The 72,089-nt window shown below is 46.8% G+C and overlaps 3 protein-coding genes across 3 annotated transcripts in view; 2 read left to right on the forward strand and 1 right to left on the reverse strand.

The window, feature by feature from the left end:
• Positions 1-32,511: 32,511 nt before the first annotated feature.
• Positions 32,512-45,387, forward strand: CERCAM (cerebral endothelial cell adhesion molecule). The gene is made up of 12 exons (XM_040404808.1): positions 32,512-32,767; positions 35,101-35,211; positions 36,094-36,211; positions 36,421-36,555; positions 37,078-37,282; positions 37,685-37,804; positions 39,983-40,059; positions 40,424-40,530; positions 42,304-42,436; positions 43,852-43,979; positions 44,352-44,555; positions 44,652-45,387. The coding sequence occupies exons 1-12, from the start codon at positions 32,568-32,570 to the stop codon at positions 44,887-44,889; spliced, it is 1,776 nt and encodes a 591-aa protein (XP_040260742.1). The 5' UTR covers positions 32,512-32,567; the 3' UTR covers positions 44,890-45,387.
• Positions 45,388-56,184: 10,797 nt separating this feature from the next.
• Positions 56,185-66,501, forward strand: CFAP157 (cilia and flagella associated protein 157). Its single transcript, XM_040404820.1, has 9 exons — positions 56,185-56,473; positions 57,613-57,884; positions 60,068-60,221; positions 60,571-60,838; positions 61,405-61,535; positions 62,642-62,792; positions 64,170-64,348; positions 65,634-65,805; positions 65,895-66,501. Exons 1-9 carry the CDS (start codon positions 56,334-56,336, stop codon positions 65,994-65,996), a joined length of 1,569 nt encoding a protein of 522 aa, XP_040260754.1. The 5' UTR covers positions 56,185-56,333; the 3' UTR covers positions 65,997-66,501.
• Positions 66,502-67,333: 832 nt separating this feature from the next.
• The window catches only part of PTRH1 (peptidyl-tRNA hydrolase 1 homolog), a 5,364-nt gene continuing 608 nt past the window's right edge, over positions 67,334-72,089 (reverse strand). Inside the window, 6 exon segments of the mRNA XM_040404831.1 lie at positions 67,334-67,456; positions 67,578-69,222; positions 69,324-69,369; positions 70,315-70,414; positions 71,414-71,514; positions 71,516-71,625. Of these exon segments, the coding sequence (XP_040260765.1) occupies positions 69,025-69,222; positions 69,324-69,369; positions 70,315-70,414; positions 71,414-71,514; positions 71,516-71,625 (555 nt within the window). The 3' untranslated portion in view covers positions 67,334-67,456; positions 67,578-69,024.

The raw sequence follows: 72,089 nt of genomic DNA on the forward strand, positions 1-72,089 counted from the left end.
ACAGCTCCGTACGAGATTCAGTGCATCAGTAGAAATCTAAATGGAGAGGAAAACGTAAATCTGACGCAAAATCAATACAAAAGAAAGCCTCTTGTATGGCAGCTCTATGGAAGGCCTGTAGGCTCTCTGTGTGCCGCCATATGGTGCTGCTGTGAGCAGTAATGCTTCTAGCAGAGAATACGGAGGGTGAACAGAGCGGCAGGGAGCAGACAAGTGTAGTTCTCCTCATAGGTCCCACTGGGAAGGGAATGGGGCACATATAGAAAAAATAAAAATCCTGGCTCACACAGATGATGTCACCCAGCTTTCTAGAATCCTGAATGGCAAGTTTGCTCAAAGACAGTTTCACATAGGATATGTCATAAAAGACAGACAGACGCAGGTTCCACCTATGAATGGGGATTTCTGACCCCTGTCCCACCTCATGAGGGGGCTACTGGCTGACCAATCCAGGGGGAAAAATAATGGAGAGGTGGCCACACATGTCCACTTCTGTAGGAGTCACAGAAACAGAGAAGAACGCTTGCTGCGACAAGTTGTGAAGATTGGTGGGGGTCAGGCATTTATGGCATATACAGCAACTCTGAGATGGGAATACCCCTTTAAGACAATTGTTACGGCTGCAGCACACTCAACGTGGTTCTGCTGAACCTAACGTAGGTCACCGAAACACCCAGGAGGCACCAATGTTTGCTTCTGCAGAACCGCAAGGCGTTCGGGTGTCGCAGCTGAAATACAGCTGTTCTCACCCCGCTTTCCCAGGTGCAGATAAAACTCCTGAAGAAAGCTTTTCATAGTTAATGATTATAATATAGGTAAAATATTCAAGGCGGGAGTGGGAGCTGAGACAAGCCGTTCTCTGTAAGTATAAGGGAGCTATTCTGGTAAGGGACATATTATGGGATTGCTTTGTATGCAATTTCCGTCACTCACAAGATTGTCAGGTCCAATAGAAGCAGCACATAGGAGGAGATTTATCAAACTGGTGCACAGGAAAACTGACCTAGTTGCCCATAGCAACCAATCAGATTCCATCTTTTATTTTTCAGAGCTCCTTTGGAAAATGAAAGGTGGACTCTGATTGGTTGCCATGGGCAACTAAACCAGTTTTCCTTTGCACCAGTTTGATAAATCTCCCCCATAGCCTTTTCCTCCGTAGCCTTTCCTCCGTTCACTACATGGGGCTTGTTGATTGCTCACCTGCTCACGCTGAGATGCATTTATCGACATGGTCAACCCTAATAAACCAGTCAGGAGGCCTGTTAGGATTGATCCTGCTGGCTACAATGATATCTGTCTTGTGAAAATAGGTTTTGGTGTTCCCGAGAAAAAACAAAAACAAAAAACGTTTATTCTTTATGCAAATGAGGTGAGGGGGTGGAGCCAAGCCCATGATGGACCCCCAGTGCTGGTCGCGCCCTCTCGGGGCACAGAAGCCCTTGTTTGCATAAAGAATAAAGGATTAATTAGCTGGATTAACCCTACCGGGTAGTATGGGTTGATCCTGCTGATGAGTGCTCTTTAAACCCTGGTACTATGCGACGTACATGTATGGTGTGTGGTCGTTATCCTGTTGCAGTGTTGTCTCATGTACCCCTGTCCTGTTAGGGCATTTGTAGGAGAGGGTCCCGTCCTGGTGGACACAGCTATTATTATTGTAATAATACTATAATATTTGTTCCTGGAGTTCCCCTTTAAGACTTTTCAGCGCCAGGTCTCCGCTCAGCTATTTCTACCGCATTATTACATTTGCTTGGAATGAAAAACAATCAGCAATTAAATGATAATTGATTTAGTACAAATGAGTCAATGCGAGCTAAACCTCTAATTGGTTGCCGTGGGTGACGGCACGCTTACTTCCCCTCCAAGACAGGCGCAGGTATGGTAATGAGTAGACAGTCTGATAAATGCCTGGAACCTCTGAGCTACAGCTGTATGTACAGCACTACTACTCCCAGCATGGCCTTGAGGCTAAAGACAAAATCAATGCGAGATATACATAGTCTAGTCCCATTATTCTGACCACTTCCTACTTTTGATGTCGGCCATAAGGAAGTCACGTGTGCTGAGCTGGCTCGGTGGGTATATAAGGTGTAGTGAGCTGGCTCGGTGGGTATATAAGGTGTGGTGAGCTGGCTCCATGGGTATATAAGGTGTGGTGAGCTGGCTCGGTGGGTATATAAGGTGTGGTGAGCTGGCTCGGTGGGTATATAAGGTGTGGTGAGCTGGCTCGGTGGGTAAATAAGGTGTGGTGAGCTGGCTCGGTGGGTATATAAGGTGTGGTGAGCTGGCTCGGTGGGTATATAAGGTGTGGTGAGCTGGCTCGGTGGGTATATAAGGTGTGTTGAGCTGGCCCGGTGGGTATATAAGGTGTGGTGAGCTGGCTCGGTGGGTATATAAGGTGTGGTGAGCTGGCTCGGTGGGTATAGAAGATGTGGTGAGCTGGCTTGGTGGGTATAGAAGGTGTGGTGAGCTGGCTCGGTGGGTATAGAAGGTGTGGTGAGCTGGCTCAGTGTTTATATAAGGTGTGGTGAGCTGGCTCGGTGGGTATATAAGGTGTGGTGAGCTGGTTCGGTGGGTAGATAAGGTGTGGTGAGCTGGCTCAGTGGGTAGATAAGGTGTGGTGAGGGGAGCAGCTAGATAAGGTGAGCAGCTCACCTCCAAAATGAACCAGGGGGCACCAGATGTGTGTCTAAGGACCCTTTCACATAAACGAGTTTTCGGCTCGGGTGCAATCCGTGACGTGAATGCATTGCACCCGCACTGAATCCTGACCCATTCATTTAAATGGGTCTGTGTACATGAGCGTTGTTTTTCACACATCACTTCTGTGTTGTGTGAAAATTGCAGCATGTTCTATATTCTGCATTTTTCACGCAGCCCTGGCCCCATAGAAGTGAATGGGGCTGCGTGAAAAACACATTGCATCCGCAAGCAAGTGCGGATGCAATGCGTTTTTTCACTGATGATTGCTAAGAGATGTTCAGTTTTTTATCACGCACATGAAAAACGCATCAAAACGCATTGCACGAGCGCAGAAAAAAATTAACAACTGAACGCAATCGCAGACAAAACTGACTGAACTTGCTTGCAAAATGGTGCGAGTTTCCCTGAACACATCCGGACCTAATCCGTCACGTTCGTATGAAAGAACCCTAAGGCCCCTTTCACACGGGCGAGAATTCCATGCGGGTGCAATGGGTGAGGTGAACGCATTGCACCCGCTCTGAATCCGGACCCATTCACTTCAATGGGGCTGTTCAGATGAGCGGTGATTTTCACACATCACTTGTGCGTTGCGTGAAAATCGCAGCAGGTTCTATATTCTGCGTTTTTCACGTAATGCAGGCCCCATAGAAATGAATGGGTCTGCGTAAAAAATCGCAAGCATCCGCAAGCAAGTGCGGATGCGGTGCGATTTTTACGCATGGTTGCTAGGAGATGATGTAAGTAAATTGATAAAAGTCAATTTACTGTATTATTTTCCCTTATAACATGGTTATAAAGGAAAATAATAGCATTCTTAATACAGAATGCTTACTAAAATGTGGCTTTAGGGGTTAAAATAAATAAATAAAATAACTCACCTCATCCTGTTGTTCACGCAGCCGGCATTGCGTACCTACTCGCACGATTTTCCCTGATCGCAGATGCAACTCATCCGGACCTAATCCGGACACGCTCGTCTGCAAGGGGCCTAACACAACAGTGCATAGAACCTACTGTGTGTGGGGCTCCGGAGCAGGCGGACGGTCTCTGCACCTCTGATAACGAAGCTGCATTAGCAGAAAAGACTTCACTTTTCGCGGCAGTATCGGAATTGGACCTCCGCAGATTGGTAGAGGGTCATCTTCTCCGATGCGTCACGTTTTCTGCTTTATGGAACGGATGGACGTCGGCGTCAGGAGAGAAACATCAGGGAACAAACCCCCTGCAACCATTGCTGGAAAAACACAAGCTGGTGGGGGCAGCGTCTGGGGAAGGTTTTCCTGGCATTCTCTGGGCCGCTCATCCATGTAGAAGGCACCTCCACTGATTTGGGTCTGAATCCATCCTTGCAGATCACTTTCGCCCCTACATGCTGATTGTCTTCCCCGGGTTGGAGGGGGATCTTCCAGCAAGACAATGCAACATGTCACACGGCTAGAAATGTAAAACATTGGTTGGAAGAGCATAACCAGACTTCCAAGTACTACCCCGGCCCTCTAATTCCCCAGACTTGAACCCAACGGACCACCTTGATAGTCATGGATTCCACCATGCCCCCTCCAGCAGCTGTGGGATGCCCTGCAGTCGGCATGGCTCCAGATATCTTTGCCAACCTACCTGGACCTTACTGAGTCTCTCCCAGCCCATCGCGCTGCACACGGCGGTTACTCTGGATATTAGCTGGTGGTCAGAATAATGGGACTCCACTGTGCAGTTCTGTATATGTCGGTTACAGGGTATGCATGACAACCTCCAAAAAGGCCTTTTTTTGGCCACTGAATTTTATCAGGGTCTTTTCAAAGATTTTAGTATGGATTCTGCACTGAAATTCGCATCAAATCCAAAGACTATCTAAGCCTCATGCAAGTGAAGGGGTTTCCGTAACCCTGTTCACATGCAATAAAAAGGGCAAAATGACGGGAATAAATCCTATGCTACTTATTTTGTGCAAAATAGCCAAGTATTAGCCTCACCACGTGTGGATCTGCTGTACACCCTCAGGACATCTGCTGCAAACTGGGTGAACATACCCGACTCCCCCTAGTGGTAGCAGGAACTTTATAATGTTACAGGGGTTGTCAGCATTTTAGATACACTTCACAAATACCATATAGACCAGGCATCCTCAAACTGCGGCCCTCCAGCTGTTGCAAAACTACAACTCCCAGCATGCCCGAACAGCCTACAGCCATCAGCCTACAGCAGGGCATTGTGGGAGTTGTAGTTTTACAACAGCTGGAGGGCCGCAGTTTGAGGATGCCTGATATAGACTAATGTGTGATTTCATAAGAATCCAGTACATTGCTTCAGGGCTTATCTTTGCCTGTTTGGAGATGTCATTGGTACAGATTAAAACAAGCCGCTGCATCCACAGCTTTTCCAAAATGGTGGCAGTCGTATACTGTGCAGGCGCAGATACAGGCCATGCATCGCTTCCCTGTATCTCCTATATCTGCTACTGTTCTAAGCGCTTTTAGCACCTGCACAGCCACAGTCTTGGGTGCAGCAGCTATCAGCCCCCATAAGCACCAGGGCAGCTACGGTAAATCTGGACAGATGTAGCAGATTCTTATGTCACTACACATTAGTGCATAGCATTTCAGAGTTGTACGTAAAAGGCGAACAGCCCCTTTAAGGTGTATGGCTACCTTCATCAACTCATTAGCTGATGGCAATTTTAATCAACTTTAACATGCACGTGCACACTTAGCTCAGCTGGGTGTGCAGGTGTTTTCAGTGGGGAGAGGACAATAATCCAACATGCCCTCCTGACATCTGCCACTGGGGGATGCCGAGGGACCCCTATACACATGAGTTAGTCAACCGACTGCGCCAATAGGCACCCGAATTCTACATTAGGCTTGCCATAAAAATATATTAGAAAACTAAATCGGCACAGGGGATGCTAAAAGGGGGACATTTCCTTTCAGCTCGCATTGGACACGATGATGTCACTAGTCTCGGCTCAGGACACATCGGTCAAGATGTGATGTCATCACTTTACTTTACCCCCATTCATCCAACCGGTCATGACTTAGAGTTGCAATTCAGCAGCAGCGAAGGGGGAGGGGGGGATGATGTCGAGAACAAGCATTTTTGCTTATGTTACAAGCCTGTTAACGCCTCCCCTCCTTGCCTTTGAGAGACATTTTTAAATTCAGCAGCCGACGAGAAGAAACTGATGACGAGGGCTCATGTAAGATTAGAAGAAGGTGTCACGGAGGAGAGGTGACATTCCAGCTCCCAGGTGATGTCAGAGGGAGATAAAAGAAAGATGGCAGCTAGCGTCGGGAGGGTGATTAATGGTTCTGCCCACGGTTCACTTGAGTCTTTATGAACGTTTCAATGGCTTGTTCTTGTACCTTGTGTCTTTCCATAACTCAGCTGTTTTCCCGCATATCAGTTCGGCACAAATGAACTGGGACTTATGGTAATGAATTGTCAAGCAAAGCATGGCTGCCACTTACCGTGCCTTTAAAGCACTCTACCGTAATATTACTATACCGTTATTTGCTGCAAGGCGTAAGCACTGATGTATAGTGGGGGTGTTAATGAGTCGGAGGGATTGGATGATGAACGCAGCGGTCACAATAGCCACGGGCTCTTATTGGCCGATGCCTAGGACAGATGTGATTGGCTGCGTTCTTTTTTTTTTATATTTTTCTACGGCCGCCCTGACTGCTAACTGGAAAATCCATTATTTAAACAGCATCAGTGGCAGCCAAGCAAATAGGAATCTCAGCACTTGCCTGGCAAGAACCGCAGGCGTGCCACCCAATCCTAGCCCTCCTCACGAAAAATGGCCTTCAGCTTAACCCTACTCTTGTCAGGAATTATTATGGACGGCGTGAAATTACTAACACTTTATACAGTAGTGCCTCCCTAAGACATAGGAGGCGATATCAGTTACAGGCCTCCACCCTAACCTAGTCTCCCCACGGGGCAGAGGAACCTTTTGGGCCAGCTCAGGAACACTGGCACCGTAGGAGTCTGCCCACACCTTCTTCAGGGTATGCATGCAAGAAGATGCAGAAGCGGCTTGAATGTCGACCATGGCCAGAAAGTATAATGCTGCCCAAATCTTACACCCCTCCCCCCACCCTGGTATATTTACAGGCCACTGCCACTATCTGGCATGGCTTCCAGCACACAGCATAAGGGTGTATCAGGTGCACATGACGCATCCTGAACGGCATGATACAACTTATAAAACTTCAGATCATATGTCTGCAGGGTATTGTGGGTAAACTAGGTACATGACCCCACTCCATCAGGATGATTTTGGTCTCCTCCGTTTCCTTGTCTCTAAGTCATCTGTATTAAAGGGTCACTGCGTTTTCTCACAAAATTTTGATATGTCATAGAGACATCTCAAAAGCTGTGATCAGTGGGGGTTTGAATGCTGAGACCCCCACCGATAGCTACAATGAGGAGAGAGGAGCACTCGCATATTGCTTTTCCTCTCCTCGCTCCAGTAGACGGACGGAGGAAACACAGCGCTATATGTGAGTGCTTCTCTCTCCTCGTTCTAGTGATCAGTGAGGGTCTCAGCCCTCAGACCCCCAGTGATCACAACTTTTTATATGTCGCTATGACACATTAAAAGTTTTCTGAAAACTCAGTGAACCTTTCCCATCTTTTTCTTCCATCATTCACATTTATCTTTGACTGCACCTCACTTCTGGGCAGAGATGGGCTCTCCTGGTTCATGAGCCCCATTGGATCTGCTATGCTTACTACCTGGTGGATGTTTTGGAATTCACAGAATGCACGCCGCAGTGACCGATGTCTATTCTGCAGAACAGCACCTGCAAAGACAAGGTGGCAGAGTTTGATTTCAAAGCACAACTAAGGGTCCATTCACACGTCAGCAACAGTTTTGCGGTCCACAAAACACAGACAACGGCCAAATGCGTTCCGCATTTTGCAGACCACACATGGCCGGCACTATAATAGAAATACCTTTTCTTGTCCGTATCTGCGGACAAGAATAGGACATGTTCTATTTTTTTGCAGGGCCGCGGAACGGACGTGCGGATGTGGACAGCACACTGTGTGCTGTCCGCATCTTTTGCGGCCCTATTGAAAATTGCGGAATGGATGTGGACCCATTTTGCGGACGTGTGAATGGACCCTAAATGCTGACTGTCTGAAGCTATCATCAGAAGGGAACAGCCCAGGATACAAATCTATATTCTATATTGGAAGGAGAAGTCCAGCTCAGGTCGGGTGTGAATACATGGTTTCTTTATTTTCAGCGGTTATAAAATTCCACACAGAAAGGTGTAACAAGTGACGCGTTTCAGACCTCTATAGCATAAGGGTGCTTCTTGTTTGTCATGAAGAAGGACCCTTATGCTATAGAAGTCTGAAACGCGTCACCTTGCTGTGTGGAATTTTATAACCGCTGAAAATAAAGAAACCACGTATACACACCCGACCTGAGCTGGACTTCTCCTTCCTTTATAATTACTCCTGCATTCCCGCATCCAGGTGCGGTGTCCATGCCCGGAGGGTGTCGTGGAGCAGGTGAGAGCTGCCTCTTACTTAATTATATTCTATATTGTTTGCACGGTTCCTTAAATTCTAAATAAATGAGGGAGCAGAATGAAGAAACCGAGGAGGAAAGAAAATATAAAACACGTCATCTAGAGACTTGGCACTCTGAATCTTCTTTCCAGTCTGTCTGCCTATAAACTGTTTGAATGTTTCACAATCCACTCGTGTTCCTATTTCTAAAATAATTCAGGATATGGCCTCAATCTGCAAAAGAAAAATGCTGAAAATAAATAATGTTGTATGGATACAATCGTATAGAAGAATCCCAGCAACGATATCACTTCAAAATATGTTCATTTATTTCATAATCTTGCAATATATATCAATGATTAATATTAATAATCATTGATATATTATTGCAAGATTAGGAAATAAATGAACATATTTTGAAGTGACATCGTTGCTGGGATTCTTCTATACGATTGTTGTGGAGCACGCTCCTTCCCGACGCAACGTGTGAGGGAAATCGAGTGCCGGCTGGACTTGATTTGGGTATGGATACAATGGACATAATGGGCATTGTGGTTTACTGCATGTGGAATGCCAGGGGTTCTGTTACAGTATTATATATTTTTGTATGCATTTATAATATCTTAAAAGAATTTACCTTACCGTAAATTATTGGTGCTGGATTATATATATTCTGAGAACCTATAGGCTTATGCGGCAGCTCCCAATCCCATCCATTTCTTGAAAGGGCTATTCTGTCATTAATGTAAAAAAAAAATTAAAATCAGACATCATATAGTACATGACAATCTCTTTCAAACAAAGCTAGATCCAGCCCTGTACCTCACATGGATCCATCTCCCCGATAATTGCTCCAATTGTTCTGCAAGATTTATTTCAAGCTGGCAGCTTAGGGGGCAAGTCCTTTCTCGGGGGGGTGTCCTTTCTGCTGGTGGCTGTTGAAGGCTGGAACTGAGCACTGAGCATGTGAGTCCACCTCAGAGAGATGGACAGTGCATTTAGAAAAGGGCAAACAGCAGGTGGTGCTATACAGATAGATTTCAGTGGCTATACTAAATTTTTAATGACATGAAATTACAAAAGTATTCAGATCCAGTGGCTGGTTTGGAAAATGTTGAATATTTTTTTGTGGGACAACCCCTTTAAGCATCTCAGCAATTGCTCTGCATCCTACTAGGCCTCATTCAGAAAAGTGCACCTATTTCATATGTATCTTGGGGTACTTTCACACTAGCGTTTTTCTTTTCCGGCGCTGAGTTCCGTCACAGGAGCTCAATACCGGAAAATAACTGATCAGTTTAATCCCCATGCATTCTGAATAGAGAGTAATCCGTTCAGGATGCATCAGGATGTCTTCAGTTCAGTCATTTTGACTGATCAGGAAAAAGAGAAAACCGTAGCATGCTATGGTTTTATCTCCGGCAAAAAAAAACTGAAGACTTGCCTGAATGCCAGATCCGGCATTTTTCCCCATAGGAATGTATTAGTGCCGGATCCGGCATTCAAAATACCGGAATGCCGGATCCGTCCTTCTGGTCTGCGCATGCAAGGTAAAAAAAGTAAATGCCGGATCCGTTTTGCCGGATGACACCGGAAAGATGGATCCGGCATTTCAATGCATTTTTTTGACTGATCAGGCATTTTTAAGACTGATCATGATCCTGATCAGTCTTACTAATGCCATCAGTTGGCATACGTTTTGCCGGATCTCTCTGCCGCAAGTGTGAAAGTAGCCTTAGCCTGTATGACATACTATTTTCTAGTTCCCTGATATGCACCATAGAGGGGGCATTTAACTGGACCTTTACCACGGACAGGGCTTCTGAAAGATGGTATGTAAAGTATGATTTCCTCTAATACCCCTGAAGTACACAGGAGCAATTCTAATAATAACAGATGGGACTAGGGATAGGCAGAGTAGGCAGCCGCCTACGGCACCACTGAGGAGGAGGTTGGGATGGAGCCAAGACAGAAGCTGCAGGAACTGAGGACTCTTAATACAGATACATAGACATTGGGAGCTAGGCAGAGGGGAATGTGGTGGTAAAGGTGCTGGATTATGGAATTGTTATTTGAGCAGTCCCTTGATAGCTCCAACAGAAAATCTTTGCAGAACTGAGACACTTTGGGTCGGTAAGAGACAGAACGAAGATCCCGCAGGGCACTGGTATTCATGGTAGCAGACCCTCTGTACGGCTGGTGGAGTCCCTGTGCTTTCTTAATACTGGAATTGCGACAGGTGCCGCTGGGATGAGATACGACGTGACCACTACAGGACGTGGAGAAGATGACAGGTGACTGGGTGAGGCAGGGTTTTAGCAACCAGCAAATGTCGGATCAATTGGACATAAGTAAAAAAAAATTGGGTGGAGGTGGCGGTGAGAAGATTCAGAGCTGAAACTGTACTCTGAGGGGAACACGTGGGCAGCCTGGCGTCTCATCAGTAATAGGAAATACATCTGGAAATAAGAACAAACGGCTTAGAGCAGCAGCACAAGCAGGGAGAAGACAGATCTCACCAGAGGAGACTACCCAGGACTGGAGGGAATATAGTCACATAGGGTGAGTTGTAGCTATAGACTTCCTATGGTGACATTACTAGTCCTCCTGGCACAGGCGGGGTTAAAGGGATTATCCAACTAACATTAGGGGCTTTTAATCAATTGGGGTCTCGGCGACTAATGCCAGTGCAGAAACTGCAAGTAAACGTTCAATATCCCACAGTGCATTGCAGGGTGCCTACAGACCATCCATTGTTTTTCGTGGTCCCTGCAGAGCTTCACAGCTTGGCTTGTAGAGGGGTGCGCAATCAGGGGTCCCAGCTAAGCATGCCTCATAGGGTAGAGAGCAAGCGTTTAAGTGCAAGCAATATCAAGGTTGGGGGGCTGGCTGTATTTGATTAGATCTGAATGCGTTTTTACATAGAGATATGGAAGCCACAGCTGTCTGGATGTATTATTTATGTGGCAGCTTCGCCGCCGTAAGAGTGTACTGACATCTGCTGACCTTGGCGAGGATGAAATATCTGACAGAAAAAGTAAAAGAAGGTAACTTATGAGAGGTGATAAAAAAAAAATGATCTAATGCCTTAGAAAATCTCATATATAGTGCAAGTAATAAGTGCAGGAGGATGTGTGCAGTCCCCCCTTCCCCGGTATAGAGCGCTGCTGAATATATAATTTCTGCCCTATCTTGGGGGTCAGGAGCGCAGTGTATAGTGGCTGAGTCTCTACAATGATTACCTGCAGAGTTAGAGGGGTGTTCCGATATTTAATACTGATGATCTATCCTCTTGATAGGTCATCTGTGTCTGATTGGTGGGGGTCCTACAGGCGGGACCCCCGACGATCAGCTGTATGAGAAGCTACCAACACTCCTGCGAACGCTAAGGCCTTTCCTAGGCCAGTGACGACGCGTTCATCAGTACCAAGTACAGCCGCTATACAATGTACGGTGCTGTGCTTTGTGAGCCGAGAGAAGGCTGCGGTGCTCACAGTAGTCCTGCTGCCTTCTCAAACAGCTGATCGGCGGGGGTCCCGGGTGTCGGACCCCCACCGATCAGACACAATGTCTGTCATAGTCTATGGGACTGTGAAAACCATTGACACAACACAGATGGTTTTCATGGACCATTGCTAGGAGATGCTCTGGAAACTAATTTTCAGCCTAGCAGTGTCTGAAAGGACGCACAGATCAAACATGGATCCTTGGCGGACATCTTAACGGATGAACCACTGACCATCCTGTCACAGATGTCATCTTGGACGTGTGAAAGAGGCCTAATAAGACTCCCCCGACTTACTCTATTGGTCTGTACCATCTGTGAGTGCTGTGTGCAGAGTGTCCAGGGTATCCTTTGAGATTCAGCTACACACTGCTCTCCCTGCCGGGGAGGAACCTGTCACAAGAAGGAAGCAGGGGAGACAGACTGAAGTTGAATCGCATAGGATACACTGAAACACTGCGGTATGAGTGATAGCTGCCGGCAGAGAAAATTACAGCTGGACTCTGTAATAATGTCCATGAAGGGAATTTGGAAGTCTGGGTCACAAACCCAGAGCTCTAAACACTATACAGATATACGTACAGATAAGTAAACCAGCGCAGAGTTCTGGTTCTCTTTAGATAAAAATAAATGCTGCATGGCTTCAGAGCTGAAATCTCCCAGCATACTAATATGAAAAAAGGAGTACATCTGAATAATAATAATAATAAAATGTATTTATATAGCGCCACCATATTCTGCAGTGCTTTACAAATTCATAGGGTTCATGTACAAAACAAAACTAACTGGCTAAGATGCAACTGAAACACTAGGAGTCAGGGCCCTGCTCGCAAGAGCTTACAATCTATGAGGAATTGGGGGTGACGCATAAGATAGTTGATTGTGATAAGTAGGATTTGAGCCATTATTGAACTGACAGGAGTGGTGCCGGCCGATCTGCTTCGGGTTTGGGACTACTAGAGGATCGAGTTTAGGCCAGAGGAGTTGGTGGGGGGGAAGGTTTAGTCGGGGAATAGTCAGTTTAGGAAGCTTGATAAGCCTGCCTGAAAAGATGTGTTTTTAAGGCACGTTTGAAGGTGGAGAAGTTGTGGATTGACCTAGTAATCCTGGGCAGAGTATTCCAGAGAGTAGGTGCAGCTCGAGAAAAGTCTTGAAGACGGGAGTGAGAGGTACGAATTATGGATGTTATTAATCTTAGGTCGATAACAGAACGGAGAGCATGAGTAGGGTGGTAGATGGAGATGAGGGAGGAGATGTATGGAGGTGCAGCACTGGGGAGAGCACGAGTAGGGTGGTAGATGGAGATGAGGGAGGAGATGTATGAAGGTGCAGCACTGTGGAGAGCATGAGTAGGGTGGTAGATGGAGATGAGGGAGGAGATGTATGGAGGTGCAGCACTGTGGAGAGCAGGAGTAGGGTGGTAGATGGAGATGAGGGAGGAGATGTATGGAGGTGCAGCACTGTGGAGAGCATGAGTAGGGTGGTAGATGGAGATGAGGAAGGAGATGTATGGAGGTGCAGCACTGTGGAGAGCATGAGTAGGGTGGTAGATGGAGATGAGGGAGGAGATGTATGGAGGTGCAGCACTGGGGAGAGCACGAGTAGGGTGGTAGATGGAGATGAGGAAGGAGATGTATGGAGGTGCAGCACTGTGGAGAGCATGAGTAGGGTGGTAGATGGAAATGAGGGTGGAGATGTATGGAGGTGCAGCACTGTGGAGAGCATGAGTAGGGTGGTAGATGGAGATGAGGGAGGAGATGTATGGAGGGGCAGCACTGTGGAGAGCATGAGTAGGGTGGTAGATGGAGATGAGGGAGGAGATGTATGGAGGTGCAGCACTGTGGAGAGCACGAGTAGGGTGGTAGATGGAGATGAGGGAGGAGATGTATGGAGGTGCAGCACTGTGGAGAGCATGAGTAGGGTGGTAGATGGAGATGAGGGTGGAGATGTATGGAGGTGCAGCACTGTGGAGAGCATGAGTAGGGTGGTAGATGGAGATGAGGGAGGAGATGTATGGAGGTGCAGCACTGTGGAGAGCATGAATAGGGTGGTAGATGGAGATGAGGGAGGAGATGTATGGAGGTGCAGCACTGTGGAGAGCATGAGTAGGGTGGTAGATGGAGATGAGGGAGGAGATGTATGAAGGTGCAGCACTGTGGAGAGCATGAGTAGGGTGGTAGATGGAGATGAGGGTGGAGATGTATGGAGGTGCAGCACTGTGGAGAGCACGAGTAGGGTGGTAGATGGAGATGAGGGAGGAGATGTATGGAGGTGCAGCACTGTGGAGAGCATGAGTAGGGTGGTAGATGGAGATGAGGGAGGAGATGTATGGAGGTGCAGCACTGTGGAGAGCACGAGAAGGGTGGTAGATGGAGGTGAGGGAGGAGATGTATGGAGGTGCAGCACTGTGGAGAGCTTTGTGGGTGAGAAGTTTGAACTGTATTCTGTGGTGGATGGGCAACCAGTGAAGTGACTGGCACAGACTAGTGGCATCAGTGTAGCGGTTGGATGGATAGATGAGCCTGGCTGCAGCATTTAGGACAGACTGAAGGGGGGAGAGTTTAGTGAGAGGGAGACCGATTAGTAATGCGTTGTAGTAGTCAAGACGAGAATGAATCAAGGCAACAACAAGAGTTTTTGCCGTTTCCACCGTAAGAAAAGGGCGGATTCTGGCGATATTCTTGAGGTGAAGACGACAAGAGCATGTAAGTGATTGAATATGGGGAACAAAGGAAAGATCGGAGTCAAATGTGGCCCCAAGACAGCGGGCATGTTACACAGGAGTTATGATAGTGCTGCAGACCAAAATTGAAATATCAAGTTTAGGTGAGTTAGTAGATGGGGGAAAGACAAGAAGTTCAGTTTTTGAGAGGTTCAATTTTAGATACAGAGAGGACATGATGTTAGAGACAGCTAGAATAATCACAAATAGTCAAGAAACCTGTATACCATCTAATAGATTTACTACTATGTTTGTGCCGTCCATGCAATGGAGACAGTATTCCGCACACGTCAAGGAATCTGACTGGCATGACATGAAGATCACTTGATCAGTGCGTTATTGCACGATCAATCAGAGGCTGTGCTGTGACTGCCACCTGGTGGACAAGATGCTCACAGCTTTTCTTTTTTTTATTTATTAATTACATATATATTTATTTTACCCCGACTGGGGCAAGGGCTGGTGTGTGTCCATCCTGTCATATTAGGGGCTGTGTCATGTGGTGTTCTGCAGGTTTTCATCTGAGTGGTTCATCCAATGCTTCTTCTTCAACCATGACCTAATTATTATTATTATTTTTTTAAATAACAATGCATTCCACAAATTGTGTTTGGTGTGGAATATGGTTTCCGTTTTGGCTCCATCTGAATTTTAAGAGTGAAACATTCAACCGTGAAGCAGACTCTCACATCCAGGAGGTCCATATGGTTGGCACATAGAACACGTGTGTGTGCCAGACATGCGCTGTCAGTTATCGGTGGGATGGCAGCAGGCTGTGCTATTAACCCGCATAACAGAGGGCATTGTAATGACCAGAACATATGAGCTTTCCATAGAGGGCAATATCCCCCTCCTTGGCAGGAGTACTCCTCCTTTAAACACCAGATTAAACTGAGATGGTAGCCCAATCTGGAAGGGGGTGGGGGGAGCTTCACACTGAACTAAAAAATATCCTCTGATCTGCAGAGAGCCCAAAAGTAACACGTCCTCCAAAGCAGAAATACAGGAACTTTGACGTTTTATGTTTCCTGGCGTTTAATATTGGTGACCTATCCTCAGGATAGCTCATCAGTATCAGACGGGCGTAGGTCCGATACCTGGCACCCCCGCCGATCAGCTGTTTACAAAGGCTCTGGCGCTCCTTTGTTCACCAAACACAGCGCCGTACATACTATAGTGTCTGTGCTTGGTATTACAACCGAGGCCCTATTCACTTCAATCGGACTGAACTGCTCCTAGGCCACATGATCCATGAATGTGACACTGCCCTAGGAAAAGACTGCGGCGCTCACTGGAGCACCGCGGTCTCTTCAAACAGCTGAATGGAAGAGGAGACCCCCACCGATCGGATATTGATGACCTATCCCGAGGATTAGGCCAATATCAAAATCTTACCGGTACGTCATGTGTATTTCCGATCACCGCCACCCGGCGGTGATCAGAACAAGGTGCCTGCTCATTGGCTAAATGCGCGGGGGGGTCCCATGACACTAACACCCCCCCCCCCCCCCGTGTCGGCGATCGCTGCAAACCGCAGGTCAATTCCAATTCAGACCTGCGGTTTGCGGCTTTTTATGGTGCGGCGGCGGGCGGTGATGCCATCGGGTCCCCATGGGGCTGTAGGGGGGGCCCGATGGCATGGAAGGCAGCGCGACCCCTCAGATGAACACCATAAAAAATAAAAACTGTGCTAAATAAACCATTTTTTGTCACCTTACATCACAAAAAGTGTAATAGCAAGCGATCAAAAAGTCATATGCACCCCAAAATAGTGCCAATCAAACAGTCATCTCATCCCGCAAAAATCATACCCTACCCAAGATAATCGCCCAAAAACTGAAAAAACTATGGCTCTCAGACAATGGAAACACTAAAACATGATTATTTTTGTTTCAAAAATGAAATCATTGTGTAAAACTTACATAAATAAAAAAAAAAGTATACATATTAGGTATCGCGCGTCTGTAATAACTTGCTCTATAAAAATATCACATGACCTAACCCCTCAGGTGAATACCGTAAAGAAATAAAAATAAAAACTGTGCTAAATAAACCATTTTTTGTCACCTTACATCACAAAAAGTGTAATAGCAAGCGATCAAAAAGTCATATGCACCCCAAAATAGTGCCAATCAAACCGTCATCTCATACCACAAAAATTGGACCCTACCTAAGATAATCGCCCAAAAACTGAAAAAACTATGGCTCTCAGACTATGGAAACACTAAAACATGATTTTTTTTGTTTCAAAAATGAAATCATTGTGTAAAACTTACATGAATAAAAAAAAAGTATACATATTGGGTATCGCCGCGTCCGTGACAACCTGGTCTATAAAAATACCACATGATCTAACCTGTCAGATGAATGTTGTAAATAACAAAAAATAAAAATGGTGACAAAACAGCTATTTCTTGTTATCTTACCTCACAAAAAGTGTAATATAGAGCAACCAAAAATCATATGTACCCTAAAATAGTACCAACAAAACTGCCACCTTATCCCATAGTTTCTAAAATGGGGTCACTTTTTGGAGTTTCTACTCTAGGGGTGCATCAGGGGGGCTTCAAATGGGACATGGTGTAAAAAACACAGTCCAGCAAAATCTGCCTTCCAAAAACCGTACGGCATTCCTTTCCTTCTGCGCCTTGCCGTGTGCCCGTACAGCGGTTTACGACCACATATGGGGTGTTTCTGTAAACTACAGAATCAGGGCCATAAATATTGAGTTTTGTTTGGCTGTTAACCCTTGCTTTGTAACTGGAAAAAAATTATTAAAATGGAAAATCTGCCAAAAAAGTGAAATTTTCAAATTGTATCTCTATTTTCCATTAATTCTTGTGGAACACCTAAAGGGTTAACAAAGTTTGTAAAATCAGTTTTGAATACCTTGAGGGGTGTAGTTTCTAGAATGGGGTCACTTTTTTGGAGTTTCTACTCTAGGGGTGCATCAGGGGGGCTTCAAATGGGACATGGTGTCAAAAAACCAGTCCAGCAAAATCTGCCTTCCAAATACCGTACGGCATTCCTTTCCTTCTGCGCCCTGCCATGTGCCCATACAGCGGTTTACGACCACATATGGGGTGTTTCTGTAAAGTACAGAATCAAAGCCATAAATATTGAGTTTTGTTTGGCTGTTAACCCTTGCTTTGTAACTGGAAAAAAATTATTAAAATGGAAAATCTGCCAAAAAAGTGAAATTTTAAAATTGTATCTCTATTTTCCATTAATTCTTGTGGAACACCTAATGGGTTAACAAAGTTTGTAAAATCAGTTTTGAATACCTTGACGGGTGTAGTTTCTAGAATGGGGTCATTTTTAGGTGGTTTCTATTATGTAAGCCTCACAAAGTGACTTCAGACCTGAACTGATCCTTGAAAAGTGAGTTTTTGAAAATTTCTGAAAAATTTCAAGATTTGCTTGAACTTAAACTTCTGAGCCTTGTAACATCCCCAAAAATAAAATGTAATTCCCAAAATGATCCAAACATGAAGTAGACATATGGGGAATGTAAAGTAATAACTATTTTTGTAGGTATTACTATGTATTATAGAAGTAGAGAAATTGAAACTTGCAAATTTGCTATTTTTTACAAATTTCGGGTAAATTTGGTATTTTTTATAAATAAAAATTTCATTTTTTTTACTTCATTTTACCAGTGTCATGAAGTACAATATGTGACGAAAAAACAATCTCCGAATGGCCTAGATAAGTCAAAGCGTTTTAAAGTTATCACCACTTAAAGTGACACTGGTCAGATTTGCAAAAAATGGCCTGGTCCTTAAAGGGTTTCTATCACTTCATATGACATAATTAGCTGGCAGACACTAGCGATCTGCTAGTGTCTGCTCTGGCCAACCATCCTACTATAATCACTTGTGGGGCAGCGGTTTTGCTAAAAAACTAACTTTTATAAATATGCTAATGAGCCTCTAGGTGCTATGTGGGCGTCATTAGCACCTAGAGGCTCCGTCTACCTTCATACACAGCGGCCGCCCAGCACGTCCCTCCAGCCCGCCCATGTCCTCCTCCGTGTGACGCAGCGGCCGAATTCTCGCGCATGCGCCGTGCGCGGCTGTATTCGGCGCATTAGAGATGTCTGAGCTCGGAGCTGTCAGACATTCAATGCGCATGCGCCGAATACAGCCGCGCATGCGCATTGAATGTCTGACCGCTCCGAGCTCAGACATCTCTAATGCGCCGAATACAGCCGCGCACGGCGCATGCGCGAGAATTCGGCCGCTGCGTCACACGGAGGAGGACATGGGCGGGCTGGAGGGACGTGCTGGACGGCCGCTGTGTATGAAGGTAGACGGAGCCTCTAGGTGCTAATGACGCCCACATAGCACCTAGAGGCTCATTAGCATATTTATAAAAGTTAGTTTTTTAGCAAAACCGCTGCCCCACAAGTGATTATAGTAGGATGGTTGGCCAGAGCAGACACTAGCAGATCGCTAGTGTCTGCCAGCTAATTATGTCATATGAAGTGATAGAAACCCTTTAAGGTGAAAATGAGCCCGGTCCCTAAGGGGTTAAAGAGAACCTGTCCCCTCCCCTGACCTGTCTGTTTTAGTAACTACGTGCATCCCCCCATGTAATAACAATTCTGAAACATCTATTCTTATGACTCTATGATGTGCCAATCCTTTATTATTCCTGCTAGAAGTTATGAATAAATTACAGTTTGCAGTGAAGGTCCAGATGGGTGTTACCAGTTGGGGGCATGTCCCTGCACAGTCTAACACTATCCAATCAGTGCTGCTAGTGTCAGAATGCGCAGGGACACCCTCCCAACTGGTAACATGCAGCTGGACCTTCATTGCAAACTGCTAGCAATTCATTCATAACTTCCAGCAGGAATAATAAAGGAATAGCTTTGTCTAGTGCTTGGCCTGAGGGTGGTGGAGCATGACACGAGAATTCTCATTTTGTTGTCCTTTGCACTCCTGTGTCCTACTCCACCTCCTCAGGTACTACTCATAACACATTGGGGGAGATTTCCTAATCAAAATGTGCCAAAATCTTGGTGCATTTTTTAAAGCCATGCCCCTTTTCAAGGAAGTCACACCCCTTTTCTAGCAAGCCACGCCCTGGTGTTGGACAAGTCACAAAAAGTGACTGAAAGTGTCTAAAACACTTAAAGGGTTGAGTCATCTCAAATATTGGGGTCATATCACTAGCCCTCTATTCATCCATATGGGAGTGGGGAAAATAGCCGAGCGATTCGCTCGGCTACTTTCGGAAGTCCCGTAAATATGTATGGGAAGCGCATTGCGTAAGTGCAGCCACCGCTCCATTCACTTCTATGGGGCTGACAGAAACAGCCGAGCTTGCATTCGTTTTGCTTGGACTGTCCCTTTAAATGGGTTCTCCGAGGCGTTAAAGGGGTTTTCCGCGGCTTTCCCTAGGCTGCGTGATGTCACACTGATCGGTCACGTGTCCTAGGAGCAGCTCAACCGCATAGAAGTGAATGAGATTGAGCGCTATATCAAGGCCAGCCGCTATACAATGTACGGCGCTGTGCTTGGTCAGCTGAGAGAAGGAAGAGGCGCTCACAGGAACGCCGGTGCCTTACTAAACAGCTGATCGGTGGGGGTCCCAGGTGTTGGACCCCCACTGATCAGATACTGAAGACCTATCCAGAGGACAGGCCATCAGTTCTAATGTCTTGGAAAACCCTTTTAACTAAATTCTGTTTTGTGGAAGGAAGAGAGATTCAGCCATACCTACCCTTCTGTCACGCCGCCGATTCTGCGATCTCGGCTGTGCTCACGTGACAGTCTGATTGGCTGTGCTCTTGTTCTACAGGTAAACCGGAAGATGCAGGATCACATTCACTAGAGACTTTATGTGAGCACAGCCGAGATCGCTAAATCTGTGGCGTGACAGAATCGTAGGTACTGCTGAATCTCTCTTCCCTATGAAGCATTTGTCAATGGAGTCACCTTCCAGGTCTTTGGTTGGCCGGTCCCGGTACGCCGTGTGCCAGACTCGCAGGGTGAAGACGTCAGCTGTAAAACAAAAGCGATAAAGAAAGAACGAGGAGGTTTATAAAAGCACAAGGTGGAGACGCCTGCTCCGATATGGAGTAGGAACAATAAGGGCATTTCCTGAGCAACTTTTTGTAAAAAAAAAAAAAAGTTTGTTTTTCTGATGCTGGGGGAAGGTAAATGGCTGCACTGTGAATTTTTAACAGTACCCCTTGTATCAGGTTCTGTCTATGGAACATGCACTGCCTACAGCCAGAGGGCGCTACAGGACACATCACCCGGGGGGACATTTCTCAAACTGGTTGTCACGGAACCATGAACCAGACGTACAACAAGAGATAAGTGAAAATAAGAAGGCTTTATTGAAAATAAAGCTGTAAAGCAAAAGTCCAAACGGATGGTGAAACCGAGCAGAGTCTTTGCGAAGCCAGAGGTCAGGAACCAGAAGGGTAGTCAGACGAAGCCAGGATCAGGAACCAGCAGGGTAGTCAGACGAAGCCAGGATCAGGAACCAGCAGGGTAGTCAGACGAAGCCAGGATCAGGAACCAGCAGGGTAGTCAGACGAAGCCAGGATCAGGAACCAGAAGCAGCAGCAGTCTTAGAAGCATGTGAACACAAGAGGACCAAGCAAGGAACTGAAGCCACAGACCTCCTATATATATGAGCTAGGCATCCAGCTCCTCCCAGGGGAAGGAGGAGCCGCAGGGTGGAAGGCTACAAGAAACCCAGGACCCAAGATGGCCGCAAGCACATGTCAAACGAAGGAGAGCAGCAAGCAGGTAAGACCATGACAGTACCTCCCCCTCAAGGGCCCCTCCTCCGCGGAGCACAAAACGGTTTCTGAGGGAAGCGTGCGTGGAAGGCTCGGAGCAAGGCAGGAGCATGGACATCTGCGGAGGGAACCCAGGAACGCTCCTCTGGACCATAACCACGCCAATGGACCAAAAACTGCAACCGACCGCGGACCAGGCGTGAGTCCAGGATATTGCTCACCTCATATTCCTCACGATTGCCCACTTGGACCGGACGAGGCCGAGGAACCGAGGAAGTGAAACGATTACACACCAGTGGCTTCAACAGGGAGACATGAAACACGTTGGAGATCCGCATGCCAGGAGGAAGCGCAAGGGCATAGGCTACCGGGTTTACCCTGCGAAGCACTCGGAAGGGACCAACAAAGCGAGGCGCCAGCTTGGGAGTGGGCACTCGAAGGTTGAGGTTGCGGGTGGACAACCATACACGGTCTCCGACCTGGTAGGAAGGAGCAGGCGCTCGTCTGCGATCAGCCTGGAATCTCTGGCGCTGCGCAGAGACCTCAAGGGACTTCTGGATCTGTACCCAATAAGCACGTAGGACGGAAAGGTGATCCTCCACAGCCGGAATATCCTGGGGAGAGAATACCTCCGGTAACACGGCAGGTTGGAACCCATAATTGGCCATGAAGGGAGACGTCCCAGAGGAAGAGTTCACCGCCGTGTTCCTGGCAAACTCAGCCCAAGGCAGGAGGTCAACCCAATTGTCTTGGTGATCGGAGACATAGCAACGAAGGAATTGCTCCAAGGCCTGATTGGATCGTTCTGCGGCCCCATTGGACTGAGGGTGGTAGGCCGAGGAGAAGGAGAGATGAATCCCCAACTGGGAGCAAAAGGCGCGCCAGAACCTGGACACAAACTGACTCCCCCGATCCGACACAATCTCCTTAGGCAAACCGTGCAACCGGAAGACCTCCCTGGCAAAAATCGTGGCCAACTCTTGTGCAGAGGGTAACTTCTTGAGAGGAACACAGTGGCACATTTTGGAAAACCGATCCACAATCATGAGAATGACCGTATGGCCTCGGGATGCAGGGAGGTCCACAATGAAATCCATCCCCAGGTGTGACCATGGGCGCTCCCCGGTGGCTATGGGTTGCAGAAGGCCCAACGGAAGGTGCCGAGGGGACTTACTCTGGGCACAAACGGAGCATGCCGCTACATATGCGGCGATGTCGGAACGTAGGGAAGGCCACCAGAACAGACGTGAAACAGCCCAGGACAGCTGATTCTTTCCAGGATGCCCCGCGGTCTTGGAGTTATGGTAGGTTCGCAACAACCGAGTGCGCAACTCCTCAGGCACAAAACATCTGCCGTTGGGTCTCCCAGAGGGAGCACCAGATTGAGCCGCCAAAATCTGCTCACCCAGGGGAGAGGTCAGGCTGGTGCGAATGGCGGCCAGGATCTGATTCGGAGGTATGACCGAAGTCGGAATCGACTCCTCCCTGGACAGCTCGGAGTACTGCCGTGATAAGGCATCCGCCCTGATGTTCTTGGAACCGGGTAGGTAGGAGACCACGTAATTAAAACGTGACAAGAACAGAGCCCATCTGGCCTGACGTGGTGTCAATCTCTTGGCCTCAGAAAGGTAGGTCAGATTCTTGTGGTCCGTCAGGATGAGAACCGGAACCACCGAACCCTCGAGCAAGTGCCTCCATTCTTTAAGGGCCTGCACGATGGCCAATAACTCCCTGTCACCAATCTGATAGTTGCACTCCGCGGAAGACAGTTTCCGGGAGTAAAACCCACAAGGAAGCAGAGGACCCTCTGGTGTTCTACGCTGAGACAGAAGGGCGCCTACTCCCGTCTCAGACGCGTCCACCTCGAGGACAAAGGGCAACCCAGGGTTGGGATGCGACAGAATCGGAGCCGACACAAAGGCGGACTTTAGGGCCTCAAAAGCTCGGATGGCCTCGAGCGGCCAGACCTGGGAATTACTGCCCTTCCTGGTCAGATCCGTGAGAGGCTTGGCCAGCATGGAAAAGTCCCTGATGAACTTCCGATAATAATTGGCGAAGCCCAAAAAGCGCTGCAGGGAACGAAGACCACTGGGCTGGGGCCACTGTAAGACAGCCGAAACCTTCTCAGGATCCATGGAGAACCCCTCAGCGGAAATGATGTAACCTAAGAAGGTTACCTGGGATCGGTGAAATTCGCATTTCTCAAGCTTACCGAACAGCTTGTTCTCTCGTAACCGTTGCAACACTCGTCTGACATCCAGAATGTGGGCCTCCATGGATTCAGAATATACCAAGATGTCATCCAAATAGACCACCACACACTGCTGCAACAGGTCACGGAAAACATCGTTGATGAATTCCTGAAAGACTGCGGGCGCATTGCACAACCCAAAGGGCATAACCAAGGATTCGTAATGACCGGTCCTGGTGTTAAACGCGGTCTTCCACTCATCGCCCGCCTTGATCCTTACCAGGTTATATGCCGCCCTCAGGTCGAGTTTGGTAAAGACCGTGGCCCCTTTAAGGCGATCGAACAGCTCGGAAATCAAGGGTATCGGGTAAGCGTTCTTGATCGTGATGCGATTGAGACCCCTGTAATCGATGCAAGGCCTCAACTCACCGCCCTTCTTTTTCACAAAGAAAAATCCAGCCCCTGCCGGGGACGAAGATTTGCGAATGTGTCCGCGTGAAAGCGCCTCCCTCACGTACTCCTCCATGGCCTCATTCTCCGCTACCGACAGTGGATAGACTTTGCCACGAGGAGGAACGGCACCAGATTGTAACTCTATGGCACAATCGTATGGGCGGTGCGGAGGTAGGGCAACCGCGCGCACCTTATCGAATACATCCCGGTACTCCTCGTATTCAGGAGGCAATAGAGAGTCCGAGGAAGTACACAGCAACTTGACAGACCCATGGATGCAACTAGCCCCACACTGCGGTGACCACGAGAGGATCTCGACCGATCTCCAATCGAAAGTCGGATTATGCTTCTGGAGCCAGGGGTACCCCAAGACCACCGAGTAGTGTGGAGACGAAATAACCTGGAGGCAGACCGACTCTCTGTGAACGGCACCAATGGCTATCCCCACTGGAAGGGTCTCATGAGTCACGTGTGGCGGCAGAAGGGGTCTGCCGTCTATCGCCTCAAGAGCCAGTGGGGAACCTCGAGCCTGCAGAGGAATGGAATTGGCGGCAGCGAACACACTATCAATGAACAAACCACCAGCACCAGAGTCCACCAACGCCTGGGTCGTCACCGAGCCCCCGACCCAGGAGAGGACAACAGTGATCAGTGGTTTGTCAACACGGGAAACCGGGGACGAGGAGACTCCACCCAAGATCTGCCCCCGACAGGATCTCGGGGTACGAGCGTTTCCCGGACGGTTCGGACATGCCAACCGAAAATGCCCACCGAGACCACAGTACATGCATCGGCCCTCGCGTCTCCGGAGTGCCCTCTCCCCCTCGGACAGGCGAGCAAACCCCAGCTGCATGGGTTCACCCCCAGACAAGTCATCCCCAGGAGGCGTGGGAGGAGAGGGAGGCACGGGTGGGACAGCAAACGTAGGCACCAACCTGTTAGAAGACCTCCGCAGGTTCTCCTTAAAGGAAGGTCTCTCCCTGAGTCTGGTGTCAATCAAAATCAGGAAAGAAATAAGAGACTCGAGCTCAACTGGTAGGTCCTTAGCTGCAACCTCATCCTTCAAGGCATCCGAGAGACCATGAGAGAAAGCAGCGACCAGAGCCTCATTATTCCAGCCCACCTCTGCTGCCAGGGTACGAAACTCAATGGCGTATTCAGCTACGGATCGTGAACCCTGTCTGATGGACATAAGGAGCCTCGCAGCAGAGGCAGCACGAGCCGGCACATCGAATACCTTCCGAAGAGAAGCAACAAAACCGGAAAACTCGGCAACCACCGGATTGTTGTTCTCCCATAAAGGGCTGGCCCAGGCCAAGGCCTTGTCCGAGAGCAGCGAGATCAAGAAGCCCACCTTTGATCTCTCAGTAGGAAAGGCATGTGGCAGCAACTCGAAATAAATGCCCACCTGGTTAAGGAAACCTCGGCACTGAGTTGGCTCTCCCCCAAAGCGCTGTGGAAGAGGGGCAGAACCGGTCATACCCCGAAACACCGCAGGCGCAACAACAGGTGTCGGGGTAGACTCTGGCGCAACAACCGGAGCGGCAGTAGGAGCGAGCCCAGGAGCGACAACCGACCCATCGGCAACGGGAGCGAAATGAGCCGTGCGTTCAAGCAGGGTTTGCAACGCCACAGCGAACCGACCCAACAGGTGATCCTGCTGATCAAGTCTGGCAACCAGCGTGGGTAGCGAGGATGGCCCTGTACCGTCAGAATTCATGGCTTGGTCCTAATGTCACGGAACCATGAACCAGACGTACAACAAGAGATAAGTGAAAATAAGAAGGCTTTATTGAAAATAAAGCTGTAAAGCAAAAGTCCAAACGGATGGTGAAACCGAGCAGAGTCTTTGCGAAGCCAGAGGTCAGGAACCAGAAGGGTAGTCAGACGAAGCCAGGATCAGGAACCAGCAGGGTAGTCAGACGAAGCCAGGATCAGGAACCAGCAGGGTAGTCAGACGAAGCCAGGATCAGGAACCAGCAGGGTAGTCAGACGAAGCCAGGATCAGGAACCAGAAGCAGCAGCAGTCTTAGAAGCATGTGAACACAAGAGGACCAAGCAAGGAACTGAAGCCACAGACCTCCTATATATATGAGCTAGGCATCCAGCTCCTCCCAGGGGAAGGAGGAGCCGCAGGGTGGAAGGCTACAAGAAACCCAGGACCCAAGATGGCCGCAAGCACATGTCAAACGAAGGAGAGCAGCAAGCAGGTAAGACCATGACACTGGTGTAAAGTAGAACTGGCTCAGTTGCACATAGCAAACAATCAGATCTCACCTTTCATTTTTCACAGCTCCTTTGGAAAGTGAAAGGCAGAATCTAGTGATCCCGGATTTTCGCTGAGATTATGCAAAGACGTTAGGAATTTTTTAAGGCAACTTTGGGGAAAAGAATTGTACTCCTTTTGAGCCAGAAATCATTTTTTCAATTGGTCTTTATTAAAAATGTTGAGCCCCTTTCTCTGTACAGTCTTGAGATTCTCCAATAGCAGGATCTGTATTTTTACTCTGTTCTATCAGGCAGCTCAGCTGACGACTCCTTGTAGCTCAAGGAGGCCGGACGTGTGAAAGAGGCCTTAAAGGGGTTGTCCCATTGCAAGGACTTATGCCCTATCCAAAGGATAGGTGGAAAAGTGTCTGATCGGTGGGTTCCCGACCACTGACGTCCCCACCAATCATGAAAACAGGGGATGGATCTCCATTTGAAGGGAGCGGCGGTTATACATGGGTGTCTGCTGCTTCATTCAACCGGGGAAAGCGGGCGCCCCATTCTTGTGATCTGTGGGGACCCTTACTGATTAGACTCATCCCTTTATCCTGTGGATAGGGCATAAGTTTTTGCAATGGGACAACCCCTTTAAGAACCCAAATCCTATAGCTCTGCTGGTGCTTTTCCCAACTATCAGTTAATATTCACTATGTCACCCAGCTTTACCAGATTCCTGAATGGCAAATCTGCCCAAATTAGGTCCCATTCACGCGTCCGCAATTTCGTTCCGCATTTTGCAGAACGGAATTGCGGACCCATTCATTTATATCCCACTTCCGGGTCCGCATTTCCATTCCCGAAAAAAATAGAACATGTCCTATTCTTGTTGCGGACAAGAATAGGCATATTCTATTAGTGCCGGCAATATGCGGTCCGCAAAATGCGGAACGCACATTGCCACTGTCCGTGTTTTGCGGATCTGCAAAACACGTTACGGACGTGTCAATGGAGCCTTAAGAATACAGAGGTGGGGTACTGGGTATATCACTGTATGACTAGGCAGGTGGAGTATTTAAGATTTGTAGGAAATGAAGGTGACAACGCCAATTAAAGGCTATGAACAACTTTTTTGGGGGGGGGGGATTTTTTTTATGATTGCATTTTACTCATTTTGAGCTAAAATCATTTTTTCAATTGGTCTTTATTAAAAATATTCAGCCGTTCTGTCACAAACTTTTAACTGTCTAACTGTGTGACTGGTACTTTCACTTTCACTTTGTGCCTAATAAACCTTATCTCTAAATTACTAAAAGGTCAAAAAACACCTAATTAAGCCACATTCTTATCAGTGAGATAAGACCTGAGCTATAAGGAGTGTTTATAAGGTCAGAGATCAGAAGCCGTCAGCTGAGCTGCCTGACAGAACAGAGTGAAAATACAGATCCTGCTACTAGAGAAACTGAAGGCTGTACAGAGAAAGACCAATTGAAAAAATTATTTTTAGCTCAAAACCTCTTAATTGTATGTATACTAATGCCAGAAGCCTAACTAATAAAACTGGTGAACTGGAATTAGTGATGTGTGAGGAGGAAAATGACATAGTGGGAATAACTGAGACACGGCTGGATGATAGCTATGACAGTGGGAATAACTAAGACATGGCTGGATGATAGCTATGACAGTGGGAATAACTGAGACATGGCTGGATGATAGCTATGACAGTGGGAATAGCTGAGACATGGCTGGATGATAGCTATGACAGTGGGAATAACTGAGACATGGCTGGATGATCGCTATGACAGTGGGAATAACTGAGACATGGCTGGGTGATAGCTATGACAGTGGGAATAACTGAGACATGGCTGGATGATAGCTATGACAGTGGGAATAACTGAGACACCAAAACGCTGCTTGCAGATGCGGAGCCAAACGGATGCGGAGCCAAACGGATCCGTCCTGACTTACAATGTAAGTCAATGGGGACGGATACGTTTTCACTGACACAATATGGTGCAATTGAAAACGGATCCGTCCCCCATTGACTTTCAAAGTAAGTCAAAAAGGGTCAGTTTGCATTATCATTCATGGTAATGCAAACGGATCCGTTCTGAACGGATACAATCGTTTGCATTATAGGTGCGGATCCGTCTGTGCAGATTTTAGACGGATCCGCACCGAACGCAGGTGTGAAAGTAGCCTAATATACCAGAGTCCACAGAAAATCTACTACTAAACGAGACAGACGAGGCGGCAGATCATAATGAGGGGGTTATTATGGGGGACTTCAACTACCCAGATATAGACTGGGAAACTGAAAGCTGTACATCTCATAAAGGAAACAGGTTCTTGGCAATAACCAAAGACAATTACCTTTCCCAACTGGTTCAGGACCCGACTAGAGGGACGGCCATACTGGACATAGTATTAACCAATAGACCTGACAGAACAACAGACGTGCAGGTCGGGGGACACCTGGGAAATAGTGACCATAAAGTAATAACCTTCCAATTATCATTCAAAAGAGGGTTTCTTCAGGAAGGAACAAAAATACCAAACTTCAAAAAAGCTAGATTTAGCCAACTAAGAGAGGCCATAGGCCTAACTAACTGGGACAAAGTCCTTAAAAATAAAAATACAGACACAAAATGGGATATTTTTAAAAGCATCCTAAAATCTAATTGTGAGAGGTACATACCTTATGGGAATGAAAGGTTAAGGAACAAGAAAAAAACAATGTGGATGAACAGAACTGTAAAGAAAGCAAAAAAATGACAGAAAGAAAGCATATAAAGCACTAAAACAGGAGGGTAGCGCGGAAGCACTGAAAAACTATAAGGAAAAAAAAAAGAATATGTAAAAAACAAATAAAAGCAGCCAAACTAGAGACCGAGAGATTAATTGCCAAAGAAAGCAAAACCCTAAAATGTCCTTCAATTATATAAATGGTAAAAAGTATAAATCTGAAGGTGTCGGCCCTCTACAGAGTGATGAGGAGGAAGTTGCAGAGAGCGACGAGGAGAAAGCAAAGCTATTAAATATTTTTTTCTCCACTGTATTCACTGAGGAAAATAAACTGTCAGATGAAATGCAGAATGTAAAAGTAAATTCCCCATTAAAAGTGTCCTGTCTGACCCAGGAAGAAGTACAGCGGCGTCTTAAAAAGATTGAAATAGACAAATGGCCAGGACCAGATGGCATACACGCCCCGTATCCTAAGGGAATTAAGTAATGTCATAGCCAGACCCTTATTTCTGATATTTAAGGACTCTATACTGACAGGGAGTGTTTCACAGGATTGGCGCATGGCAAATGTGGTGCCAATATTCAAAAAGGGTCCAAAAACAGAGCCTGGAAACTATAGGCTGGTAAGTTTAACACCTGTCGTGAGTAACTGAAGGTTTTCTAAGAGATGCTATCTTGGAGGATCTCAATGAAAATAAGCAAAGAACGCCATATCAGCATGGCTTCGTGAGGGATCGGTCATGTCAAAATAATTTAATCAGTTTCTATGAGGAGGTAAGTTCTAGACTTGACAGCGGCGAATCAATGGATGTCGTATATCTGGACTTCTCCAAAGCATTTGACACTGTACCACATAAAAGGTTGGTATATAAAATGAGAATGCTCGGACTGGGAGAAAACGTCTGTAAGTGGGTAAGTAACTGGCTGAGTGATAGAAAACAGAGGGTGGTTATTAAGGCCTCATGCACACGACCGTTGTTGTGTTCCGTTCCGCAAAATGGGGTTCCGTGATCCGTTTTTGTTTCCGTGTGTCTTCCTTTATTTTTTGAGGATCACCAGATATGAAGGAAAGTAAAAAAAAAATCTAAGACAGGTTTGCCATGCAAATCATAGGAAAAAAACGGACGCGGATGACAATCTTGTGTGCCTCCGTGTTTTTTAGTGGTCCCATTGACTTGAATGGATCCGCGAACTGTTTTTCGCAAAAATAATAGGACAGGTTATATTTTTTTGACGGACTGGAACCACGGATCACGGACGCGGATGACAAACGGTGCATTAGCCGAGTTTTCAACTGACCCATTGAAAGCCAATGGGTTTGCAGAAAATCACGAAAAAGGGCACAACGGACACGGAATAAAACAACGGTCGTGTGCATGAGGCCTAAGGGTAGACACTCAGATTGGGTCACTGTCACTAGTGGAGTACCTCAGAGGTCAGTATTGGACGGGTCACTGTCACTAGTGGAGTACCTCAGAGGTCAGTATTGGACGGGTCACTGTCACTAGTGGAGTACCTCAGAGGTCAGTATTGGACGGGTCACTGTCACTAGTGGGGTACCTCAGAGGTCAGTATTGGACGGGTCACTGTCACTAGTGGAGTACCTCAGAGGTCAGTATTGGGCCCTATTCTCTTCAATATATTTATTAATGATCTTGTAGAAGGCTTGCACAGTAAAATATCAGTTTTTGCAGATGACACTAAACTGTGTAAAGTAATTAATACTGAAGAGGACAATATACTGTATATATACTACAGAGGACAGTGTACTGTATATATATATACTACAGAGGACAGTATACTGTATATATATACTACAGAGGACAGTATACTGTATATATACTACAGAGGACAGTATACTACTACAGAGGGATCTGGATAGATTGGAGGCTTGGGCAGAGAAGTGGCAGATGAGGTTTAACACTGATAAATGTAAAGTTATGCACATGGGAAGGAATAATGCAAGTCACCCGTACATACTAAATGGTAAAACACTGGGTAACACTGACATGGAAAAGGATCTAGGAATTTTAATAAACAGCAAACTAAGCAGCAAAAACCAGTGTCAGGCAGCTGCTGCCAAGGCCAATAAGATAATGGGTTGCATCAGAAGGGGCATAGATGCCCGTGATAAGAACATAGTCCTACCACTTTACACATCACTAGTCAGACCACACATGGAGTACTGTGTACAGTTCTGGGCTCCTGTGAACAAAGCAGACATAGCAGAGCTGGAGAGGGTCCAGAGGAGGGCAACTAAAGTAATAACTGGAATGGGGCAAATACAGTACCCTGAAAGATGATCAAAATTAGGGTTATTCACTTTCGAAAAAAGACGACTGAGTGGAGATCTAATTACTATGTATAAATATATCAGGGGTCAGTACAGAGATCACTCCCATCATCTATCTATCCCCAGGACTGTGACGAGGGGACATCCTCTGCGTCTGGTGGAAAGAAGGTTTGTATACAAACATAGAAGAGGATTCTTTACGGTAAGAGCAGTGAGACTATGGAGCTCTCTGCCTGAGGAGGTGGTGATGGTGAGTACAATAAAGGAGTTCAAGAGGGGCCTGGATGTATTTCTGGAGTGTAATAATATTACAGGCTATAACTACTAGAGAGGGGTCGGGGATCCAGGGAGTTATTCTGATGCCTGATTGGAGTCGGGAAGGGATTTTTTTTCCCCTTACGTGGGGAAAATTGGCTTCTACCTCACAGTTTGTTTTTTGCCTTCCTCTGGATCAACTTGCAGGATGACAGGCCGAAATGGACGGACGGACGGATGGATGGATGGAGGGCTTTTTTCGGCCTTATAAATTATGTTACTAAAATGTGTACAATGCAGTAATAATAAAAGGTCCTTTAAGAGCTGCATCCAGCCTGATATTATGTTCCCCTATAACGCACACAGGCTAATTTAGGCTCGCCGCTGGTTTGCTAAGAGTGCCAGAAGCCTGATTTCCAACGATCAACTGAGCGCCGCCTGTGGCCTTAAAGGGGTCCCCCATTCATGACTGATTTCTGCGTTTTTCAGTCATTGACTTGAAGGGGAAAAATAGGATCCTCAATGGAAACCACCAACAATACGCTGGCGCGTTTCCAAGATGTGGCCACCATAGATGCAGTGTCTCTGAGGTAAATGTATCCCCATTTCAGACCCCCTTTAAAGCCATATTCACACGTATGATTACTACATGAACCTATAGGCTCCCATTATATTAGCGGTGTCCAAAAGCACCTATGGGTCTGTTTAACGCTTTTTTTTTTTTTTTTTTATGGCGCATACGGTAAACACGCCACAGATGCAGCGGTAACCAATGGTATAACTTCATTTTTCTGATTCAAGAAATTTTTTATTAAGGTTTTGGTCATACAAAACAAAGTACAGCTTGATTTCTGCGTGGTACACATCCTCATCTGCCATTCCGGAATCTAAGGAGGCTGCCATATTGGCTTTCACCCAGCTTTCCCAGATGTGGATAGGACTTGGGAAGCAGTCAGACAAGGATGGTGATCTACACAGTCTGAAGGACAATATGTAGAAAAGACTCATAAGACTTCAGGGAGCAGAGGTCGTGTAGAGCAGACATGACAGACAGCAGCAGGACACTGCGCCTGAGGTAAAGTGAAAGCACTGCAGCCCCCTCCTTTTCCCGCCTCCTCAGCGCCCCCTCTCCCTCCTCTCGCGCACTCCCCGCCCGTGTCTCCCCCTCCTCTGACACGTCCTCCCCGGTGTTCCTGCATGGCCCCTGCCGTTGTACTGCTCCTTCTCCTGCCGGGCCTGGGACTACTGGCCTCCGGTCAGGAGCCGGTGCTCGGTAACGACTCCTCACCTCCTTCCCTGGTTATTGCACTTCTGGCTCGCAACGCCGCACATGCGCTGCCCTACAGCCTGGGGGCGCTAGAGAGACTGCAGTACCCTAAGGAGAGGATCTCCATCTGGTGAGGGAGGATTATGGTTAATTGGCCCCTTTACCCCCCAAATGGTGTCTGATATTTTTAGCCCTAGCCTAAGGGTGCGGTCCCCAAGTCCACGTCCCTGCGCCTGATTTTGCCGCTATGTGGGAACGTGTCGTTACCCCGAACCATTAATGAATAATTTTAGCCAATTGTGTTGTATGGGCTGGGATTGGTTAGATCCCCACGCTGGCGCCAATCAGATTAGATCCCCACGCTGGCGCCAATCAGATTAGATCCCCACGCTGGCGCCAATCAGATTAGACCCCCCACGCTGGCGCCAATCAGATTAGACCCCCCACGCTGGCGCCAATCAGATTAGATCCCCACGCTGGCGCCAATCAGATTAGATCCCCACGCTGGCGCCAATCAGATTAGATCCCCACGCTGGCGCCAATCAGATTAGATCCCCACGCTGGCGCCAATCAGATTAGATCCCCCACGCTGGCGCCAATCAGATTAGACCCCCCACGCTGGCGCCAATCAGATTAGACCCCCCACGCTGGCGCCAATCAGATTAGATCCCCACGCTGGCGCCAATCAGATTAGATCCCCACGCTGGCGCCAATCAGATTAGATCCCCACGCTGGCGCCAATCAGATTAGACCCCCCACGCTGGCGCCAATCAGATTAGACCCCCCACGCTGGCGCCAATCAGATTAGATCCCCACGCTGGCGCCAATCAGATTAGATCCCCACGCTGGCGCCAATCAGATTAGATCCCCACGCTGGCGCCAATCAGATTAGATCCCCCACGCTGGCGCCAATCAGATTAGACCCCCCACGCTGGCGCCAATCAGATTAGATCCCCACGCTGGCGCCAATCAGATTAGATCCCCACGCTGGCGCCAATCAGATTAGATCCCCACGCTGGCGCCAATCAGATTAGACCCCCCACGCTGGCGCCAATCAGATTAGACCCCCCACGCTGGCGCCAATCAGATTAGACCCCCCACGCTGGCGCCAATCAGATTAGATCCCCACGCTGGCGCCAATCAGATTAGATCCCCCACGCTGGCGCCAATCAGATTAGATCCCCCACGCTGGCGCCAATCAGATTAGATCCCCACGCTGGCGCCAATCAGATTAGATCCCCACGCTGGCGCCAATCAGATTAGATCCCCACGCTGGCGCCAATCAGATTAGATCCCCACTCTGGCGCCATTCAGATTAGATCCCCACATTGGCGCCAATCAGATTAGATCCCCACGCTGGCGCCAATCAGATTAGATCCCCACGCTGGCGCCAATCAGATTAGATCCCCACGCTGGCGCCAATCAGATTAGATCCCCACGCTGGCGCCAATCAGATTAGATCCCCACGCTGGCGCCAATCAGATTAGATCCCCACTCTGGCGCCAATCAGATTAGATCCCCACATTGGCGCCAATCAGATTAGATCCCCACGCTGGCGCCAATCAGATTAGATCCCCACGCTGGCGCCAATCAGATTAGATCCCCACGCTGGTGCCAATCAGATTACATCTTCACACTGGCGCCAATCAGATTAGATCCCCACACTGGCGCCAATCAGATTAGATACCCACACTAGCACCAATCCATTAGATCCTCACGCCGGCGCCAATCGTATTAGATCCCAACGCCACGACAATCAGTTTAGATCCCTACGCCAATTGGATTAGATCCTTAAACCGCCGCCAATTGTATCGACAACTTGAATTGGTGCCAACCGATGGAAATTTGTCATATTTAGTCCTGTACAGTAGGAAAAAAAATGAGTAAAATTTTATTATTACAAAGTAAAAGTTTAATAAAATTCAATTTTAAAATATTTATTTTTAATAATAATAGAAAAATCCTTCCGTTTATCGCCGGGCCTGCAGCGCGTCCCCCTTTAATATCTAGTGCCCCCTAGAGCGGCAAATCGCAGGATCATAATGGCAGCTTAAGGGTCCATTCACACGTCCGCAATTTCGTTCCGCATTTTGCGGAACGGAATTGCGGACCCATTCATTGCGGGTCCGCAATTCCGATCCAGAAAAAAATAGAACATATTCCTATTCTTGTCCGCAATTGCGGACAAGAAAAGTCATTTTCTATAAAGTGCCGGCGATGTGCGGTCCGCAAAATGCGGAACGCACATCGCCGATGTCCGTGTTTTGCGGATCCGTGGATCCACAAAACACACACGGACGTGTGAATGGACCCTTAGAGGTAGTTGCGCTGCTCCTATGTTTCACTACAACTCCCAGCATACTCGTTGCAGTATGTTTCGCCCCCTGGGAGTATAGCTTGTCACCCAGCTTTCCCAGCTTGGGTCGTGTCTGTGATGAGATGTCCTTGGTTTCGTCCTTGCAGGTGTGTGACGGATCACAATGAGGACGCCACCCTGGAGGTGCTGCGGCAGTGGCTGGAGGCGGTGCGCCCCTTGTATCGGTCGGTGGTCTGTAGAGCGCAGGAGTCCCCCAGGTGAGGTCGCCCCCCCCGGCTCGTTGTATCTGCTGTCGGCACAGAATTCTACATATTACTAAGATGGCACACAGAACTGCCCCCCGAGTTGTCTTATGTCAAGTAGTGAAGTGGTTTCTTAGGCTACTTTCACACTCGCGTTTTTGCTTTCCGTTTCTGAGATCCGTCATGGGCTCTCACAAGCGGTTCCAAAACGGATCAGTTTTGCCCTAATGCATTCTGAATGGAAAAGGATCCGCTCAGAATGCATCAGTTCGCCTCCGATCAGCCTCCGTTCCTCTCTGTAGGCGGACACCAAAACGGCACACAATGTAAGTCAATGGGGACGGATCCGTTTTCTATGACACAATCTGGCACAATAGAAAACGGATCCGTCCTCCATTGACTTTCAATGGTGTTCAAGACGGATCGGTCTTGGCTATAGAAGACATAATACAGCCGGATCCGTTCATGACAGATGCATGCGGTTGTATTATGGTAACGGAAGCGTTTTTGCAGATCCATGACGGATCCGCAAAAAAATGCTAGTGTGAAAGTAGCCTCATTGGAGCACTTTATGGAGGTATTATTTGAGTGCTCTGTAGTGGTAGTATGTGTGCCCTGGATGGTGGTAGTATTTGAGCACTATATGGTGGTATTGTTTGAGCACTCTGGTAGTATTATTGGTACACTGTATGGCGGTATTATTTCAGCTAGTATTATCAGTACACTATATGATGAAATTATTTGAGCACTGTATGGTGGTATTATTAGAGCACTCCATGGTATTATTATTTGGACATTACATGGAGGGAAGGTTTTGTATCCTGACTTACAGGAGCGGTAGATGGTGAGTGGGACACAATGTTCTGTCTTTAACTGTATCTCCTCCTCCTTCCGCAGATGGTTTCCTGAAGAGACTGGTCCAAAACAGTGGCCCAAGGAGCGCTATGAGCACGTGATGAAGCTCAGACAGGAGGCCCTGGACTACGCAAGAGAGAACAGAGCCGACTACATTCTGGTACGACTGAGAAGTGGGGCGGGCGGGTGTCTGAGCCTTGGTGGTGCATGAAGGGTAATATATGGGGTTACCTGAGCGTTGCCGCTGGTCTATTGACATCCGACACGTCACAGTGCGGTGAGTACCATATACGGTCATATACGGAGGTTTCCTGTGCGGTGTTGGAGATGAAGGCTTCTAGCCAGTAGTCTATCCCCATTATCTTACAGTACACCGATGCGGACAACATCTTGACCAACGTTCAGACCGTGCAGTCGCTCATGGCAGAGAATAAGACCTTGATAGCACCGATGTTGGATGCCCAGACAGGATTCTCTAACTTTTGGTGCGGGATGACTCCTCAGGTATGTGACCGCTCAGGCGATAATGGTGGCCCTTCTACATATGCCCCTGTTAGGGTACGGCTACCTGACAATTTTGGGCGTGTCATGTGCCCTTGTATCGCAGGGCAGCCACAGAAATGAACGTGGTCGCAGCACAGCTGACACATTGACCGTGAGCCAGAATCGCAAAAATTCGTTCAGTGTTGGATTTTTAGCAATTCTGGGGTCATAGTCGGAGCAAGTGTGCAAATCGCTCTGCAACTCCATTCTTTTCTATGGCTGCACTGCGATACAGGGGCACAAGACACATGAAGCGCACAAAATTGCCGTTTGGCCGTACCCTAAGGACCTCATAAAAGGAAGGTGGAGGGGGTTAACCACTCGGGACCCCAATCTGTAAGTGGATAGTCGCTAGAATGCAGCTTTACCAGCTGCCTGTTCCCTGGAAGGCTCTGGAGCCAGCAGCAGTCTGATATGAGACAGTTAGACATAGCAGGTTTCTGAAATTGGGTTGTCAGTAACTCCGTGCCTTCTTGTTGTCAGGGATTTTATCGCCGAACAGCCGATTATTACCCCACAAAGAACCGCCAGCGTGTCGGCTGCTTCCCTGTCCCCATGGTGCACTCCACCTTCCTGCTGGACCTGCGCAAGGAAGAGAGCAGCAAACTGGCATTTCACCCCCCTCACCCCAAGTACACCTGGACCTATGACGATGTCATTGTGTTTGCACACTCGTGCTTGGCGTCAGGTATGTATCGAGAGACATTGCACTCTTCCGTGGGTCTGTCCTTTGGCTGTAGGTAAGGCTTCGTTCACATCACCGTTCAGCCTTTCCGTTCTGCTCCGTTTAGGAGCAGGAGAACGGAAAGGACGGATTTGGCACATAACTGAGCCGAACGGATCCTAAGGACCGTTAGGTTTCCGCTCAGAGGAAGATTTTTTTAAGCGGAGACAAAAGTCCTGCATGCACTACTTTTGTCTCCGCTCCAAAATCATCTTCTGAGCGGAAACCTAACGGACCCCTTTATATATAATGGGGTCCTTGGGTTCCGTTCAGGCTCAGTTATGTGCCGAATCCGTCCTTTCCGTTCTCCTGCTCCTAAAGGCTGAACGGTGATGTGAACGAAGCCTAACAGGTTCTTTGTTTCAGGAGTGCAAGGTTACATATGCAACAACCATCACTTTGGATACATCAATGCACCTCCGCTCCCACAGCACGACCTGGAGGACGACAAGCTGAATTTTGTACACCTTCTGCTAGAGGCAATGGGTGAGCATTGACATATCTGAAGAGGATTACACATGCATACACCGCAGCTTGTACATTGTAATGTGTCGTAGCACAGAGCTGTAATCACAATTCTGCAGCATACAGAGCTGAAATCTTTCAGCGTTCCTTGCCTGTTCAGTGCCTGCCCGGAGTTTGCTGTGGTGATTTGCATTTTGAGTTGTATCCTGATACCGTGCCAATATGTGCTGGAGCATTATAGATAGATTGCTGATAGTTTTCAATGAAAACCAGCAGAATTGTGAGCGCAGCTCTAGAGTATATTACAGACTATTACTAGGGATGAGGACAACAAAAGTGATGTAATGAACAGGTACAGTATGAAAGCAAGGCCAAACATAAACTAAAGCATATAAGCTAGACATAAGGAACAAGTCACTGATACATGGGTCTGGGTGCAGTAAAGTGGCGTTATATCCCTGAATGCAGCCTGTCTACATCTATGTGCAAAGTATGGGTGATATTACTGTGGAGATACATAGCAAGGAAATTTTAAAGGGTCATTTTTTTTACAATTGCCTTTTACTTATTTTAGGCTTAAAAATCTTTTTTTCAGTAGGTCTTTCAAAATTTTCAGCAGTGATTGTTCTACAGGGTTAAATTTCAGCGCATCTGCTGAGTACCTCCCTTTCAGTTTCACACTGAACCATCAGTTTTCTGCTCTGATTGATAGATGTATAGCCCTTATCTCTGATCTCCTGACAACTCATAAACACTCATTTAAAGGGGTTGTCTGGGTTCAGCGCTGAACCCGGACATACCCATAATTTCACCCAGGCAGCCCCCCTGACTTGAGCATCGGAGCAGTTCATGCTCCGATGCGCTCCCTTGCCCTGCGCAGGATCGCGCAGGGCAAGGGCTCTTTTATTTACTATAACACACTGCCGGGCGGAGGCTTTTATTTACTATAACACACTGCCGGGCGGAGTGTGTTAGATGACATCACTGGCTCTGATAGGCGGGCTTTAGCGCAGCCCTAGCCGTTTTACAGGCTAAAGCCCGCCCATCAGTGCCGGTGACGTCACCGGGTTCACTGCTGGGCGGAAGCCTCCACCTGGCAGCCCGAAGGAGAGCCCGGTACGTCATCGGAACTCCACAAAATGCCTTTGCCCTGCGCGATTCAGCGCAGGGCAAAGGAGAACATTGGAGCATGAACTGCTCCGATGCTGTTGTCAGGGGCTCTGCCTGGGTGAAATTTTGGGTATGTCCGGGTTCAGCTCTGAACACGGACAACCCCTTTAAGCCATAGTCTAATCAGTTTGATAAGAATTGAGCTATAGTCACTGTTTATGAGCTGTCAGGTGTTCAGAGATAAGGGCTATACATCCAGCTGTCAGAGCAGCAACCTGACTGTTCAATGTGAAACTAAAAGCGAGATACTCTGCAGGTGTGGTGAATCTTAACCCTGCGGAACAAAAACTGCTGACACTGTTTAAGAAAGACGAATTGAAAAAAAAAATTTTTTTGTCCAAAATCTGTAAAAATATAAATAAATTGCCCCTGAATGTGTTCATCACTGGGAGGGGGATTAGGCAGTGGCAGAATTTAGCAAATTCATTTTCTGATAATGAGTGAAAGGTGTTAAGGGTGGTTTCACATCATGTTTTTGCTATTCGTTTAACGGATACAAAAAGGATACGAAAGCGCAGCAGACCACGCTTTTGTATCCTGCAGAGTCCCACTGTATGGCATCTCTTAACATATACTTTTTTTGTATATGTTAAACGGATGCCAAAAACGTGATGTGAACCGATCCTAAGAAATTTCTATAAAAGCAATTTCCTAATATTTAGTGTAGAATATAACTCTCAGACTTAATGCTCATGCACACGAACGTATTTTCTTTCCGTATCCGTTCTGTTTTTTTTGCGGACCGTATGCGGAACCATTCACTTCAATGGGTCCGCAAAAAAAACAGGAAGTTACCCGGTGTGCATTCCGTTTCCGTATTTCCGTGAAAAAATAGAACGTTTCCTATTATTGTCCACATTAAGGACAAGGATAGTACTGTTCTATTAGGGGCCAGCTGTTACATTCCGCAAAATACGGAATGCACAGACGTCATCCGTATATCTTGCAGATCCTTTTTTTGCGAACCGCAAAATTCATACGGTCGTGTGCGTGAGTCCTTATAGAAACCGTCACCTTTCTGTTTTACAGTGGAAGGCTTCCCATTCATTACCTCTCAGTACGTGTTCCCGCCAGAAAAGCATCCGGACAAAATGGGATTTGATGAGGTTTGCTAACAGAAGTGTTCTCACGTGCACATCATACGTTCTTGTTATGCTTCCTGAGATGGTTGGTCCATGTACGGTGGATTGCACACTGTCCCATAGAAATAAATGGTTCTATTCCCACCACACGGACCCTCGGTCATGCACTATTCTGATTCATGTCTCATGGACCTGAACACCTTTGCAGACCGTTGTCCCCCACAGACGCCAGGTCCATGTCCTACACAGACATGCAGACGTCACTCCGTATTAAAAAGTATTCATGTTTTTACTTCAGTATCAGTATCTAAATTTTCTGTCTGTCTGTAGCCCTACCATCATGTCCCAGTAAAGAATCCGTCCTGTAATCCGCTTCTTCATGTTTTAGGTAATTCTCATAAATCTTCTTCGCCGCCCTGAACGTCGGGAGAGAATGCTCCGCTCCCTGTATGAGCAAGAGATCGCTTGCCGCGTGTTGGATGCAGTGGATGGAGGGTAAACTTTTTACTGGATCACACATGACTACATTTCAGTAAGGCGGAGTTCACACTTATTTTGGTCAATTATTTCCATCAGTTATTGTGAGCCGTGTGAGTCAAAAATGAAGAACGGGGGGAAATCTTTCCCTTATACCCCATCTCTGAGTCGGCTTCACTACGGGCTTCAGATACCTGAAGTGTGAACTCAGCCTAAGGAAACACGAATGTAGGAAAGTGAGGGTTAGTTGAGGAGATTAGTCCAGTTAGCAGACATCTTATATAATGTACCCCCTACCTCTGCTGAGGTGTGTATTATGATGTTCTGCAACAGCTGAGATGTGTATGATGAGGTTCTGCAGCAGCTGAGATGTGTATGATGAGGTTCTGCAGCAGCTGGGGTGTGTATTATGATGTTCTGCAGCAGCTGAGGTGTGTATTATGATGTTCTGCAGCAGCTGAGGTGTGTATTATGATGTTCTGCAACAGCTGAGATGTGTATGATGAGGTTCTGCAGCAGCTGGGGTGTGTATTATGATGTTCTGCAACAGCTGAGATGTGTATGATGAGGTTCTGCAGCAGCTGGGGTGTGTATTATGATGTTCTGCAGCACCTGAGGTGTATATTGTGATGTTCTGCAGCAGCTGATGTGTGTATTATGAGGTTCTGCAGCAGCTGAGGTGTGTATTATGAGGTTCTGCAGCAGCTGAGGTGTGTATTGTGATGTTCTGCAGCAGCTGAGGTGTGTATTGTGATGTTCTGCAGCAGCTGAGGTGTGTATTGTGATGTTCTGCAGCAGCTGAGGTGTGTATTGTGATGTTCTCCAGCAGCTGATGTGTGTATAATGAGGTTCTCCAGCAGCTGATGTGTGCATTATGAGGTTCTGCAGCAGCTGAGGTGTGTATTATGAGGTTCTGCAGCAGCTGAGGTATGTATTGTGATGTTCTGCAGCAGCTGAGGTGTGTCATGTTCTATATAATACACACTGGAGCTGCTGCAGAACTTCTTCAGGACGAACCATTTACATGTCAGTCAAGCAGCGTTTGACAAAGGAGGAAGAACGTCTAGAAAAACTGATCTGTGACTGACTTTTAGAAAGAAATAAGTAGCGCCTCTCGGAAGCGCCGCTTATCTCCGTAGACTGGTCAGAAGCTGATGTTCTTACAATTATTATTTACAGACGTATCAATGGTAAATTTCCCTTGATGTTCATTATATGAATATTAGAAAAGTTTCTTGAAGTGTGTACATACATATGGAGGTCCCCCCTTCAGTCTCCAAAGAGGTTTGGCAGCTGCTGCACAACCTGTCTGTGACGGGAAGAGCGGTGCCTCCTGTCAATCCATCAGGTTCTGCAGCAGCTGGGCTGTGTATTGTACAGTAGATGAGGTATCTCAGGGGAAGCAGGAGCTGGACCAGAAAGGAGGAGGCGGAAGGACGGCTGCTGCGAGACCTGTCAGTGGAGCTGACTGCAACCTGCTCGGCTCATCAGATCAGACAGCGGTATGGCATGTGCTTCTGGAGATCTGGTGCATTGTAACGTTACAGTGCACCAGTCATGCAGATAACATCCATATGCCTGAATGAGCGGCATGCAGATACCACTACATACATGTCTGATTTCAAGTGACATCCTCTATCTTAGAACTCATCTGATATAAAACCAGTACATAACACTGGTGACAGGATCCTTGTGGTTGCCGTTTGTGTTCCCACTGATGCAGCTCAGTAGACATGTCCTCTAGTTATACAGCAGGGTCACCTCCTAACCATCTCTTATCATCCCTTGTAGGGCTCTGAACAGCAGCGACATCAAGCGTCTTGGGGTGAATCTTCTGCCGGGATTCTACGATCCATTCTCCGGTCGGACCCTCACTAAAGGGGAGGTGGGCTGTTTCCTCAGCCATTTTAAAATATGGCAAGAGGTAATGTGTCTGCTAAGGTACACGCTCTTTTATCATAGCATCCCTGCCATCAACTACAGGTGGCGATGCCCTACAGATGACCTATCCTCAGGATAGATGATAAATGTCTGACCAGGACATTCACTACAATGGGGGTCATGGTTAAGGGGTTCTCCCATGATTAATGTAGAACAGGGATGCTCAACCTGCGGCCCTCCAGCTGTTGTAAAACTAAAACTCTCCCACTATGCCCTTCTGTAGGAGTTGTAGTTTTGCAACAGCTGGAGGGCCGCAGGTTGAGCATGCCTGATGTAGAAAATACATATAGCAAATGACAATCTCTCTAGAACCAGGGGGCGTGCCCAGTCTGCTGCAGCTCAGGGGACGTGCCCAGTCTGCTGCAGCTCTCTCCCTATGACAACTCAGGAGGCAGCTGAAGGATGAAACTGAGCACGTGCAGCCATCTCAGTGTGCAGGACAAAGAATTAAAAAAACAAACAGCAGGTGGCACTATACAGATAAATTTAATTGGATAATTCAGTAGGCATACAACATTTTTAATGACATGCAATGACAAAAGAATTCAGATCCAGGGACTGGTTTGAAAACTGTAGAATATTTTTTTTCGGCACAACCCCTTTAAGCATGTGCCCTGCTGATTTATTGAAAATGTATGGGACTGACAGAAGTAGCAGAGCACAGCGCTTGGCTGCTCCATCGGTCCCATAGAAATGAAGGAAGTGACAAATGAGCACGCTTGACCGCTGCTTCATGGATCAGTGGATCGTGTTGCAGGGTCATATGAATTGCCATGCAAGTAAAACAGGGCCAGGTTCATCTGAGCGGATCCCACAGTTAGGCCTCATGCACACGGCCGTTGTTTTGGTCCGCATCCGAGCCGCAGTTTTGGCGGCTCGTATGCGGACCCATTCACTTCAATGGGGCCGCAAAAGATGCGGAGAGCACTCCGTGTGCTGTCCGCATCCAAATTGCGGAACGCGCACGGACGCCATCCGTGTTTTGTGGATCCGCGATTTGCGGACCCGCAAAACACACAATGGTCGTGTGCATGTAGCCTTACTCAGTGGCCCTCCAGTCTTCCTCATAGAGGGGAGTTCCTGAGCAAGAACCCCCTCCATGAGAATCATGTGGTGAAGGGCTTTCTCCCTGTGAGACGGTCCCTTTCACGTGATACTTGAATGACCAGTAGCCACATATTACCTAGTTTGTTCTGACAGGTTCAGGTTAGTTTGTCAGGACGGCAGCTGAATGGGCTGGACAGGTGACAACTTTATTGAGCCATGTTTAGAACACTTGTCACCTACCATCCCCTACTCCTCTTGGCGTCACATAGAAAGTGAACTAGTCAGCTGGGACGATGGTGAAAAGGCTTTTTTTTTTTTTCTGTAGTAAATTCTGTTGTGTCCAAATTTCAGATAGTCGATCGGCAGCTGGAGGGCACTCTGGTGTTTGAGGATGACGTACAGTTTACATCCTATTTCAAGCGAAAGATGATCCGACTTCAGGATGACATCCGGGCCGCCAAGCTCGAGTGGGATCTGATGTAAGGCATGAAATAGGTGTTTTCACCTTAGATATTTAGGGCACATCCACAAGATATTGTACAAATGTCTGGTAGATGAGATTCCAGCACCTATCCCCATAACAAGGCAAGCACGCTCAGTCGTCTCCCATAGAAGTGAGAGATAAGCACATGCTTGGCCACTTCTACATTCATTCTCTGCCTGGATGTGGTGGACATCCCATCGTTTCAGACAAGGGTTGAGGGACCCAAGTTCAGGAGATAGGCGCTGGTCTCACCATTGGCAGATTGTTATTGCATATCCTGTGGATCTCCTATAGATGTCTAAGGTGGGAATGCCCCTTTAAGTACCTGGTATTTGTAGGTAAGGACTGACTATTCTTCCTGTTACAGATACATAGGCAGGAAACAAGTGACCACAGATCCTGAGAAGTCAGTGGAGAACGTGAGGAACCTAGTGGAAGCCGATTACTCCTATTGGACCCTGTGTTACATGATCTCCTTGCAGGGGGCCCAGAAGCTGCTGAATGCTGAGCCCCTCTCTAAGATGCTCCCAGTTGACGAGTTCCTGCCCATTATGTCAGACACACATCCAAAGTAGGTGCCGCTAATGTTGGGTTCTGTCTCCTGCCCTCTGTATCTCCTGCACCCAGTGGCATTAACCTCTACTATGTCTATTCTCTACTTTCACAGCAAGGAATATAAAAGCCATTTTCCTGTTCGAGATCTGAAGGTTTTTTCTGTGCATCCTCTTCTTGTTTACCCCACTCATTACACTGGGGAACCCAACTGGTTAAGTGACACCGAGACCTCCACCCTCTGGGATGATGACAACATACGGACAGACTGGAGCGGATCACAGAAGACCCTCAAGGACTCTCGGGGGGATATGCATCATGGGCTCCATTCTACATCACGAGATGAGCTGTGATCCTGAAGGTGAACTCTGTCGCTGTTTGCAGATTGTCACCTCCTGCATCACATGAACATTGGAGAACTGCACACTGCTCACATTGCTGGCACAGGGCTTGGCACCATGTTGTCCATTCACCATACAGTCCTGTAGCCAGATTTGAACTCTTGTTTCAGGCAGTAGAACTGAATGTATTTGGTCATCAGATACATATATCTGTCAGGTTTTGCTAAGATCAGCTGATTCAAGCTGGCCATTCACATTAGATGTCGGCCGAACCCACCGATTCTGCGAAACGGCTGACCACTGAGAGGCATCCTATCTCCTGAGGGCAGAGACAGGACTGTAAAGCCTGTATTACACCTGCCGATTTTCTGCTCATTAGTTATCATCTGGCAATCTAATACTAAGGCCTCATGCACATGAACGTATTTTCTTTCAGTCTCTGTTCCGTTTTTTTTTTTTTTGCGGACCGTATGCGGAACCATTCATTTTAATGGGTCTGCAAAAAAAAAAGGAATGTACTCTGTGTGCATTCTGTGTCCGTATTTCCGTTCCACAAAAAAATGTCCTATTATTGTATGCATTACGGACAAGGGTAGGACTGTTCTATTAGGGGCCAGCTGTTCTGTTCCGCAAAATATGCAATGCACACGGACGTCATCCGTATTTTTTGCGGACCGCAAAATACATCCGGTTGTGTGCATGCGGCCTAACGCCAATTGCCCGATGAACAGGCAATCCAAATCTTTTAATAGGTTAAAAAAAAATTGCAGGCAGCAGATTGTGCTGTGTAATCAGGATCTGCTGCCTGCAAACATTGATTCAGTATAGGGAAGATCAATGGCATAACGATTGCTCGTCCCTATACTGATGAGGAGATCTCTGCGTGTAATAGCAGTGGTCTCCTCCGCTAGCGAGCAGACGATTGCTGGGAAGGAATGCTTCCCTCCCTGTTAAATTGGGCTGTGTAATACAGCCTTGTACACCTTTTGGAGGCAATTTTTTTTTTATTATTATTGCATTTAACTTATTTTTGGCTAAAAATCATATTTTCAATGGGCCTTTATTAAAACTATTGAGTCATTCTGTCACAAAAGGTTAACTGTTTTTCTAACCGTGTGACTGGTACTTTCACTTTTACTTTTGGTCTAATAAACACTTATTTAAGCCACATTCTTATTAGTAAGATAAGGTTTGAGCTATAATGACTGTTTATAATGGGAGAGAACAGAGATAAGGAGCCCGTCAGATCCTCAGACGACGAAAAAGACAAAAAAATCCACAGGGGGCTAGTAGGGTATTTCAGCTCTGTACAAAAAAAAGGATTCCATATTGTTAAAGGGAACCGGTCACCGATTTTTCACTAAGTTATGGTAGGCGGAGTCTGCCCTTGTTCTGCTCTAGCGCTGGCCAATCGCAGCGCAGAGCTCACAGCCTGGGAGGTTATTTTCTCCCAGGCTGTGAGCTCGGCAATGCGATTGGCCAGCGCTAGAGCAGAACAAGGGCAGACTCCGCCTACCATAACTTAGGGAACGGAGATACCGGAGGGCATAGCAGGAGAACGGAGCGGCGCCCAGGGATAATAGTAAGTGCAGTGAGATCCCCGGGCGCCGCTCTACATGTCTGTATAGTTAGTGTAATAATCGGTGAAAGGTCCGCTTTAACTCACCTTAATCCACTTGATCGCGCAGCCCGGCATCTCTTCTGTCTTCTTCTTTGCTGTTGACAGGAATAGGACCTGTGATGACGTCACTGTGCTCATCACATGCAGGGCTGTGGAGTCGGTAGATAAATGCTCCGACTCCTCCGTTTTTTGTACTTCCGACTCTCTGTATTTAATATGCGAATGTATTTAATACATTCCTTGAAGGAAAGAAAGGCAACATACATGTCGTTACCGCAGGACTACTGGCTGGGAAGCCGACAGTCTACTGTATTGAACAGTTTAAGCAAAAGACAAACAACTGTAAGTTTTATTAATTAGTTTTTATCAAGTGGCTGGATAGTAGCAGCAGGCATAAACCTCAGGAACAGGAACTTCACCAGTTCTAAAACAACCAAATAATGTGGTTTGTATTTTTGAACAAAAACAAAGCTTATCTATATGAACCAAAAACTAAATCTGTAAAACCTAGAAATGGTTTATATTAATCTTGAAATGTAGTTATAGGCTTAGAAAATGCAAATCAATTCAATGAAGAGTTCTAAGGAAGAGAATTGCCTCTGCCAGATCCTCTTTCATAGAGGCTCTTAAAGAGGACCTTTCACTAGAATAAAACCTCTAAACTAAGTATACAGACATGTAGAGCGGCGCCCAGGGATCGCCCTGCACGTACTGTTATCCCCGGGCGCCGCTCCGTTCTCCCGTTATAGGCTCCACCCAGGGGAACCTGCCGGCGTCTCTTTCTCCCATGCTGTAGCGCTGGCCAATCGCAGCGCTCAGCTCATAGCCTGAGAAAAAAAAAAAGCCTTTCAGGCTATGAGCTGAGCGCTGCGATTGGCCAGCGCTACAGCATGGGAGAATGAGACGCCGGCAGGTTCCACTGGGTGGAGCCTAACTATGAAGATACCGGAGGCTATACCGGGCGAACGGAGCGGCGCCCGGGGATAATAGTAAGTGCAGGGGGATCCCTGGGCGCCGCTCTACATGTCTGTATAGTCAGTTTAGATGTTTTATTCTAGTGAAAGGTCCTCTTTAAGTCAGAGTTTATTATTTTTAGAGCTGAAAATAATTTTTCGACACTGACTTGGGTGGGTGGCATTGCAGTAACAATTCTGGCCACATCACTGACGATCTCTGGATAAACAAGTATGGCTTCTTCAACAGTAAGTTTTGATGAGCGATGATACTTTTCAACTTCTTTTAGTGCTTTACAAAACTCCTGTTGGAATTTTCTTATTTGGACATTTACTGGTTCTCTAACGCTTATGCCACGTCGCTTTCCTTTAGCAACTTCCATTTTGTCTAAGAAGGAATCAAAGTCTAATTCTTCGTTTGAAGAAGATGATCCTGAGTTACCACTATTTCTTAAAAGAACTTCATCCTGTGGAGGTATTTCAGGTCGTAATCCCTTCATGCGAACTGCTACATCATAGAGTGCCTCCTTCCCAGTAGCAGTCTGTTCACTGTTCAACAAAATTCGGCTCATTGGGTCGACATAAATAGCCGCTAACAAGATTTCATTTTCCAGCAAAAGACTCTCTCTTTTCATCATTGAAGATGCAATGCCGTCAGCTATTAACCCTCCATTTTTGTTCAGCCGATATAACAGGCTCTTCCATTCCAAGAAGAATTTACCCCGGTGGCTGCAAGTGCAATAGGGCGGTCAAGGCAGGTTTGAGCGAAGTGCGCCGGCCGGCGCATGCGCACTTCGCTCAACGAGGCCGCTGCCAGGAGTCTGCATGGGCGCATCAGGTTATACCTAGTGCGCACGCGCGGGATCTGGCTGAGGAGAGCGGACGATTTCGGAGGCGGCGATGAGGTGAGGTAGGCGGCTCTATAGAAAGGGAGGGCGGCGATTTCTAGTCGGAAGGCGGCGCTGGGCACCAGACGGAGATTGCTGCAGCCGGGCACCCTGCATGATGAGACGTCCCCTTGGACACATTAGGTACGTGAATGACAGGTTATAAAAACCTGTTTCATATGCTAATAGAGCCACAGGCACATTTAATAAGGTCAGTTTCGGATTCAGGGTATTAGTAGGGACCTGGCCATATGTTTAGGTTATAGGCCTCAAATCTCATGACAGAATCCCTTTAAGATCAAGCAAACGCTTCCCCATTAAATAAGTGCTTCCCCAGCGAGTTGTTTGATCCAAAATGGCTCCTTTTCCTGCACGTCTTTTCAAAATTGCATCTGTTTTCGGGGCCCTGGCTGCAACAGTTACTTGACGTAATTTGCCAATTAGTGTAGCTGCATGGCGATCTTTTAATCCATCTCTTATGGCAAGTTGCAGCGTATGAAGAGCACATCGCATATGATGAATAGTAGCAAGCTTCAATGCTTCTTCAACAAAGTTGTCTAAAAAAATGTCAGCATTCTCTTCAGTTTCTAAACTTTCTCCAATACTTGCAGAGCTGTCTTCCTCTAACTCTAATATCTGTTTGTTACTTTCTTCATCCGCGTTCATCTTCTCAATTGTGCTCAACATGTTAGAAGCGTTATCTGTGACAACACACAAAATCTGTTCCTTTTTCATTTCAAAATCTTCTAGAACACCCTCCACTAACTTCTGAAGGTAGGCACTGGTGTGATGGGCCCGAGTGTCCTTTAACCCGAGGGTCCGTGTTATTGTTTTGTTATTTACATCCACAAATCTAACATTAATAGCGAAATAATTGACTCGGTGACGTGTGCATGCATCCATTTTAAGGAAGACAAAACGTCCTTTCAGAACTTTCTGTAGTTCTTCCTTTTTACATTTGGCCTCCTCAATTACAAGTTTCCTTATACTTTCTCTTTCCAGAGAAACACCAAGTTTTTTGGGCCATTTCTCCATTTAGGCCTAAAAAGGCTGGCTGTGAAAAGAAGGATATAGTGGTACACTATTCTTTACTACCATTTCAATAATGTGGGGTTTGAATTTTTCTAGTGTCATCGTTATGGTAACTTTGTCAGATATAAAGAATTGTCTTATTTGTGATTGTTCTCCAGTAGATTTCTGAACATTTTTTGTCACAGAAGTTTTCATTGCTATCTTTCTCATTCACGGCTTCTAACACTTTGGGATGAAAACGCTGTAAGTGTCTTTTCAAATTTGATGCTCTTGTAGGTGCATTTTTATCAGGCCCACTGAAACTGCTAATTTTTGCATCACATTGTTTTTCACCATCATCATCTTTTCTAATATTCACATGGTCCATCACATGATCTTTTTTACCATGGAGATGGATCGTGTAATGGACCATGTGATGAGCGCAGTGACGTCATCACAGGTCCTATTCCTGTCAACAGCAAAAGAAGAAGACAGAAGAGAACCCGGCTGCGCGATCAAGTGGATTAGGCTAGTTTCACACTAGCGGCAGGACGGATCCGACATGCTGTTCACCATGTTGGATCCGTCCTGCGGCTATTTCGCCGTGCCTCCGGACCGCCGCTCCGTCCCCTTTGAGTATAATGGGGACGGGGGCGGAGCTCCGGCGCAGCACGGCGGTAGCTGCCGGACTAAAAAACCTGACATGCAGTAATTTTAGTCCGGCGGCCTTTCGCCGTGCTGCGCCGGAGCTCCGCCCAGTCCCCATTATAGTCAATGGGGACGGAGCGGCGGTCCGGAGGCACGGCGAAATAGCCGCAGGACGGATCCAACATGGTGAACAGCCTGTCGGATCCGTCCTGCGCAAGTGTGAAAGTACCCTTAAGGTGAGTTAAATTTTTTTTAAAATTTTTTTAACCCCTCCAGCCCTATTGTACTAAGCATTCTGTATTAAGAATGCTATTATTTTCCCTTATAGCCATGTTATAAGGGAAAATAATACAGTCTACAGAACACCTAACCCAAACCCGAACTTCTGTGAAGAAGTTCGGGTTTGGGTACCAAACATGCCGAATTTTATCCGGGCAAAAAACATGACGCCCGTGTGAAAGAGGCCTAAGAGTGACAGAATCTAAAGATCCTACCCTTCTCCCGAACTCAAGTCCCAAATCCCGCGCATGTGCAGAACCAGTCACCTCACTCTGATGAAAAAAAAAAATCTAGAATATTTGCAATTACGAAGATATAGCAATAAATTCTACATCTTGGCGAATTCTCAAAGTGACGATATTCGCAGTAAAAATTCGCGATCAACACTACTCCTCATCTCACACTGATCATATAATGTATACTGCGCAGCTGCGAGACTTGGAAGAGAAGGGGGTGGAGATGAGCAATCGTAGAGGGCGAGTCAGAGAACGCTGGACTCATCTCTGAAGCACGGAGGAGACAGGACTCATCTAAGGTGCATTTACATATGTGGCGGGAACATTTATTTTAGGTTTTTCTCTGAACTGATAGTCCATTCAGAATTGATTTTAATATTAATATTAATGTATTAAAAAGTATTCCTAGAAAAGTGAGTGAATAAATAGGTTTAGAAAGTGATGACAGGTTTCCTTTAATAAAGACCAATTGAAAAAAAGAGTTTTAGATCAAAATAAGTATAATGCAGTAATAAAAAAAAAGTGCCTCCAAAGGTGTACAAAGCCTTTAACTGCAAATCCTTTTGTTGGGGAGATGAGCAGCAGCGTTCGCCCCATTCAAGACACATGCATACTCAGCCAAGCCAAACATGCATATGTATACCCACATAGGGCTATGGCAGAGTACCCGCTGTATCTGTCAACCTGCTGAATCCAAAAAGCATCAGCAGGAGTACCCTTTGGCTTAAGCCTCATGCACACGTCCGTGGAACACGGACCGTGTGATACCGGCCTGCTGAGTGCAGGAGCGCACGGCGTCATTGGTTGCTATGACGCCGTGCGATTCCTGATGCCGCCGCTGTACAGTAATACACTGGTATAGATCATTCCAGAGTATTACTGTACAGCGGCGGCAGCAGGAAGCTCACGGCGTCATAGCAACCAATGACGCCATGCGCTCCTGCACTCAGAAGAAATCTAGGCAGTTATCACAGGGTCCGTGTTCCACGGACGTGTGCATGAGGCTTTAAAGGGGTTTTCCAGGCTCCTGATATTGATTACTTGTCCTCAGGACAGTACTTCCACCGACCAGATGTTCCCTGCAGCCTCTGGCCCTGCACTGTGAATGGAACAGGAAGCACGGCTGTAGTGGCCAAGCCGTGGTACTGCAGCTCAGCTCTCATTCACTTCAGTGGGAGCTGAGCTGCAGTACCCCAGCACGGCCACTACACCTTGAACGGAGCCGTGCTTAATGCCCCATTCACAGTGCTAGTTCCAGGGCCGGAGGTGCAGGGAACATCCGATTGGTGGGGGTAGCGAGTGTCAAACCTTTACCGAATGGAAATTAATGACCGTTCCTGAGGATAAGTCATCAATATCAGGAGCCTGGAAAACCCTTTTAACCTCATATGGACATTTTAAGGGTACCTGATGACGATGGTACTTTTATCACACGTTTTTCTGCATATAGGAGGAAGTCAGGTAGGATGGAGTCAGAACAATAGACATAACTGACGTTTAACTGTTTACAAGACATACTGTAATACACGTGTTCTATATGGGGCCGGGAGGTTTCACATACAGGGCGCTCACAGAACTTTTAAGTTGTGTCCAGGTCGGGTGACTAAGGATAGGTCATCAATATTAAAAGCCCAGAGAACCCCTTTAATATTCTAGCAACGATCCGTGAAAATCACAGACCAAAGACAGCGTCCGTTTTGTGTCTGTGATTTTCACGGACCCATAGACTATAATGTGCGTGAGGGATCCATAATCACGGGCAAAAATAGGGGTTGATTCTGTGGTGTTGCCAAGGACCACTGATGTGTGAATACACACATTAAAGTCAATGGCTACGTGGGAGATCACAGAGAGCACAGATCCTCGCCTGTGAACGAGGCCTCAATGTGTGACGGATGTGACAGCCACATTTATTGCTGTTAAAGGGGATGTACAGGATTAGAAAACAAACTGGTTTATTTCTTCTTAATACAGCGCCACAGCTGAATACAGGTTGTGTGTGGTATTGCATCTTGGTCTCATTCACTTTAATAGAGCTGGGCTGCAATACCTGACACAACCCATGGACAGGGGTGGCGCTGTACGGAAGAAAGCAGCCATGTTATTCTGATCCTGGACAACCCCTTTTAATTCCAAACAGCTGTCAGTGACCACCTGCTTCTCTCAGGATGAATTCACTGGTTACATGCACCATCTCAGGTTTGTGGTATCTCATTATAACCATGTTTAGTCGGGACACAGGGGAACTCGGCGGCTTGGCGTGGAGGGTCGAAATCATTATAGGCGCCATGTTGTTGTTTTTATTATTAAAAAATTCCTTTAATCCAGCATTTAATAGGTGCTATCAAATATTCTGGATTATTGGTTGGTCATGGAAATGTATATAAAATCTGTAAATTTAAAATAAAATGTTAACACAAAATCTGCTGCTCGGGTCAAGTTCCTTTAGTCTGGAAGCAGATGGTTTGGAACGTCTGGTAATCTGGCGCTTGTTTCCAGTAACAGACCAGAGGGGAGCATTGATTCGAAAATTCTTCTGATTAAAGGGGTTGTCCGGATTACAGATATTGATGGCCTATCCTCAGGATAGCTCATCATTTTCTGATCAGTGGGGGTCCGACATCCGGCACCCCCGCCGATCAGCTGTTCAGACAGCCGCACCACAGAACCTATACCGTATATGGAGCAGAAGGCCATGCGCGGGTACTGCAAAAGTGACCGGTAGCAGCGCCGCAGTGTGCCCCGAGACTGCGCCATGTGCGGAGCTTTCTGCTTCTGCTCCATATACTGTATAGTGTTGGTACCGCAGCTGCCTACGACTGCTGATCGTCGGGGGTGTCGGACCCCCACTGATCTGATATTGATGACCTATCCTGAGGAGAGACCATCAGTATCTGTAGCCCAGACAACCCCATGAAAAATATTCCACAGTTTTTAAACCAGCACCTGGATCTGAATACTTTTGTAATTGCATGTAATTAAAAATTTTGTATAGCCACTGAGTTATTCAGTAAAACGTATCTTTATAGCGCCACTTAATTTATTATTTCTCTGACCTGCTCACTGAGATGGCCGCACATGCTCAGTTTCATTCTTCAACTGCCTCCTGAGCTGTGATAGGGAGAGCAGAGACACGCCCCCTGAGCTGGGATAGGGAGAGCTGAGACATGCCCCCCTGAGCTGGGATAGGGAGAGCTGAGACACGCCCCCCTGAGCTGTGATAGGGAGAGCTGAGACACGCCCCCCCTGAGCTGTGATAGGGAGAGATGAGATACGCCCCCCTGAGCTGTGATAGGGAGAGCTGAGACACGCCCCCTGAGCTGCAGCAGAAAAGACACTCCCCTGAGCTGTCAGCTGGATCTAAACCTAGCAGAGCAATGAATGGGGAGATCTCTGGATCCATGTGAGGTACGGGGCTGGTTCTAGCTTTGTTAGAAAGAAGTAGTCCTGTACCATATGATGTCTGATTTTCATTTTTTACATTATTCATGGGGTAACCCCTTTAAGGCTAATTTCACATAAGCGTAATACAGGCACATTTTTGTGCCAAATATCCCAGCCCAAACGTGGGTCTAATGAGCCACGCTAACAGCGTCATAAGGAGCTTGCTTAGTACAAGACCTGAAGGGGTGGAGCATGACACTAAAGAGAGAATCCTTTGTCGTGCTCCGCCCCCTCAGGCCCTGCACCAAACATAACAGTGGATCACGTCTGCCCAGAAAATACCTTTAATGGCGTTTTCTGGAGAGGTCATCAATATCAGATCGGCAGGGGTCTTACTCCTGATACCCCCACCGAACTTTGCGCTGCGGCCTCCTTACAGCTCGCTAAACACTGTGCCATCCATTGTATAGTGGCCGTCCTTGGTATCACAGTTCAGCCCCATTCACTTGAATGGGACTGAGCTGCGCCTAGGCCACATGACCAATAAACATGATATTACTTGTTTAGGAAGAGGCGTCAGCGGGTGTGATGGGAGTCGGACCCCCACCGATCTGATATTGATGACCTGTCTCCTGATGAAAGACCATCAATATCAGACACTTCAATGGGGAAGCATCAGGCCACCATTTATGTGCACGTTTTCCTACTGGACAGCTGTTTCCAGTTCAGGGGTGAAATACAACAGCTCAGCCCCATTGACCCGGCTCTGCAGTACCATTCACAGCCTACGGGCAAAGGAGGCGCTGCTTTTTGTAAAAAAAAAAAAAAAAACAACATCTTTTTGATCCTATGAAAGTCAAAATGTCATGAAGTTAAAGATAAAAATAAAATCTGCTGAAGTTTCACGTTCCTTGCTGCTCAGCGCATTGCCTGGGAACGAACCCGCTGTGAGGACCGTTAATTATGGTTTACATTAATGATGTACTAATTAAGCAGATCATAAATCTGGCCTGATTCCATTCCTCCAGAGCCGCACTTGGCTGCAGACGCGGCATGTGCAGAAGCGGAAGATTTGCTAATTGGGAAACCACGCAGAGCGGCTGAGGGGAGCCATGCTGCCACGTATAAGATGATGCCTGCCGGCCGAGCACCAGATCTGCCCCGGATACTGGAGGAGGGGATACACACAGGCGGAACATGCCTGCTTAATTCCTAAAACAGTGCCCCGCCTAGCCGCAGGATGTGTGCGGTATTGCAGATCGGCCCTGTTCACATCTGTGGAATTGATCTGCAATACCAGACACAACCTATGGGCAGGCGTGGCGCTGTTTCCATGTTTTTCTAATATATATATATTCTCTATCCATTCCTCTTAGTTTTCAAGATCTCTGCTTGCTGTCACTTTTTATATATTTCCAGTGGATACAAATCCGTCCTGGTCACGTGATTGACACACAGGTGCGCGGCTCGTCTCACATGGATCTTAGCCCTTCACTAGCGTGTCCATCACGTGATCAGGATGGATTTGTATCCCCTGGAATTAAAGGGGTTTCCTGGATGTTTGATACTGATGACCTAGCCTCAGGATAGGTCATCAATAGGAGATCGGCGGGGATCCGACTGTTGGCACTGATTTCACCGGATCACCGTGGCCTCTTGGCAGCTCAATAAACACAGCGCCGTCCATTGCATAGTGGCTGTGCTCGGTATTGCAGCTAATCCCATTCGCTTGAATAGGAGCTGCGCCTAGGTCATGTGACCATTGGAAGTGATGTCACTGGCCTAGACCTAGGTGAGGGCAGTGGTCTATTCACACACCCACCCCCCGATGATCTGATATTTAAGACCTATCCTTTAAGGTGAAGGTTTCTATACTGACAGCAAGCAGAGATCTTGAAGAACTGAAACATAAAGTATATTGGGAAAATTGTAACACTTGGGGTGTGAATTGGGGGTCCCGTGTCACCCTTTTGAATGGAGCAATGGCTGAGCATGCGTGTTGAATGACATTCCATTCTAAGTCTATGGGACTGACACAGATCTCTGCTGGTCTCCTGGCTTTGAATGAAATGCTTGACCACCCCTTCATTCAAAAAGGTGTCATAAGACCCCAGTGGAGGTCCCAGCTGTCAGAACCCCACCAGTCACTTATCCAGAATAGAATACCCCTTTAATTTGCTAAAATTTGAATATCCCTTTAAATCCCCATGCAATGGCTGCAGATGCTTAGAAGGGGGATCGAACCCAGACCTCTCCCGCTGCCAGCATGGCATTGCGTAGTGTTAAACCCCGCCCAGCTGCCAGAACACGCCCACTCGTGAGGGCGTGGCCTCGCTGTGGGCGTATCGCAAGGCGGGGCGCGCCGTCCTGGTTGCTTAGCAACAGGACGCTGTATTCGGTGCCTGATTTTTGATCGCCTGACACCGGGAGCCGCAAGATGCCGCCCAAGAAGAAGAAAGGGAAAGGAAGCGCCAAGAAGGACAAACCAGTGGAGAAGCCCAAAACGGAGCCGGTGTCTGAGGAGAGCAAGGAGTACTACCAGCTGCAGATCCGGGACCTGGAGGGCCGCCTGGAGAGGTGGGTGAGCCAGCACTGCAGCTGTATAGACTGTCAGTACTAACATCCAAGAGGTTCTGCGTCAGCAGTGGCCTAATTCCAGGACACTTTAAATAAAGTTATTTGATTCAAGAACAGGACTTGCCCCGCCCATCTTAGTTAAGTTTCCCATTTTGTGCTCTTTTTTTTTTAAATAACTTTATTTATAATAAATCACTAGCCCAATGGACATACTTGGGACGTAAATGAAAAATACTTAAAGGGACAGGTTCATCTTATATGCATGCTGTGGTATATCCATGTGTAGCCAAAAATGGAGATGCTTTTTTTCCCCAGCAAGATGCGGATTTACAAATGACTTGGAGGGGGAAAAAAAAATCTATATTGTAGGAATTATGGGAGAAGGGGGTTATTTTAAAGGGGTTGTCCAGGATAAGAAAAACATGGCTGCTTTCTTCCAAAAACAGCACCTGTGCCGTTGTGCGCGGTATTGCAACTTGGCTCCATTCTCTTCAATGGAGCTCAGCCGGAACACCAGACGCAACCTGTGGAGGGGAGTGGCGCTCTTTTAGTAACACAGCAGCCATGTTTTCCTTATACCGGACAACCCCTTTAATTAGCGGTGTTCGACGCAGATTTCAGTGCGGAAATCCTTGTCAAAAGGCGGCATATGAACATGCCCTTAAAGTCAGGCTTTATGGTCGGTTCATTAAAACTAGGTATCCATGAAAAGAGGAGGAATGTTAGGACATTGGGGGTCCTACCGAGCCCGGTCCTCACCTGCTACACAACGACGGAGCGGTGGTCCAGTGCAACGCTGCATTCAAACCCTATAGGAGTGATGGAAGCAGCTGAGCTTCATAGTGCTGCATTCACTGCTTCCTCGGGGGTCTCAGCAGTCGGACCCCACCAATATAACATATGGGTTTCTGTCTGGAATACCCCTTTAATTTCTATTACTATGAGGATACATTCACACGGTGCAGGTTTTTTGCCATGAAATCACAGTTAAACCATATTTGTGCCAATTTGTGATCATGGCTGTAAAAAAATAAATGCGATTTGACTGCATTGTGTGAATAGTGGTCAGATTTGCCAAGATCTGCACGGACATGGCTCCAGCTTGTAAATTGCGCCATTTTATACACGTTCTCCATCAGATACCAAAAGAAATGGGACGAGATCTGTGCAAAGGAGAACTTCTTCCAGGCGCAGTTTGACCAGCTGTCCAGTGACAAGAAGGAGATCGTGTCCTTTCTCAAACGCACCCTGAACCAGCGCCTCGACGAAATCGCCGACCTCAACAACCAGCTGTCCGGCCTGCAGCAGGCCAAGGATGCCGAGAAGGACGCGTACGAGGTGCAGCTGGCACAGACGAGGCACGAGTTCCAGGAGACCAAGGAGAGGCTCACCTCCGAGAACATGCTGCTAGGTAAGACTGCACCCCAAGAGCTCACACTCTGTTACGCAAACGCTCAGCTATATTCGGAAGTCCCATAGCAGAGAATGCTGGGCATGCGTGGCATCCTCTCTCTTTGTGGCGGGGCCCTATTCTTGATATAGGAGCAGGTCCCAGAGGTGGAATTTATGGCATGTTTTATCAATATCCCATAAAGGTCCTGATGGGAATACCCCCTTTTTATGACTGCATTTTACTCATTTTGGGCTAAAGATAATTTTTTCAGTAGGTCTTTATTAAAATGTTCAGCCATTTTTGAGTTACAAGGGTTTAAAAATCAGTCTTTTTGCAGAGTATCACTTCTCAGTCCCATCGGCTGACCGCTCATGTGAAGCCTTATCTCTGATCTGCTGACCTCATAAACACTCACTTAAGCCGTATTCTCATCAGTTTGATAAGGGTGCCTTTACACACGGCAGATTTTGTGGCAGAAAATTCCACGACTGAAAATCCGTTCCATTCATTTGAACGGGACAGCAAGCACATGGATTTCTGCAAGCCCCATTAATGTGAATGGAACTGGTCTTCAGTTGTGGCATTTTCTGCCACAATTATTTTTTAAATTTTTTTTTTTTTAACAGCTGAATCTCAGCTCAAAAAGAGCCGCACACATATTTTTCCTCTGTGACACATCACCACATGGCCCTAGGCTTCATTGTGCCATACGAGTGACCCTAAAAATGTAAATTGGGGGGAGAAAACTGTCCTTTCTTCTAAAAGAAGAAGCAAAATAAATCCACAACCTTTTTTGTGGTTGTGCCTATTCATCTCCATGGTAACAGACTACAGGACCCTGTGTAGTCTGAGGGCTCATGCACACAAACTTTTTTTTTTTTTCCGTGTCCGCCCCGTTTTTTGTTTTTTTTTGCGTACCATATACGGAACCATTCATTTCCATGGGTTCGCAAAAAAAACGGAAGGTACTCCGTGTGCATTCCGTTTCCGTATGTCTGTATTTCCATTCAGCAAAAAAATAGAACATGTCCTATTATTGTCCGCATTACGGACAAGGATAGTACTGTTCTATCAGGGGCCAGCTGTTCCGTTCCGCAAAATACGGAATGCACACGGACGTCATCTGTATTTTTTGCGGATCCGTTTTTTGTGGACCTCAAAATACATACGATCATGTGCATGAGGCCTGATCTTGTAGTCACACATGTTTCCATAAGGCCTCTTGCACACTGAAAAAAAAAATTTCCGTTTCCTTTACGTTTTTGCGGATTCCATATGCGGAACCATTCATTTCAATAGTTCCGCCAAAAAAACAGAATGTACTCCTTAGAGCTTGTTCACATGACCGTGTCGTGTTTTGCGATCCGCAAAACACGGATGCCGCCCGTGTGCCTTCCGCAATTTGTGGAACGGAACAGGAGGCCCATTATAGAAATGCCTATTCTCGTCCGCCTCATCATTTTTGCGGGGCCACGTAACGGAGCAACAGATGCGGACAGCACACAGAGTGCTGTCCGCATCTTTTGCGGCCTCATTGAAGTGAATAGGTCCGCACACGAGCTGCAAAAAATGCGGTTCGGATGCGGACCAAAACCACGGTCGTGTGAGCGAGCCCTTATGCATTCCGTTTACGTATTTCCGTTCCGCTGAAAGATAGAACTTGTCCTATTATTGCCCGCAAATAACGATCCATGGCTCCATTCAAGTCAATGGTTCCGCAAAAAATACGGAATGCATCCGTATGTCTTCCGTATCCGTTCCGTTTTTGCGAAACCATTTATTGAAAATTTTATGCCCAGCTCAATTTTTTTATGTACTTACTGTTTAAACATTATTGTATGCTTCAGTTTCCTTTTGCGATCCGCAAAAAACGGATCACAAACGGAAACCAGACGTAAAAATGGAATGGAAGCGGAACGGAAACACTACAGAAACAAAAAAAAACTGAAACACAGACCACAAAACCATACGGTTGTGTGCAAGAGGCCCAAGTCTCATACTTTTTGCTATCCTGCCAGGGCAATTTATGTCCAAGCGCCTGTGCCAGAAACTGCTGCAGTCGCCCTGGTAAATGTGCCCCTTACCCCATTATCGTCTTCTCTGCTTTCTTCTGAATCCTTCTGGGAAAAGGAGCAGAGTTACCGTCCCTGTAAATCTGAGGGATGTCCTCAATGACCTTCTTCTGCTTCCCTTATTTCCAGCGGGCAAACTGGCCTCCTTGGAAGAGTTCAGGGTGCAGAAGGAGGAACTGATGGCCAAGTTTTCCGCGTTGGAGGAGAAGTTAAGAAAACAGGAGGAAGAGCACAAGGACACAATGTACAAACTTGAGAAGAAGGCAGTGCTGGACAAGGACAGGTCAGTGCTCTGTGAGAAGGATATGTCATAAATGTCAGATAGGTGCAGGACCCTCACCTTTCTCAAGAACGGTGCCCTGAGGAGAATGGAGAGCAAGCCGTGCATGAGAACCCACCGCTATGGGGCTTCCGAGAATAGCGGAGCACTGGCTCACCTACTTTCAGAAATCTCATGGGTGGCCATGCATATGCGGCTTGTTCTCCATTCACTGCTATGGGACTAGCTGAGTAAGTGCACTTGGCTATGTCTAGATGGGAGTACCCATTTAAGGTCTAAAAGTGGGCAAACCCTCTAAGACACTCGACGTTAGGCTAACGTTTGAGAGAGACATGGACTGTTGTATTCCCAGGTTGAAAAAGGAAATGGTGCAGAAGGTCAACACCGTGGCGGCCGAATTCCGCAAAGTATCCAACGACCAGATGGCGGAGACCACAAAGCGCGCGATCCGCGAGAACGTAGCTGTCAGTTCCCAGCTCGCCAAAATGTCTGAAAAGAGCTTAGAGCTGATCCAAGAGAACGACCAGCTGAGAGAACAGGAATCCGACCTGAGAAAACAGCTGGAGATCCTGGAGGAGAACGAGAAGGAGTTTGTGAGGAACCACCTCAGCAACCAAAAGGTAAACAGGTATAGTGATCAGGTCATTGACCTTTATAGTATACGCAAGATTTCAGGGAGTCCAACAAGTAGGACCTCCATTAATCCCAAGTAGATGGGCGAGTAGACCTCATTCTGGATACGTCATAGAAGACTTTTGTGAGGAACCCCCTTTAAAGGGTTGTCTCATCTTGGACGTTAGGGGCATATCGCTAGGGGTGCCCCCCACGTCACTTTGCGGGCTCCATTATAAGGATAGGTGGAGGCATATCCTAGTGATATGGCCCCAATGTCCAAGATGAGACAACCCCTTTAAATACACAATAAATGGACCCACATTATATAAACCTTCACAGTTAGTGGTTGTGCCCGAGTGTATTCAAAGGAACACTCCAGACAAATCACTGTTCCATTTTATGCTGACCCTGAGGGGGTGGAGCTTGACACAAAACAGCACCGCCCCTTTACAAAGATGGGTCTTCCCTTTAAAAAAAAATACTCTGCAGAAATTGTTAGTAAAGCGACCCCGTCAAGCAGAGCCTCAAAATGGAGTAACAGAAGAGATTTTCTGTCCTCTCCATGTGATAGGTGATCCGTATGCTGACGGAGAAATGTCAGCAGCAGCAGGAAATGCTGGACTTGGCTATCCAGAGGGAGCAGGACCTGGATCATCTGCACGTGGAGCATCAGTCCCTTCAAGAAGAGGCACAAGCACTCAGGTGAGGACCAGGATAGTGCATGTGTAATACGTGACGGGTGTTTTATTGCGGTAATGCATTCAAAAACAAAATATGAAGCACTAAACAAATTCTCTCAATTACCGTTTTGTGTATACAGCTTATACGCCAACGTGGGTGTCTCTATGGTTACAGACTACAAATAGACCCAAGGTGTAGTCTGATCCAGCAATCATAAGTTACAGTTTACATGCTAGTCTGTGTTTCCATGGTAACAGACTACAAACAGATCCCATGTGTAGTCTGATCCTGCAGTCATGTTTCAGCTTGTATGCCAATCTGTCTCCATGGTTACGGACTACAAATACATTCTATGAGTAGTCTGATCCTGAAATCCTATATTATAGTATATATGCCAACCTATGTGTCTCCATGGTTACAGACAAATACATTCTATGAGTAGTCTGACCCTGCAATCCTATATTACAGTATACATAACAACCTATGTGTCTCTATGGTTACAGACAAATACATTCTATGAGTAGTCTGACCCTGCAATCATATATTACAGTATATATACCAACCTATATGTCTCCATGGTTACAGACTACAAATAAACCCATGAGTAGTCTGATCCTGCAATCCTATATTAGGTTGTTATATATACTTTGAAATATGATTGCAGGGTCAGACTACTCATAGAATTTGTCTGTAACCATGGAGACACATAGGTTGGCATATATACTATATGTGTCTCCATGGTTACAGACAAATTCTATGAGTAGTCTGACCCTGCAATCATATTTTAAAGTATATATACCAACCTATGTGTCTACATGGTTATAGACTACAAATAAACCCTGTGTAGTCTGAGCCTGCTGTTGTGTTACAGCTCATATTCCAGTGTCTCCATGGTTACAGACTACAAATGGACCCTCTGTGTAGTCTGATCCTGCCCCTTTCATCTAACCTACAAGACAGCAGAAGGGTGGGGAGTGAATTATAGTCATTACCCGCTTGTAGTTCACAACAATTAGGGAGCCACAGGTTGCAGACTGGTCACACGGACCTCAAAGAGGCGTTCTGCACCAAGAAGCAGATAGTCATATTACATGGCTGACTGGTAACAGGACATGCCTTTCTTCTAGGCAGAGGATGACATCCCTGGAGGAAGAGGTGCAAAGACTGATGGAGGGGAGAGACAATGCCAACAAGCAGCTAGAAGAGGAGGTGAAGAAGAGGCAATCAGTGGAGAAAGTCCTAAGTCAGGCGGCCTCTTCTCTGAAGGACATGCTCATGGTATGAGACCCCACCTTTTACAATTCAAAGGGTCAAACATTTCTTGAAGAAGCAACAGAAGGCTGGAGTCACACAGTGTGATGGTCGGGTGGTTAGGAATTCGTAACCTCCCCTCCGGGTGCCGAGACCCCCGACGATTACTAGAATTAAGGTCATGTGGCTGAGCATGGAACTGCTTTGGCTCAGATAAGGCAGGGATGGCGGTGTATGGGCCATAGAGCTCTTCTGCCCCTTTGTTCTCGCAGTCACAGGGTCTTGGCATCCAAACCCCAACTGATCAACACTGACATGTCCACCACAGTGACCCTTTACCAGTGGGAGAACAAGACCAGGAAAATTAGATTTTCCAGGGCTGCTCCCCGACCCCATCAACAGAAACGTCAACTCATAGAGCAAAGGAGCCGTGTGATGGCCACCAGATATTACAGGGGCTGAGGACGTTTGCTGGGACTTTTATACTGCTGGCCAATCATTACTCCTGGCACCCCACCGCTCAGCCGAGTGAGAGGACGAGCACCGTATCCCCTACTTTGTTTACCAGGCAGAGCTTGGTCCATTTTGTAGTAGATGTGCCTGGTATTACAGCTCAGTCTCATCCACTTGGGACCCCCTTCTACTACAAGTCAGAGCTCTGGGGGATTCAGGGCGACCATGTGTTAGACAGTTTCCCATTCATATTAAAAAGTGTAACTAAACTTTTAAATAATGTTTATAAAAACCTACTGTAAGTGTCCTAAAAATTATTTTTTTTCGAATATACTTTATTTTGTTCTCCGATCCGTACTCCCGTACACTACTGTGGGGTTACGGCTTCCCCTGTGGCCACGCTGAGCGCTGTACAGCCAGGAGCTCCATAGCACATCGCTGCTCCTGTCTGTACCAGCGGTGAACTCCTACAGCCTGGCATAGATGTGCCATGCTGAGCACCTGCCCTGCGACCACCCGTTCTGCTCTGCTAAAGCCCTGTGTGGTGCACGGTCTAGCAGAGTCGAGTGAGCACAGGAGCTCAGCATAGTACATCACTCGCTGCCTGTGCCCGCTCTGCTAAAGCCTGGCATGGCACATCTATGCCAGGCTGTAGGACAGCACCGCTGGTACAGACAGGAGCAGCGATGTGCTATGGAATATGGACCTCTTGCCTCTACAGCGCACAGCGCACCCACAAATAACGGTGTACAGGGGTATGGATTGATATTCATCTATATCACATGGGGAAAAAAATATATAAAATACATTATATTAGGGATTTTTTTATTTCTTTTTAGGGCATTTACTGAAGGTTTTAATAAACTTTATTTATAAAGGTAGGTACCAAGAACAATTCCACCCCCTTCCCCTTTGTGAACAACTACTCCCAGTATCCACATCCCTTTACAGGAGAAGTCCAGTGGTGAGGACGGTGATGAACACATCAAATCCCTAGCAAAACGGAACCAGACGCTGCACAGTCTCCTGGTACTACTGGACAGTGCGGCCTCCCTGGGTCTGGGACCTGCCTTACACGAATTCCAGAGCCAAGACACTCACTACGTGAAGCAATATATGCCCCCCAAGAGGTACATGAAGATTAATTAGTTCTAAAAGCTTATGCTTTACTTCAGGCTACTACAGCTGGCGAAACATATAAAGGGGTATTCCCATCTGATTAAGCAATGCCCCGTTCACCGTTCTGCAGTTCCCCTGCATAGCGGGCGGCCGGTAGAGATGAGCGAACTTCATATTTTGAAATTCGTTCACGCTTCGTTGAGTGGTAAAAGGTGAATTGCGTTATGGATTCCGTTACCACGGACCATAAGGCAATTCTATGACGGAATGCCATGGTAATAAAGGGATGGGATATCACGTTATGACTTGGGAATATCTCTTTAATATGGCACTTAAAGGGGTGTTATAAAGTTATAGGTGTTTTCTGAGACTTTTATACTGATGATCTTTCCTCTGGATCGGTCATCAGTATCTGATTAATGGGGTCCTCCACCGATCAGCTGTTTGAAAAGGCACCGGCCTTCTCACAGCTTAGCCTAGGCCATGTGCCGTCACGTTCATCGGTCACGTGGCCTCGGCGCAGCTCAGCCCCATTGAATTGAATACCAAGAATGACGGCGCTGTGCTTAGGCTACTTTCACACTTGCTTTGTTCATTCCGGTATTCTGATCCGGCAGAGGATCTCAATAACGGAATAAAAAAACGGATCCGTTTTGATTTTGCACATCAGGATGCATCCGTTCCGTTAGGATGTGGTTGTTTGAAATCAAAACTGAAAAAAAAAAACCTCTAAAACGGTTCTGTCACTATTGATTTACATTGTTTTCAGTGCCGAATCCATTTTTTATCCCGTTTTTATGACCGGAAACAAAACCACAGCTTGCAGTGGTTTTGTGTCCGGTCACAAAACAGAATGGTACCGGGACGGAAGACATCCTGAACGGATCTCTTTCCATTTAGAATGCATGGGGACTAAACTGAAACGCAAATGTGAAAGAAGCCTTAGGAAGCTGAGAGAAGACTGCGGCACTACTGCCTTCTCAAACAGCTGATTGGCGGGGGGGCCCAGATTTCGGACCCCTACTGATCAGATACTGATGACCTATCCAGAGGATAAGTCATCAGTATAAAAGTCTTGGAAAACCCATTTAAAGGGCATTTCCACCATAAGCAATGAAGGCAAGATATACCATAGCCTGACTGGTGGTGGGTTTGACCTCAACACCTAGCATAATGGGGTCACACTAGACTGATTTTTTTTATGGCTTTGGAGGTGTGTAAGATTTGTATTAACCCTCAACTCAATGTACAGTATCACAGATAATATAAGTCACATTGGTGTGAGTTCCTCCCTAGGCAGACCATGTCCCCTACCTTAAAGGGCCCTGGTGTTATCCCTCACTATCGGATGGGAGATCTGGGACTGGTGCCCAGACAAGATGTCTCCAGTGCCATACTCGGCAAGATCGGGATGCTGTCCAGAACCACAAAGCTTGGTCCGCTCCAAGCCAACCCTGCCCTAGCCAAGGTAAGTCACCACTACTGAGTCAAGGATGTCTTTGCCCTCTGTATTCATCTATGAGATGTGGACTCTACACTTCCTCTGTCTCCTTTCAGGACCTGCTGACACTAAGCCAAGATGGAAAGCTCCCGAAACCAAAAGCGTTACCAGGAATCTCCTCGACATCGACCGGCAGTGCGCTTCTGATGGCTAAATGACAATAAGTGACATCTAAATGCATGAGAGTCGATGCGAGCTGAAAAGCTCCATGATTATAATAAAGACTAATGGATGAAGCCTTTCACGTAGTTACGCCACCTTCCCACAGGAGCCATTAACAGATCATGTGACCAGCGTGCAACTGTAGACATGCAGCTTCTTTTCTCCTTAGGAAGTGCTGTATCTGTCACATGAGGGGTATAGGCATCCTAATGATGCGTAGCCCTAACCGGACATCGGCAATAACCAATGCCAAATATCCCTTTAAAAGGGCGGTGCATGACACCGGGATTCAGAGAACACTAGAGAGAGAATGCGTCATGCTCCGCCGCCTCAGACATAACATTGTGTTTTACCCGGGGTCTTTCTTTAAAGGCTCTGGACACCTTTGGGGCAATTTTTCTATGATTACATTTTAACAAATTTTGGGCTAAAACCAATTTTTTTGCAATTGGTCTTTTTAACAGTTTTTGTGCTACAGGGGTTAAATTTCAGTCTATTTGCAAACTGTCACTTTCTGCCCTATCTGTCGCGGTGACAAGTCATCGTGTAGACCTAGCATAAAACCAGAGCAAAATGCTTCAGTTTTGTCACTATGCATTCTGAATGGAGAAAATGCCATTCAGGATGCATCAGTTCCGGTTTGTTCAGTTTTGTGTCCGGTCTGCAAAAGAGGACAAACTGGATCCGGTACCAAAAACAATGTCAGTCAATGGTGCAGGATCCCTTTTTTTTCCAGATTCAATATCATTGACTTACATTGTTTATTTGTGCCAGATACGGGTTTGTTCCGTTTCGATTTAATACAACCGCATCCTAACGGAACAGATGCATCCTGGCGCATTAAATCAAACAGAACCGTTTTGCTGCGGTTATGAGATCCTCTGCCGGATTTCGAAACCGGAATACAAAACCGCAGATGTGAAAGTAGCCTTAAGTCTCATCACATGTGTAGCTCTTATCTCCGATTTCCTGACCTCACTGTAGCTAAATTGTTATGAGACTGATAAGAATATGGCTTAAATGACTGTTTATGAGGTCAGGAGTAGAGATGAGCGAATTTCAGGTTATGAAATTCGTTCACGCTTCGTTTACTGGTAAAAGGTGAATTGCATATGGATTCTGTTACCACGGACCATAACGGAATGCCTTTAGAGGCATTCCGTCATAATAGAAGTCTATGGGCTGCAAAACGGATCCGTCCTGTTTCCATTATGCAGGGGAGGACGGATCAGTTTTGCAGCCCATAGACTTCTATTGTGATGGAATGAATATCGGAATGCCTCTAAAGGCATTCCGTTATAGAATTGCGTTATGGTCCGTGGTAACAGAATCCATAACGCAAATTCACCTTTTACCAGTAAACGAATTTAAAAATATGAAATTCGCTCATCTCTAGTCAGATCAGATAGAGAGGTAAATGGGACTCAGAAATTTAACCCATGTATCACTAAAATGGCTGAAGTTTTTTTTTTTTTATAAAGACCAATTGTAAAAATGATTTTTTTTTTTTGCCCAAAATGAGTAGAATGCAATGATAAAAAAATAAAATTGCCCTTGAAGGTGTACATATCCTTTACCCATTTGATCAACTATTCCTAGTAGCTGCACCTTACACATGAGGGGTACAGGTATGTTGTCAATGAGGTGTAGCCCTAACCTGACATTAGCAATGAACCAAAGGAAGACAATACATCTGTCAATCAAATGGTTTGTATAGATTTAAAATTCACATTTATTCGGAAACTGAAAACTGTGATTACTTTACCAATCACAAAGTTAAAGAAACAATCCGGGGAACACTATTATACTGGCTTATGCCTGGTACAGGGCCTAAAGGGGTTGTTTAAGTTTTCAATATGGATGGCTTACCCTCCATCAATATCTGATCGGCGGTGGTCTGACACCCCCCACCCACCAGCTGTTCTGAAGTTGCTCCAGTGTCGGAAGTTGTGCAGTGGACGGAGCTGGTCACTGCAGCCCTGCTCCCATGGAAGTGAAGGTGCGGGGTGTCCGATCTGATATTGATGGCCTGTCCTGAGGATAGGCCATCAATATAAAATACCCATTACCTAGAGTGACAGTCTGCAAACAGACTGAAATTTAACCCATGTATCACAAAAACTGCTGAAAATTTGTAATAAAGACCAAATGCAAAAATGATTTTTAGCACAAAATAAGTAGAATGCAATAATAAAAAATGCCCTTGAAGGTGTTCATGGCTTTTGCCCATTTGATCTACTATTCGTAGTATCTGCACCTTCCATTATGAACACACAAGGCGTGATAGCGCTCATATATATTGTAGGAATCTGTACTCGCAGTGGTGTCGGAAATGACAGATTGCGGGTTTCAAAGTCCAAACCGTCCTTTTTCGTCACTTCAGCATAACAGATTAGCATCCAAGTTATGGCGTCACTTGATGAGGTGAAGTTACGGCATAACATAACGCAAAAATAAATACCTGCCGGTCTGGGTCTCGCCTATAGAGTCCTGTTCACACCAGGGTAGATCAGGCTTCACTCAGCCAGTCACCAAGCTCCAACCACACAGTTCAGATCTCCAGGCGTCATTCCCCCAGACTGGCATTCTTAGGTCTGCTTTATTCCCCAGTGATGATCCCAGTAGGCCTCACCTGGGATCACCTCGGGCTAGGGGAAAAACCTGTGATGGAGGGGTGTGGACTGGGAAATCCCTCGGCCAGTCCTATCTTACCAAGCTGAGGTATTATATATTACAAAAACGGATTAAGATACACGTTAAAGGGGTTTTTCCAGCTTTATGCATTGAAGCCATACCAGTGATATGGTAGATGCTATCAATATCTGATTGGTGGAGGTACAGTTATCAATATATATCACAGGAACACTCCTAGAAGTTGGTATGTGAGTTTGGACAACTTGTCCTCCTGCCCTGTCTAGTAGTGAAGATTACACTAGAGATCCAACCAAAATGACCGTGGTCCTAGACCTTAGCCGGCTTCTCCTCCGCTGTCTATGAATTGGATATTCTAGAGGGTAACTCCCATCATGCTCTGTTTTCCACTGGCACAGGACTAGCAGCCCGAGTCCGTTTTTGGATGTGTCCAAGTAACAAGTCTAGACCTTTCTCCAGAACTGGGCTCAGCGCCTCCTGCTCGCTCTTGGTAAAGCGTCCAAGCACATATGCGGTCACTGAAGACTTGTCACCCGGACGTCCGATACCAATCAACAGTCTGGTCATCGTCTGCCAAGGAGAAAAAAATATATAATAGTCTTCATTACAGAAGCCTTGTGTGGCCATGCTTGAAGGGACTGAGGGTGGGAGGCATCTGCTGTAGAACTTACATCTGATTTCAGGTGGTCAATGCAGGAACGGACCCCGTTGTGGCCCCTAGAAAATACAGAGAACGGCTGGGGTCGGAATGTTATCACATCGCTAGGTTGCAGTTGGGATTATTTTTCAAGCTACACTGCAGTCCATGACCACTATATCACAGGGCAGAGATCCACCATTTACATACAAATGAGTCAATGATATAAAAGTGACAGTTCTAAAAATGATAATACATTTCTCTCCAGCTCTTTTAAAGAGGTTGTCTGAGATTTTGATATTGATGGTATTGATCAGGATAGGTCATCGGTGGGGGTCCGACACCCGGTACCCCTGCTGATCAGCTGTTTGAAGAGGCTGCGGTGCTTCAGTGAGCGCTGCAGCCTCCCTTTCAGCTTACCAAGAACAGCGCTGTCCAGTGTATAGTGGCTGGTCTTGGTATTGCAGCCCAGGCCCATTCACTTGAATGGGACTGAGCTGCACATAGGCCATGACCAATAAACATGGTGTCATAGTGCTCACCGGATGTATTGGCGCTGAAGCATTAAGATTTTCCTTCACTGGAACTAAAGAGCGCAACGAGTGTCTGGAGTCGGACCCCCACCGAGGATAGGTCATCAATATCAAAATCTCAGACAACCCCTTTAAGAAAAAACCCACAGGTATATATAAGAATGGCACAGAAGAATGAGAGAAACCCTGAGCTTGAGGGTTCGCATTCAGTATTTTCATGTAAAAAGCTGCCTGGATTTATAGAAAGCCTGTGAGTCCTGCTGGCCCCGCCCATGAATCTGTCAATCACACCTTCTGGGAGGGGCATGCAGGACTCACAGGCTCTCTCTATAAATCCTGGCAGCTTTTTATATAAAAACTACTGCATGAAATTTAAAATAAAAAATAATAGAAAATACGACCCTGAGCTCAGAGTCTCGTCCTTTATCCAATGCCGTCTTCAGACCTGATAGATTCAATTTAAAGTTGTCAGATGATCGTTGAGCTAGTCACCTCGCGCTGCCTCCAAGCTTCAGGGTCACCTTCCCTAGAGGTTTGTCCAGCTCGTCATGTAATAGATAGATATTCTCAGGGCTCAGGTGGAACTTTCCAGCTGAATAAGAAAAGCAATAATAATTTGTATATTGAGAGACAGGATAATTCTTATATATAACCAAACATGAAGGAATTATTGGGAATCTAGAGCAGAAACTGTCTGACAGCAGAAATGGAAACCCACCTGGTGGACACAAGCCATCCTTGTATTAAATGGACAGACGGACTTTCATCTGAATGGCTGCCATGTCCCCTGCAGCAGGCAATGCAGAAGACATTTTTGGCTGGCTGTGGTTTCCTATAGTAAAATGCTCTGTCTGCTAGAACTGTGGCGATCAGGAGGCTTCCATGTGAAAGGTGATAAGTCGACCCTTTCAAGAAGTGTGGGAATGAGCAGTTGGGAAATATTTGCAGAAAAAGTGGGATAAAACTTCGTGGTAACCTACACCTTTCTTGGCAAATTCAAAGAAGTATTCCAGTTGCAAAAATATGCCCGATCCAAAGGCTAGTCATAGCACATAAAAGAGCTGCCTGCTGCGGGCCGACTCTGTTATGGGGGACAGCGCTGCGGGCCGACTCTGTTAGGGGGGACAGCGCTGCGGGCCGACTCTGTTAGGGGGGACAGCGCTGCGGGCCGACTCTGTTAGGGGGGACAGCGCTGCGGGCCGACCCTGTTAGGGGGGACAGCGCTGCGGGCCGACCCTGTTAGGGGGGACAGCGCTGCGGGCCGACCCTGTTAGGGGGGACAGCGCTGTGGGCCGACTCTGTTAGGGGGGACAGCGCTGCGGGCCGACTCTGTTAGGGGGACACTGTTCCGGGCTGGATCTTTTATAGGGGTACTGTGGCTCTGCTATGGGGGCATGGTTACAGGCTGAATCTGCTATAAGGACTGGGGCAAGCTGGATCTGCTATGGGCTACTGCTGCAGGCTGGATCAGTTATAGAGAGTCAGACACTGTTGCAGAAGGTTCTACTATGCTGACACTGCTGAAGGCTGGCTCTGTTATGGTGACACTGTTGTATACATATATGACCTACTCCGGACTCGTCCTTCTCACCTGCATTAGCCACACTCGTCCCATTAACATTCATAAACTGCCGGGGTTTTATCAAAATTAGATGAACGCCGTCCAGCTGGGTGGTGATGAGATCTGCTCCTGTCCGTCTTCCACTGGTCAGCGACATTCAGCCTTCGTGCCAGACGGTTAATGGCAGTCATGCCCACACTGTGTCTAGTGCCAGACATGCCATGATTGCCCAGTCCAACCACCTAGACATGGAAGGCAGCATAAGATATTGGTTATTTGCCATATCTAGTCAATTTTACTCTGTCACTTCCAGAATTTTAAGGGGCTTGTCTAGAATGGGGGGCATTCCAATCAGTACAGGCAAGAGCACTGCCCCCTCACGTCAAAGCGGGACATGAGGGTATGTATCTATACCCTGGTCAGTATGAGACACTGAGCAAGGGCACAGATGGAGGTCAGCGTATACTTTGCATTACTTCAACATATGGACAGCCCAATATGGCGACTACCGGTCATTCACAGACGCCATTTTTAAAAATCACTTTTATACATATGTTACATGGGACTTTGTAAACACATGTGTGATACAGAATCATACGTGTGTTGCCTAGTAACAGATTACAGGCACCTCCAGAAAGCCAGCTGTTCTGAAACTACAAGTCCCAGAATGCTCCATTCACTTCTAAGGAAGTTAGGGCACATGCAC

This window comes from Bufo bufo, chromosome 8 (genome assembly GCF_905171765.1).
Source record: "Bufo bufo chromosome 8, aBufBuf1.1, whole genome shotgun sequence".
Classification (NCBI taxonomy): Eukaryota; Metazoa; Chordata; class Amphibia; order Anura; family Bufonidae; genus Bufo; species Bufo bufo.

Coding starts and splice junctions, on each gene's coding strand:
- CFAP157 (XM_040404820.1), top strand. CDS start 56,334: ATGCCGCCCAAGAAGAAGAAAGGGAAAGGAAGCGCCAAGAAGGACAAA. Junction 60,222..60,570: donor GCAGTGCTGGACAAGGACAG/GTCAGTGCTCTG, acceptor TTGTATTCCCAG/GTTGAAAAAGGAAATGGTGC. Junction 61,536..62,641: donor GAAGAGGCACAAGCACTCAG/GTGAGGACCAGG, acceptor CCTTTCTTCTAG/GCAGAGGATGACATCCCTGG.
- CERCAM (XM_040404808.1), top strand. CDS start 32,568: ATGGCCCCTGCCGTTGTACTGCTCCTTCTCCTGCCGGGCCTGGGACTA. Junction 36,212..36,420: donor ACAGAGCCGACTACATTCTG/GTACGACTGAGA, acceptor ATTATCTTACAG/TACACCGATGCGGACAACAT. Junction 44,556..44,651: donor ATGTCAGACACACATCCAAA/GTAGGTGCCGCT, acceptor CTACTTTCACAG/CAAGGAATATAAAAGCCATT.